The sequence below is a fragment of the Rhodnius prolixus genome, unplaced genomic scaffold (genome assembly GCF_049639745.1).
Source record: "Rhodnius prolixus isolate KJV_2025 unplaced genomic scaffold, Rpr scaffold_8, whole genome shotgun sequence".
Classification (NCBI taxonomy): domain Eukaryota; kingdom Metazoa; phylum Arthropoda; class Insecta; order Hemiptera; family Reduviidae; genus Rhodnius; species Rhodnius prolixus.
In genome coordinates this window covers 6,195,196-6,267,284 of record NW_027411593.1, presented here as the reverse complement: position 1 = coordinate 6,267,284, position 72,089 = coordinate 6,195,196, and the positions used below count along the sequence as shown (strand labels likewise).

The window sequence follows — 72,089 nt, the reverse complement described above, 5'->3', positions numbered from 1 at the left end:
CAAATTTATGGATTAGTCTTCATGGATTAGAAGAGGATAAGCTATTAAATCTAAGACCATAACAGATATTACAAACTAGATAGACTAAAGTTGGACTCAAAAGAATACGAAGTATAACAAAGTTTTCTCATACGAGGGTCGTTTGAAAAGTCCGTGCAAAGTCAGAGAGATAGCACTACTGGCGCGTATCGAGGTTATGTTTAGTTAGTAGCATCTCTTGGAAGAACACACACCAAGTTTCAGCCAGATCGGTCTATTTCTTTGTGTTTGGCATTCGTTTGAATCGAGGAAGTCGAGTGATTTTCAAAAAATGGACGAAAAAGAATTTCGTGTGTTGATTAAACACTACTTTATGAAAGGCAAAACGCCTGAGGAGACTAAAGAGAAGCTTGATAAACATTATGGTGACTCTGCACCTTCGATTAGAACAGTTTATAAGTGGTTTCAAAATTTTCGGAGTGGCCATATGGGGCACAAGTGACGCTGAACGTTCTGGACGCCCTGTTGAGGTTACTACTCCAGAAATCATTGACAAAATCCATGATATGGTGATGGATGACAGAAGAATGAAGGTGCGTGAGATTGCTAGTGCTGTGGGCATCTCGAATGAACGGGTACATAATATTTTGCATCAACATTTGGACATGACAAAGCTATCCGCAAGATGGGTGCCGCGATTGCTCACGCTTGACCAAAAACGAAATCGTGTGAAGTGTTGCAAGGACGGTTTGCAGCTGTTCCAGAAGAATCCGCAGGACTTTAAGCGTCGTTTCGTCACTGTGGATGAAACATGGATACATCACTATACTCCTGAGACCAAAGAACAATCTAAACAATGGGTTACCAAGGGGGAATCTGCGCCAAAAAAGGCGAAGACCGTTCCTTCGGCCGGAAAGATTATGGCGACTGTCTTTTGGGATTCGCAAGGAATAATCCTCATCGACTATCTGGAAAAGGGTAAAACTATTACAGGTGCATATTATTCATCGTTATTGGACCGTTTGAAAACCGAGCTGCAAGAAAAATCGCCCACGATTGGCCCACAAAAAAGTCCTTTTCCATCACGACAACGCACCAGCTCACACCTCAGCAGTTGTGGTCGCAAAATTAATGGAAATAGGGTTCCAACTCGTTTCACATCCCCCCCTATTCTCCAGACTTGGCTCCCTCGGACTACTATTTTGTTCCCCAATATGAAGAAATGGCTGGCGGGAAAAAGATTTTATTCAAACGAGGAGGTGATTGCTGAAACGAATGGCTATTTTTCAAACTTGGACAAATCCTATTATTCGGAAGGGATCAACAAACTAGAGCAGCGTTGGACGAAGTGTATAAGCCTAAAAGGAGACTATGTTGAAAAATAAAAAAGGTTTACCCCAAAAAATTAAGTAGTTTTTATTTTTGCACGCATTTTTCAAACGACCCTCGTATTTTAATGGAAAAGATGAGAGTGACAGATGGTAAAAATAGGGTCGATCTAATTTAGAGATACAAGATAAGAAAAAAAAACGGAAAAACTAAGGATCGTCATCCAGTATCACAATGTTAATTTACCCGATGACAATCAATATCTCACAATTCAATGAATGTTGTTACAAACAGAATCACTAAAATTTGAAACTAATTATTTTTTCATTTCCATTTATTTTAAAATTTATTGGCCGAAAATAAAATTTAATAATTCTGTAAATGTACTTTCTTCTTCTAAGACAGAATTTTTGATATTTGTATAAAATATTTTAAATAAATATTAAATAAAAAGTAGATTGTTCTGCGACTAAAAATTGAAACCAAAACAATTTCTTGTTTGGCAATTTCATTACGTATGCACTACATTTTTATGTTATTTCAGATGAATACTCTGATGTAGGTGGAAAAAATAAAAATTAAAGTAAACCCAGAATCGTTATCTACGCCCACGAAATGTTCATGGTACCTGGTACCAAATACTGGGATGCTGCAATGCACCATTCTGGTAACTGTTAATTTGATTCCCATTTTTAAAGATTTTATCTTAAAAACTAAAACGTATCTTTTATTATTATTATTTTTTTTATTCATACAGTATTCTTTGCTAAATTTTCAACATTTTCCTATTTTTCATTGTTGGACTTAACGTTGTTAAGCGTAGCGTGAAATGGAATAGCCACTTCTTTTAGAGCATCTCTACAGGAACAACGCAACCAGTAGGTAGTAAAAAAGTAAATTATACAAAAATGGCACTTAATAAGGAAAGCCAGACACTCCTCTTTTCCAAGCGTAAAGGAAATCGTTTAAACGGTTGTGGAGGAAATCTCCAAATAATTAATTACTTTTAAAAAATAGTACTTTTGTAATTGAATTACGATTTGTGAGTTTTCATCTTTGAGTTACGGTGGGTACAGACTGACATTCAACAGATCATCCAATAGAACGTTTGTCAAGTAAATCAAAATGTATGAAGTACACATATAACTTTATTGTACACATTATCAGTTAGGTTAATTGGATTCCCCGTAGCGACAATACCATCTAGATAATGCTAGATGATTAAATCATTGTTAAAGAACAATATCACATGACATGCATCACGTAGGATTAGAAGGGATTTTAGTTGATAATGATGTGGTGATGAATAAATACATTCTATGGATACTTTTGATCCAGAATATAGACACGCACTTCAGATTGTGCGCTTATAAGCTTAACATAGATGCTTAGAACAGAGGTTACCCAACTTTTCTTGCACTGTGAACTGACAGATAATTGACAAAATGATGAACACAGGCTAGTTAATGATTTATGTTCGATACTTGCAAGCTAGAACGAAACAAAACTTAAATCAAGTGAAAGATCTTGTTTATAATCTCAAATATCTATTTACTGTGGCAGGGCTAGATATTACAGTCTAGATTATCATGGTATAAGATCAACAAACAGTGGAAAAAGTAGAAATGCTGGCCTAGATTCAAATAAAGAGCTTGTTTTTAATCTGAAATATTCCTTTACTGTGGCAGGGCTAAATGTAATAGACTAGGTCGACCTTTTTACGTAATACAAGTTCAACAAACAGTGGAAAAACTGCTGCAAACGCTGCATAGATTCAAAGAACGAACTTGTTTTTATCTGAAATATTCCTTTACTGTGGCAGGGCTAAATGTAATGGACTAGGTCGACCTTTTTACGTAATACAACATCAACAAACAGTGGAAAAACTGCTGCAAACGCTGCGTAGATTGAAAGAACGAACTTGTTTTTATCTGAAATATTCCTTTACTGTGGCAGGGCTAAATGTAATGGACTAGGTCGACCTTTTTACGTAATACATCAACAAACAGTGGAAAAACTGCTGCAAACGCTGCGTAGATTGAAAGAACGAACTTGTTTTTTATCTGCAATATTCCTTTGCTGTGGCAGGGCTAAATTTAATGAACTAGGTCGACCTTTTTACGTAATACAAGTTCAACAAACAGTGGAAAAATTGCTGCAAACGCTGCGTAGATTGAAAGAACGAACTTGTTTTTATCTGAAATATTCCTTTACTGTGGCAGGGCTAAATATAATAGACTAGGTCGACCTTTTTACGTAATACAAGTTCAACAAACAGTGGAAAAACTGCTGCAAACGCTGCGTAGATTGAAAGAACGAACTTGTTTATAATCTCAAATTTTCATTTACAGTGATAGGACTAAATGTAATAGACTAGGTCGACCTTTTTTCATGATGTAAGTTCAAAAATCAATGGAAAAAGCCGATACACTGGCTTAAATCCAGTGAAAGATCTTGTTTATAATCTCAAATTTTCATTTACAGTAGCAGGACCAAATGTAATAGACTAGGTCGGCCTTTTTGTGTAATACAAGTTCAACAAATAGTGAAATACTGAAAATAAAGGAGTTATATGTTTGAATTATTTCCTTGAAATAAGTTCAAAGGAATATTTCATGGTATTTTTAAATCTTTAAAAAAGAAATAAAGTAAAAAACATAAATTAATTTTTTAACTTATTAACTCCTCTCTTAAAGAGCAACATTCACACAGATGAACAGAATACAGTTTTCATTACAGCTCTACTGCACTGAGTTAACACAAAAGGTAAACTGAAAGAAGCCCCTGTCCTTATACTTTTCAACGATGCTAAAAATATGCAGGACAAACAATATGTGGGAACCAATCCTCTTTTAGAACATTACCACATAAAAGGCAGTTTACAGTTCAAAATCTATTCTGTAAGTGCTATTTCCTTAACTTTAATGAAAATTTGTATTGATTAATAGTCCCTAAGTTGTGCAAATAAACGTGTATATGATATGGGTAATCGACTAAGGAGATATTGTTGACGAAAATTAATAAATCGTTATTTTGAGGCCTAGGGGGTGATAAAAATGTTTTTTTTAATCTCAGATCATCGGTGTCCAGAGCCTATTTTAGTCGATTGCGCCAGCTTCCAGACCATGTACTACCGTTATAAGTAAATTACTATTTTAATAACACATAAAATAACGAAAAACCCATAAAAAGAACCCACGAGTTTAATTTTAAGAAAAATAAAATTAAATAAATATTTTACATCTCTCTCTTCATTTCTGATAAAATACATCCAGGTATACATTTACTGTGAGTTAAAAATTAAAAAAATATATAATAAATAAATAAGGAAAAGTTGAAAAAGCTTGGTTCATATTTGGGGAATATAGTGGGATATCAAGTCACAACCAGCAGGATAAACCTCGGTCCTGTTTTTAATTACTTTTCAACAGGCATGAAATAACATTCGTATTCCAGTAAACTAGAAAAAACAAAAAATGTATTAAACTGTAAAAATAAAAGAAATTTTTTCAAAGCTTTGATATTAATTAAATATTAAATACTTTTTAAGCATCTCTTTTCCAGCTGATAACAATAAATTCCTCATATTAATAGGGTACACTCTGAATGTGGGTATAGTTGGAATATTTCTAATAAAAACTTTCGTGTTTTTTGTAGGGTGAAAGGTCATGTGCCATTACATTAAATATTCATTGACAAAATTCAGAAATTAGTAACATAATTTAGCCACGACCTATGTAATTATTTGACCTCCCACATTATGTGTATATTATAATCAATGGCCCAAGTGTCGGCGTACATCAAACATGCATAGAGCACGTTATTACCTTTTAGTTTCAGCCGAAAACCATTTTAAATATTTTATACCAGGAGGCCTGTACCCTCTGCAGAGGATCGTATTATGCGACAAAGCTCTGAATATACCAGGGGAGATGTCAACAACCATATGGCTGTGTTTAGTTAATATTAAACCCATGTTTACATTGGTCAAACATGGCCAGACTAAAAATACCATGAATTATTTATTGTACAAATAGTTGATCATTTATTCAATGTTCATATTTTAGATTGTTATTTTTTTGTCGTCCAGTTAATATATTTAATAATAGTAAATAACTTAGGTACCTGCAACATCTAATTTAAACAATCTTTGTCCTGAAAATTAGTTAACAACAAACTCTACAAACCTACGCACTTTCTGAATATCTTCCTCAAACATCCCGTCACCCTAGGAAATATTATTTTAGGGCAACATTGAGGCTTCGTAGCACTGGGCTTCATCACTCTACGAAGCTAATTAATTAATTACATATTGGATTGCTTTTAATTCTATACCAGTGCCATGGCTGAAATGGCTTTTTAACCTGCCCTAGAACTGTTTCAAACCTTAATTAGGGACGCTAGAAAGTTTGTTACTTCAAATCGAATCGGGTCGATGGAGACTGTAATTGAAGAAACCAAAAAAATAGTTTCATTTAGTGATAATAGGAATGAAACTATTTTTAAAACTCCCATAATTTATTTACAACAAGTAAATATATAAACAGAATGAACTGAAAGAATCGAATCTGGGTCCATCCAACGGTGACCATCATTAGTCGTCTTAAACAGCAGAGTTTCTCAACCTTTTTTGGCTCGCGTACCACATGGTTACTACATCATGCTAAATTGTACAACTTCGTAAAAGTTATTTCGAGAAATTTCTTATTTCGAGTGTGTTATATTATTATTATCACCTTTATTTGTATAGAGATATCTGTGGGAATTAAAAGGGCCCCATTTCACAGGAAAACCATGACCCAAAAAAATTTCAACTCTCAATATCTTCTCAACTAATGGATCTGTACTCAAGAAAACTATAGCATACTACTCAGTAAAACAGAGAGTGTAAGAGCACAAAATTTCATACGAATAATCTGTTGTTTACTGTGGGAATTATAAGGGCCCCATTTCACAGGAAAACCATGACCCAAAAAAATTTCAACTCTCAATATCTTCTCAACTAATGCATCTGTAGTCAAGAAAACTATAGCATACTACTCAGTAAAACAGAGTGTGTAAGAACACAAAATTTCATACGAATAATCTGTTGTTTACTGTGGGAATTATAAGGGCCCCATTTCACAGGAAAACCATGACCCAAAAAAATTTCAACTCTCAATATCTTCTCAACTAATGCATCTGTAGTCAAGAAAACTAGAGCATACTACTCAGTAAAACAGAGAGTGTAAGAACAGAAAGTTTCATACGAATAATCTGTTGTTTACTGTGGGAGTTACAAGGGCCCCATTTCACAGCAAAACCATGACCCAAAAAAATTTCAACTCTCAATATCTTCTCAACTAATGCATCTGTAGTCAAGAAAACTAGAGCATACTACTCAGTAAAACAGAGAGTGTAAGAACAGAAAGTTTCATACGAATAATCTGTTGTTTACTGTGGGAGTTACAAGGGCCCCATTTCACAGCAAAACCATGACCCAAAAAAATTTCAACTCTCAATATCTTCTCAACTAATGGATCTGTACTCAAGAAAACTATAGCATACTACTCAGTAAAACAGAGAGTGTAAGAGCACAAAATTTCATACGAATAATCTGTTGTTTACTGTGGGAATTATAAGGGCCCCATTTCACAGGAAAACCATGACCCAAAAAAATTTCAACTCTCAATATCTTCTCAACTAATGCATCTGTAGTCAAGAAAACTATAGCATACTACTCAGTAAAACAGAGTGTGTAAGAACACAAAATTTCATACGAATAATCTGTTGTTTACTGTGGGAATTATAAGGGCCCCATTTCACAGGAAAACCATGACCCAAAAAAATTTCAACTCTCAATATCTTCTCAACTAATGCATCTGTAGTCAAGAAAACTAGAGCATACTACTCAGTAAAACAGAGAGTGTAAGAACTGAAAGTTTCATACGAATAATCTGTTGTTTACTGTGGGAGTTACAAGGGCCCCATTTCACAGCAAAACCATGACCCAAAAAAATTTCAACTCTCAATATCTTCTCAACTAATGCATCTGTAGTCAAGAAAACTAGAGCATACTACTCAGTAAAACAGAGAGTGTAAGAACAGAAAGTTTCATACGAATAATCTGTTGTTTACTGTGGGAGTTACAAGGGCCCCATTTCACAGCAAAACCATGACCCAAAAAAATTTCAACTCTCAATATCTTCTCAACTAATGGATCTGTGCACAAGAAAACTATAGCATACTACTCAGTAAAACAGAGAGTGTAGGAGCACAAAATTTCATACGAATAATCTGTTGTTTACTGTGGGAATTATAAGGGCCCCATTTCACAGGAAAACCATGACCCAAAAAAATTTCAACTCTCAATATCTTCTCAACTAATGGATCTGTACTCAAGAAAACTATAGCATACTACTCAGTAAAACAGAGAGTGAAAGAGCACAAAATTTCATACGAATAATCTGTTGTTTACTGTGGGAATTATAAGGGCCCCATTTCACAGGAAAACCATGACCCAAAAAAATTTCAACTCTCAATATCTTCTCAACTAATGGATCTGTACTCAAGAAAACAATAGCATACTACTCAGTAAAACAGAGAGTGTAAGAGCACAAAATTTCATACGAATAATCTGTTGTTTACTGTGGGAATTATAAGGGCCCCATTTCACAGGAAAACCATGACCCAAAAAAATTTCAACTCTCAATATCTTCTCAACTAATGGATCTGTACTCAAGAAAACTATAGCATACTACTCAGTAAAACAGAGTGTGTAAGAACACAAAATTTCATACGAATAATCTGTTGTTTACTGTGGGAATTATAAGGGCCCCATTTCACAGGAAAACCATGACCCAAAAAAATTTCAACTCTCAATATCTTCTCAACTAATGCATCTGTAGTCAAGAAAACTAGAGCATACTACTCAGTAAAACAGAGAGTGTAAGAACAGAAAGTTTCATACGAATAATCTGTTGTTTACTGTGGGAGTTACAAGGGCCCCATTTCACAGCAAAACCATGACCCAAAAAAATTTCAACTCTCAATATCTTCTCAACTAATGCATCTGTAGTCAAGAAAACTAGAGCATACTACTCAGTAAAACAGAGAGTGTAAGAACAGAAAGTTTCATACGAATAATCTGTTGTTTACTGTGGGAGTTACAAGGGCCCCATTTCACAGCAAAACCATGACCCAAAAAAATTTCAACTCTCAATATCTTCTCAACTAATGGATCTGTGCACAAGAAAACTATAGCATACTACTCAGTAAAACAGAGAGTGTAGGAGCACAAAATTTCATACGAATAATCTGTTGTTTACTGTGGGAATTATAAGGGCCCCATTTCACAGGAAAACCATGACCCAAAAAAATTTCAACTCTCAATATCTTCTCAACTAATGGATCTGTACTCAAGAAAACTATAGCATACTACTCAGTAAAACAGAGAGTGTAAGAGCACAAAATTTCATACGAATAATCTGTTGTTTACTGTGGGAATTATAAGGGCCCCATTTCACAGGAAAACCATGACCCAAAAAAATTTCAACTCTCAATATCTTCTCAACTAATGCATCTGTAGTCAAGAAAACTATAGCATACTACTCAGTAAAACAGAGTGTGTAAGAACACAAAATTTCATACGAATAATCTGTTGTTTACTGTGGGAATTATAAGGGCCCCATTTCACAGGAAAACCATGACCCAAAAAAATTTCAACTCTCAATATCTTCTCAACTAATGCATCTGTAGTCAAGAAAACTAGAGCATACTACTCAGTAAAACAGAGAGTGTAAGAACAGAAAGTTTCATACGAATAATCTGTTGTTTACTGTGGGAGTTACAAGGGCCCCATTTCACAGCAAAACCATGACCCAAAAAAATTTCAACTCTCAATATCTTCTCAACTAATGCATCTGTAGTCAAGAAAACTAGAGCATACTACTCAGTAAAACAGAGAGTGTAAGAACAGAAAGTTTCATACGAATAATCTGTTGTTTACTGTGGGAGTTACAAGGGCCCCATTTCACAGCAAAACCATGACCCAAAAAAATTTCAACTCTCAATATCTTCTCAACTAATGGATCTGTGCACAAGAAAACTATAGCATACTACTCAGTAAAACAGAGAGTGTAGGAGCACAAAATTTCATACGAATAATCTGTTGTTTACTGTGGGAATTATAAGGGCCCCATTTCACAGGAAAACCATGACCCAAAAAAATTTCAACTCTCAATATCTTCTCAACTAATGGATCTGTACTCAAGAAAACTATAGCATACTACTCAGTAAAACAGAGAGTGTAAGAGCACAAAATTTCATACGAATAATCTGTTGTTTACTGTGGGAATTATAAGGGCCCCATTTCACAGGAAAACCATGACCCAAAAAAATTTCAACTCTCAATATCTTCTCAACTAATGCATCTGTAGTCAAGAAAACTATAGCATACTACTCAGTAAAACAGAGTGTGTAAGAACACAAAATTTCATACGAATAATCTGTTGTTTACTGTGGGAATTATAAGGGCCCCATTTCACAGGAAAACCATGACCCAAAAAAATTTCAACTCTCAATATCTTCTCAACTAATGGATCTGTACTCAAGAAAACAATAGCATACTACTCAGTAAAACAGAGAGTGTAAGAGCACAAAATTTCATACGAATAATCTGTTGTTTACTGTGGGAATTATAAGGGCCCCATTTCACAGGAAAACCATGACCCAAAAAAATTTCAACTCTCAATATCTTCTCAACTAATGCATCTGTAGTCAAGAAAACTATAGCATACTACTCAGTAAAACAGAGTGTGTAAGAACACAAAATTTCATACGAATAATCTGTTGTTTACTGTGGGAATTATAAGGGCCCCATTTCACAGGAAAACCATGACCCAAAAAAATTTCAACTCTCAATATCTTCTCAACTAATGCATCTGTAGTCAAAAAAACTATAGCATACTACTCAGTAAAACAGAGAGTGTAAGAGCAGAAGGTTTGATACGAATAATCTGTTGTTTACTGTGGGAGTTACAAGGGCCCCATTTCACAGCAAAACCATGACCCAAAAAAATTTCAACTCTCAATATCTTCTCAACTAATGGATCTGTGCACAAGAAAACTATAGCATACTACTCAGTAAAACAGAGAGTGTAAGAGCAGAATGTTTGATACGAATAATCTGTTGTTTACTGTGGGAGTTACAAGGGCCCCATTTTACAGGAAAACCATGACCCAAAAAAATTTCAACTCTCAATATCTTCTCAACTAATGCATCTGTAGTCAAGAAAACTATAGCATACTACTCAGTAAAACAGAGAGTGTATGAACAGAAATTTTCATACGAATAATCTGTTGTTTACTGTGGGAGTTACAAGGGCCCCATTTCACAGCAAAACCATGACCCAAAAAAATTTCAACTCTCAATATCTTCTCAAGTAATGGATCTGTACTCAAGAAAACTAGAGCATACTACTCAGTAAAACAGAGTGTGTAAGAGCAGAATGTTTGATACGAATAATCTGTTGATTACTGTGGGAATTATAAGGGCCCACTTTCACAGCAAAACCATGACCCAAAAAAATTTCAACTCTCAATATCTTCTCAAGTAATGGATCTGTACTCAAGAAAACTAGAGCATACTACTCAGTAAATCAGAGTGCGTAAGAACACAAAATTTCATATGAATAATCTGTTGTTTACTGTGGGAATTATAAGGGCCCCATTTCACAGGAAAACCATGACCCAAAAAAATTTCAACTCTCAATATTTTCTCAACTAATGGATCTGTACTCAAGAAAACTATAGGATACTACTCTGTAAAACAGAGAGTGTAAGAGCACAAAATTTCATACGAATAATCTGTTTTTTACTGTGGGAATTATAAGGGCCCCATTTCACAGGAAAACCATGACCCAAAAAAATTTCAACTCTCAATATCTTCTCAACTAATGCATCTGTAGTCAAGAAAACTATAGCATACTACTCAGTAAAACAGTGTGTGTAAGAACACAAAATTTCATACGAATAATCTGTTGTTTACTGTGGGAATTATAAGGGCCCCATTTCACAGGAAAACCATGACCCAAAAAAATTTCAACTCTCAATATCTTCTCAACTAATGCATCTGTAGTCAAGAAAACTATAGCATTCTACTCAGTAAAACAGAGAGTGTAAGAGCACAAAATTTCATACGAATAATCTGTTGTTTACTGTGGGAATTATAAGGGCCCCATTTCACAGGAAAACCATGACCCAAAAAAATTTCAACTCTCAATATCTTCTCAACTAATGGATCTGTGCACAAGAAAACTATAGCATACTACTCAGTAAAACAGAGAGTGTAAGAGCACAAAATTTCATACGAATAATCTGTTGTTTACTGTGGGAATTATAAGGGCCCCATTTCACAGGAAAACCATGACCCAAAAAAATTTCAACTCTCAATATCTTCTCAACTAATGCATCTGTAGTCAAGAAAACTATAGCATACTACTCAGTAAAACAGAGAGTGTAAGAACAGAAAGTTTCATACGAATAATCTGTTGTTTACTGTGGGAGTTACAAGGGCCCCATTTCACAGCAAAACCATGACCCAAAAAAATTTCAACTCTCAATATCTTCTCAAGTAATGGATCTGTACTCAAGAAAACTAGAGCATATTACTCAGTAAAACAGAGTGTGTATGAGCAGAATGTTTGATACGAATAATCTGTTGTTTACTGTAGGAATTATAAGAGCCCACTTTCACAGCAAAACCATGACCCAAAAAAATTTCAACTCTCAATATCTTCTCAAGTAATGGATCTGTACTCAAGAAAACTAGAGCATACTACTCAGTAAAACAGAGTGTGTAAGAGCAGAATGTTTGATAAGAATAATCTGTTGTTTACTGTGGGAATTATAAGGGCCCACTTTCACAGCAAAACAATGACCCAAAAATATTTCAACTCTCAATATCTTCTCAAGTAATGGATCTGTACTCAAGAAAACTAGAGCATACTACTCAGTAAAACAGAGTGTGTAAGAGCAGAATGTTTGATACGAATAATCTGTTGTTTACTGTGGGAGTTGCAAGGGCCCACTTTCACAGCAAAACCATGACCCAAAAAAATTTCAACTCTCAATATCTTGTCAACTAATGCATCTGTAGTCAAGAAAACTAGAGCATACTACTCAGTAAAACAGAGTGTAAGAACAGAAAGTTTCACACGAATAATCTGTTGTTTACTGTGGGAGTTACAAGGGCCCCATTTCACAGCAAAACCATGACCCAAAAAAATTTCAACTCTCAATATCTTCCCAAGTAATGGATCTGTAGTCAAGAAAACTAGAGATAAGGGCCCACTTTCACAGCAAAACCATGACCCAAAAAAATTTCAACTCTCAATATCTTCTCAAGTAATGGATCTGTACTCAAGAAAACTAGAGCATACTACTCAGTAAAACAGAGTGTGTAAGAGCAGAATGTTTGATACGAATAATCTGTTGTTTACTGTGGGAATTATAAGGGCCCACTTTCACAGCAAAACCATGACCCAAAAAAATTTCAACTCTGACATACCGAATATTCGGTGGTACCAGTGTTTGACATGGGGTGGGACCAGTGATTGACAACAAGTATATTCCTGAAACGACCTAAAAAATTCAAAATACCTAAATCACTGTTCCACTTAGATTTTTATCAAAAATATCAGTCTTATTCATAATTAATAACAATCGGTTTTTAAATTGGCCTACTACCAATTGGTAGGTGGTGTCGTCGAATTCGCTGATTAATTTATTAAGAAGGGTGGGGAAAGGGGCGTGGCCTAAAGCCCTCGTCGTAGTTCCAGATTGTTGATTAAGAAGGGAGGGGCGGGAGTGGTTTAGTCGAATTTGCTGATTGGTCGATTAAGAAGGGGTGGGGGGTAAATGTGATGTCGTCGAATTCGGATTGCCTGGGAGAGCGGCCATTTTGCACAATTTAGGTGTGTCGATGATTGATCAATAAGGAGGAGGCGTGGCCTAAAGCCCTCGTCGAATTTGATAATTAGTCAAAAAGGAGGGGGGCGTGGCTTAACCCTCGTCGAATTCGATGATTATTCAATAAGGATGGGTTGGGTAGGTGTTGGCGGAGTGGGGATGGCGGCCATCTTGCACAAAAAAGGTGCACATTTTAGGTGCGCCAGAACCGCCACTTTCCCTCTACTCAAGGCCATCGACGCTTCAGTCTTCGGCGAGGATTTGAGGGAAGAGCAATTTGGGATAGATTGTGTATGAGCATGTTAAATAAAAAGTTAAAAAAACAATTTAAATTACGAATTCTTGTAGCTCCGTTTTATAAATAAATTATTTTCATGAAAAATTCAGCGGACATCACTATTACTTTTTTTCTCTCTCTTACTGAATGTTACAGAGAGAAACAGTGTGAACAGATTCCGACTGTATTATATTGTTACCATGGGAACTGACGAACTGAAGATCAAACAAAATTTAGGAAGTTAACAGTTTGCCACGCTCGAGACCAAGCTACCGTAAAGAATGTTCATTGAATACAAAATGATTTTAACTTGTTCCTGTTCAGTAGCATCCGATTTGGTAGAAAAGGTGTACCCAACCAGCGGAAGTCTCGTACCAAGTACAAACAAGCGTCTACTTGAACTTGCAAACCACGGTTGACGGAAAATCTAATTGCTGTTGAGGAATAGGATGGTGTGGTGGGTGGGTAACTTTTCGCTCACGCTTGCTCCGCCTTCGAGCTTTACTAACTATTATTAACTATGCCGCAGCACAACTCCTACAATGACGACTTCTCGAAGTTTCCTTCATTGGTTTCAGTGTATGGCTCAGGTGGAAATCACCCCTCCTACTAGGTGAAATGCTTGCTATCTAAGTATTGAATTGAAATCATTTGAGTAAAGTGCTATTTTAAGTTAAATTACTTTGCTCTGAAGCACTTACAGAATGAATCCTTTAATTTCTCTTAGAAAAATCAATTTGCATTTGTTTAAAAAATTATTCTTATAAAATAAAGAAATAGACAAAAACTAAGCAAGTGGTCTGTAGTTTTAGGCTCTCTGCCTCCAACTGCGACAAAAGTGTCCAGTAGCTCTCGAAGGCTGACTGGCACTCCCGGAAACTCCTCGAAGGGGCGACTTAATAACGTTTAAGTACAAAACAAAGTAAAGTAATCGCCTATTTTTTTTTCAGGCATACATCAAAAATCAACTACCAATTAGCTTTCGTGATCTGTGGCGGAAGAACATATTTTATTAATATTTTTTCGAACTGGGCATCTTCCACTTACAACTCTATATCACCAACACCCGTCGTCCCACTTTTAATGTAACAGCATTGGCCCATTTATAACCCTTAACCTTTTTAATTAATTACCCATAAGGTAAAAACAATATCTGACCATAAAACATAATAAACGTGAATCATCTTCGTCTTTTTTTTTATAGCGCGACGTCCTTAAAATGGTCCAGGCCTTCACCAGTATCTTTAGCCATTCCTTCCCTTTCCATCTCTCCATCTCCTGATACCCATTATCCTGAGATCCCTCTCTACTTTAACCTGATATTACTCTGGGTTCATTCTCTGGGCTTTCTGCCCTGTGTGGCTTCTCTTCCAACGCTAAATCTTTGGATCGCGGCTACTCTCTATTCTTATTACATAGCCAGCCCACTTCAAACTTTCTTAAAACTGTTAATATTAGCTTCAGTAAGCAAAAACTTAAACAAAATTATGAAAACAACTTTGTAAAAGATGTAGATCATTTAATTCTACATTATATTATTCGATTATTTTTTTTATCAAAGCAGCAATTGGATGCTAAAAATTTACGAAATGATAAAGAGACAACTAAAAGCAATTTCCTCTTGTTTCGAAAAGTATTTTGGGTAGGTTCAGCCTTAGAGCTTAGACTTCGAACAGCTAAAGGGAAGCGCGAAAACTAGATTTTCTAAATTAAGTATTATTTTTAGTCCCCGAAATTCAACGTAACTTCACAAACCACATATGGCATAATCATCAGGGCTTTACTTTTTTTAATACCATAATAAAATTTTTATTTACCATAAAAAAATAGAAATGATTTAATACATTATAACTGTAAGAGATTATTATACATACCATAAAACAGAAGAAGATAAAGACGTTCTCTAGTAAAACCACGAGCTTAAGTACCTAATTAAATCTACCACTAAAACGTGACCGACCCATTTATAACGGTCTCCCTTCTTTTTTTTTTAGCACCTGGAGTTAAATGTTCCAGCATTAAATATGGAGAGAATTTACTCCAGCAGCAAGGTTGCCAACACAATACAACTTTCAAGCCTAATGACTAAGAGTCCTGGTCCCAGGCTATCTGCTCACTGATGAGGGGATTTTAGTTTCTAAATACTCTTACATACATACAAGGAGTGTTGCAATCGCTTTGAATTTTCGATTTAGATTCTGGATATCTTGAATCTAAATCGAAAATTAACTTTGTGCGAGGTTAAATAGAATATCTCCAAATCTTGAACAATCTCAAAATACTCAAATTTAGTACTTACGTTTCTCCCACCTGATTCCAGTTGACCTTGTACTCCCAGGAGATGAAAGAATTCACCCAGGCTCTCTAGAGAGTTCTAAGAAGTATGTTGGGAGCCGGCAGTTAGAGGGGTCAATCACTTCTCCTCCTTCAATCTCCTCTCTAGATTATTTTCAAGAAGGTTCGCTCTAAAATAAGGGAGTCACAGGATTCTAGATAGGCTATAATCTGTTCTAGTAACCTAATAATTACCGAGACTGCCCAAGATAAAGCAGATACATTTTTTGGTGTAACTCATAGCTCTTCACCCAACGCTTCTTGCTTGATCTGACAACGGGTTCTGCAGTTAAGGAAACCACGTTCTCTGGAGAAATCCTATGTTGAGAGAGGAGCTGATTATATACATCCTTAGGTATAATCCCACCAATCTTGCCTCATATTAGATCGTTCAGAGAGTTATGGAGAATGTTTTCGATCTTATAATCGCGTTAATTTTCCAGGTTCTCTACCAGCAGGTACAAAATTGTACTCAAGCCGGAGTTGTACCTTCCAAACGTGATTTATTTGGTAGAACTATGAAGCTAAAAAAAAATCGATGATAATAAAGATAATCGATATTCAAGAATGATTTTATCCTTTTTTATCAACATTAAATTATATGCACGTGTGAGTGTACATGCAGGATACACCTACAATATAGATTGTTTCATCGAGCTAGCTCAGTGTCACAACCGGGAGGACGTGATGAGAGAAACCAGCCAGCGCTAGCTCTCTCTCTCTCTCTCTCTCTCTCTCTCTCTCTCTCTCTCTCTCTCTCTCTCTCTCTCTCTCTCTAGGTCTGAAAGGTTGGGAAGCGTGGAACCAATCTCGTTTAAAAGGACCAGAATTTTTAGAATAGAAGTTTGTGGATAAAGAATGGAGACGAGAAGATTCGAATGATCTGCTAGATAGAGGTGGAAATCGAATGAACTAAGACTTCTGAGTTTATTTGTAATGGTATAGATATATATATATTAAAAGAAAAACTGAAGAGTTTTGTAGAAACTCCTTTTTGTTATGTTCATGCTCAATTTTCAAATATTTGTGTGGGGAAAATTGTGTGCAGATAATCAACACAATGGAAACTTCACTTTGTGAGTGAGTGTTGTAACAAAAAGTAAACAAAAAATAAGCCTATTTTTAAATCTGTTTTGAATAATTATTAAATTTATTTCAGTTGAATAAAATCTGTGGCTCGTGTGGTTACATTAATGAAGGGTTAAACTCTTACAAGAGCCGTTGTAGAAACTGTTTTGACTAATTTGCATTGCAGATCGTCTAGGTTACCTGGTTACCACAATGCTATCGCAAGGCCCACTACTGGACACCCAGGAGTGAGCTTTATGGGCGGACCACCCTGCCAAAGTATTGGTAACTGTATTACAGCCTAGAAACCATACAATTTATATTACTTCATTAACTGAACATCCACCGAACGCTGTGCAGCAATTAATTTATTTAAAAATATTTCTTATCAAATTTAAACTGTTTTATGTTATCAGTTATTATTAAATTTCTAATAGGAATTAGGGTATTATTTTCAACCAGCAGATAATCTGATGTAGCTTTCTGAAGAACTACAAAATGTATTTGATAATGAAATTTCGCAGTTTCAGTAAAGCATTGTGGGAAACATAAATCAAGAAACCAGTGGCACATCAGTTCAACATAGCCTCCACACGTGTTATCCAAAACTACATTTCTAATCGGAGACCATTGATGAGACTGTGTTGTGAACAAATCATTGTTGTGACGTTTTTCAAGAATTAATCTGTAATCTTGGTTTTCGTGAAAAAATAGAACTGGTTTTCCGTATAGATAGTTCTGGTGAGTAATGTAGTTTTCATTATTTGAACGTTCCTATCTTTTCTTTGGGCATTATCAGAATAAGTTATAAAAAAAGCGGTAGACTGTAAGGAAAGTGCAAGACTTCTTTTTTTATACAAATATTTCAGCATGCTACTACATACATGACATAGGAGTAGGGCTTATGTTATGTTAGTCTTTCAAGTTCGTAATCGTAAGAAGTTTTTGTTAAAGAAGAGTTAGTGGTGCTTTATTTCTGCCGGGATATAATTTAGAGGGTATGCCATCTTGTTGGAGGTATAACAGCATGGTATACAGTCGGATAGAGTCTTCTAGTAACACCACATACTACCTTTCTAACACCTTCATAAACTCTAATATTGATCTTAGTTTCAACGATCAAGCACCCCTCTATCTGGTTATCTGATCTCTCCATCTAGTTCGGCTTTTACAAGGTACAGTTCATTCTATTACCCACACCTGTATACATCATCTATCCTTACATCCCATTTGTGCGTGCGGAATTGTGTAAAGCTGTACAAAGTACCAAATGTATAATTTCACAAAGATTCCTGGGGTTTTATCATTTTTTTTAAGTAATTAAGTAAGAAAAGTAGTGAGTGCAATCATGCTCAGATGTTTTTGAAAATACGAGTACGTATATTTTTACCCCAAATATCCATTGTTTTCACAGACTGTTCTTTTATTTTATATCTATATCTGGGCGTGTTTTTTTCTTTTTTTCTTTTTGCGAATGTAAAAGCCGTGTGAGCTATTGAAAATGAAACTTTCAACTTTCTATCTGCGATGGAAATTCCACAACTAGAATAACTAATTTTTATGGATTTTTCACATTTCTGCGACCACTTTTTGTTTTTCCCTGAATTGGCCTGGTCCTCCGACCATTAGAGTATCCTTACTTCCTCCAGATCCCGGCCCCAGAGGTTAATACACAAGATTTAGAGTGTCTTCAATGCTGCCTTTGATTATCAGGATAGATCCCTTTAAAAACTTATTTCTATATCCCCCGCACATGTGAAACCTATCCAATGAACAGCATAGACAGGAAGACAGTTGTCCCCTTCATCAAGAGAGATTCAAATTTGCTCTCCCGTTTCAAAAATAGACCACTAATCCAGACATTCCATCCATTCTGGAATCATCCGTGAACCTTGAAAATGAATAATGTTAGACCCTACACTTTGTTTGGAATTTACCTTAGAAATGTTGATATTTTAGTGAAGTCCAGCGCAGAGCTTCAGGATTCCTTCGAAAATATATTTTTATTAAAAAAAACACATTAGATAATAAATCGTCCCGATAAAAAATGAATTAATAATTGAAATTTATATGAGTGGCTGGTTAATTACATCCAGTCCGTGATGAAGAGGTAACAAGAATTGTTATGTTCATCAGGTATAACTTCTTTCCCATCTATTCGTGCCAAACAAACTGAACTGAAAAAATGTACCTGTCACTTCCACGCACAGAATATGTTTCTGTTTTAATCTTATCCAACTTAAATCACTAAAAATATACTTTCATAATGTAGCGATAGAAATAAACGTTATTTACTTACAATGTTTACTCTCAAATAATATGATGAAGTTTCAATATCTGAAACATTATAAGTTTCGAAGATGGTGTTTAGAAACATTAATATTGACAGGGCAGGGGTCGGCGAGTAGAGAGCCATTTTTCCTTAAATAATTTTAATAAATCTTACCAAGAGCTCAAGGATAATAATTTGTGAATACGAATGATCGTACAATTGATCTACAGAATTCTGTATTCACAAATTATTATTTTATGATATTCAATAACATTTAATTGTTTTATATATTTATTTTCACATATTGCAAAGTAAATAAACAAATAAAATATAAATGAATGAATGAAAAGGCGGCAGTCTTACAATTTAAATCGAGTACTTTATTTTGATATTGTATAATTCTATTCAATTTCGAACCTATCACATTTAAAATTATTTTTGAAAAATACCTTTACTAAACGGAATTTACCTTCGTTTCAATAAAATTAAACTATACAATATATGATATTTTGGGCAGGCTGAAGTGCCACACAATTTCGGTAAAACAGCCGCATGCGGTTCTTACATAGGGAAAACTGGAGCTAAAGGAGAATATAAAAGAAGGATATGTTAAAGACTTTTGTGCCTGCAATTTTTTTAACCTTTTCGAGAAAGAGAGGATCATTTTAAAGAAGATAACTAATTGGCAACACTGTAGTTAGTATTAGTTGAGATGATAACAAGACGCGCCAGTCTTCTAACGTTGGTTAGGTTAAGGCGTGAACGCTGTTTTATTAGGGGATTATGGTGATGTGGAATTTTATCAAATCAGGCCTGATGAGAATGGGCGAATCATTATGGAGGATTTCATTGGTGGCATTATAAGGAGCATTAAGGATTTTGGATTGTAAGGATTGTATCCAGTAAAAGGTGAATGCTTTGCGGAACTCCACACCTCGTAATTCGTAGGTCAATAAAGGTTGCAGTACGAAGTAAGTTTGTTTTTGTAATGTAAGTTTAGATCGTTTATCTACTAATCTTAATAGCATGCGAAATCGTCTGTTAGTCTCCATTCTTTTAAGTCTGGTGTTGAAAATTCCAAGTCAGTCTTTCGCCCATATAAGTTAAGTCTATACCCATGGAATCTGGTTAACCAATTTTTCTAAAATTTTGAATTCTTAAACGATTATTTGATATTAAAAAAAGCCACGGAACAATGATATGTTATCAAGGACATCCCAAAATCCTCAAAAAATTTTGTACCCAAAGATTAGAGGATCATCACGAAGACTTCTGATTGGCTCTTTAGCTTGAAAGAGGTCACCATTTATTCAATTATTTATTTAAAAATGAGAAAAAAAAATCAGCGTCTTTGTATATGTTTTATTATCATTATATTAAGTCACTAATACACATAATTACAGTAGAATTATTTAATACTAGAATTCATTATTTATTTACTATAATAGAAAGTAAATGGCTTAATAAGTCTTAAAGATAATAAAAAATGTATTACTTTGATTCTGTTATTTACTTTTGCGTGTTTATTAAAAAAAAATATACAAAATAAATTATTTATTAAAAAAAAAAATTCTAGGACAAAATAACAGCAGTATATGCGACAGTTGTTTCTAGCGAGTGCTGTCTTAGTCAAGATGGAATTGAAAGAGTGGCTGAAGAAGGAGATAGATCATTATAATAGCGAACACGATGAGATTGTCGATAAGACGATCTACCATGAGTACTTATACCTACCGATACTTGCTTTATTCTATCTAAAAGTAACGCCAAAAGCTCTGATTTTGCATAGCTTACAGCTAATGTTTTATGTAGTCACATTGGCGGTGCATGTGTATTTTGCCTTTATCACAATATTTAAAGAAAAAGATTTTATATTAATTATAAATTTGGCACATTTAATGTACATACTGATGCTAACTATGGTGTTGCCGATCACGATAATAAAAAATCGACAAGTAATGAGTATTGTGCACAAGATAATCGGCACTGGTACATATGACTACAAAGAGGAAATACCTGATGAAGAACATAAGATTACAAAGAAATACTTACTGTACAAGAAAATATTGAAAACCATTTTGCCAGGCATGAATATTTTGGCCTGTATTATAATAGTGTTTGTTGGCCCATGGATCGACGAATCTCTTTCTGGAAAAGTGGAAATAAGGGACTACGATGATGAAGGTATTAATTTGAAAGTACCAGTACACTTATGGTATCCTACTGAAACACATCAAGGTATACCATATTTACTGGCATATTTTGGACAATTCATTACTGGCTTTGTATGTGCAGCAACTGTGGCAGCCTGTACCTGCATATTTTTTACTGTCTGTACACATCTGATTATTCAACTAGAAAGGTTAATTATATCTGTACAAAAGAGAGCGTTGAAATTGTATAATCTAGGTCGTAATAAGCCATGTAAAATACAAAATATTGATAAACTCTACGAAGATTCAGAATTTATGAAAACTTTGGAATATTGCTTTAAACAAAATATTGAACATCATCAGCAAATTATCAGGTATTTATTATTATTTTTTTTTTTTTTTTTTTTTTTTTTTTTTTTTTTTTTTTTTTTTTTTTTTTTGGCGCATCAACAGCTGAGGTCATTAGCGCCCGGAGCTTTTTCTTATTTATTATTATTAATATTTTAATTAAGACGCATCATCACCTGACATCATTGGGGAACTTTTGAGAATTTTCTCCAGTGCATTGTCGGTCTCCGGACAGAATTCTATCATTACGGACAGTACTGGGACAGGAAGCAGTTAGTGGTCCAAAGAAGACTGCAGCACTGTTGCTGGGAATCTTCTCAAGGAAGATCCATACATTAGCCAATGGGGATGATCCCCCTTTCTATTTCTCTCGTCTCTCGACCATGATACCTAATTTGTCACGTTAAGCTCCACCTTGTATAAAAAGACTCATTGGAAACTAATTGATAGTGGTAAATTCAAGAAAAGACAATAAATTTAATATAAACCCTGTGCTTGAAATTTCTCATAAATGTTGTGTTACAACAAAAATATTTTGAGAGTCATTTTCAGAATTTTTTTAAATTATCCAAAATTTAAATAATCTAGTATTAATTCAATTTTCAATTTGTAGACTAACAACAGTTTATGCAATTTTTATGTAGTTTAGAAATACCAACATGAAGCATATCTGCTTATCTGATGATAATTTTTTCATTTAAATCATTTGCTGCGTTTTCCAGAATGTCTTCACTGTTCAACGAACTTTGTAGCGTTCCTCTGTTCGCCTCGCTGTTCTCTGGAGGTGTAGTGCTCGGACTATCTTCTTTGATTATTGTTATAGTGAGTAATTAGTCCATTTTTTTTATGAATCTTTATATGCATTATAAATATTATTTTTGGACTTTACTGCGAATTAGAATACTATACAGGGTGTTCAGCATAAGACTACGGTAACTTCGGGAGGCGATTCTGGGCATCATTTGCAACAAAAAAATTCCATATAAACTATGGCTCGATTCGGCTCCGTTTTATAGATATTTTTAATTTTATGTTTTTTCAAGGTGTTACTACTTTTTAGCAAAAAGTTGCCTATATTTCTCAAACTATTAAAGCTACAGCTATTTTAATAAGCTCATTAGAAAGAAGGTTAAATTTCCTTTTAAATAAGCTAATTTGTATTCCAAAATAATAATATTAAGTATTTTACTTTGTGGCCCATAGGAAATAGCAAGTTTCTAATTTTTTCCAAAAACTTTGACTTCATTTTTCTCAAAAACTTTTTATATGAAAAAACCGTGCACTATTCAGGAAAAACATCTACATACGATCTCTTTTCGAGCGGTATACAATAATTGGGGTTATGTTAAAAATTGATGCAGAAATCTGTGATTAATTGCAAAAAAGTAGGCCTCAAAACAACGTCGGCATTATGAAAGGAATTCTCCTACCATAAGAATATAACTGAACAGAATCTTCAAATCCAGTACGATTTTTTGCAAACGTGTAATTTAATAATTAATTTATTTAAGAACTATATTCAAAAGTATAAAATTTACATTACAAATAATAAAATAAAATAAAAAGAAGAAAAATGAATATGATGTTAAATGAGTGTTAGGTACCAATTTCGAAAGAAAGGATTTTCGTTTAACGAGTTTAGATCTGTGTGTTATTCTGTAGTTAATTAAAGAAATATGCCTAATAATGTGAATAAATCATCATTTCATCATTTTCAACTACTCAATAAACTTTTGGAATTAACAGGTTGTGAAGAGCTAATGAATAAGCCGAGAACTTATCGCTATAATCTCCAAGTTAAAAACTGACTTGTTTTATCCTAATACGGCTTATAAATACAACAAGAAGAAAAGATAGTTTAAAGTCTACATTTTCATTAGATATTTAGTTGTCATTTTGCTATCAATATGCCAACGAATTCGAATATTGAATATCGCGATATGTCATACATCATTATTATTTTTAATGTAAGTTTTATATTTTTGAATATAGTTCTTAAATAAATTAATTATTAAATTACACGTTTGCAAAAAATCGTACTGGATTTGATGATTCTGTTCAGTTATATTCTTATGGTAGGTGAATTCCTTTCATAATGCAGACGCTGTTTTGAGGACTACTTTTTTGCAATTAATCACAGATTTCTGCATCAATTTTTAACATAACCCTAATTATTGTATACCGTTCGAAAGGTGATCGTATGTAGATGTTTTTCCTGAATAGTGCACGGTTTTTTCATATGAAATGTTTTTGAGAAAAATGAAGTCAAAGTTTTTGGAAAAAATTAGAAACTTGCTATTTCTTATGTTTGGGCCACAAAGTAAAATACTTAATATTATTATTTTGGAATACAAATTAGCTTATTTAAAAGGAAATTTAACCTTCTTTCTAATGAGCTTATTAAAATAGCTGTAGCTTTAATAGTTTGAGAAATATAGGCAACGTTTTGCTAAAAAGTAGTAACACCTTGAAAAAACATAAAATTAAAAATATCTATAAAACGAAGCCGAATCGAGCCATAGTTTATAAGGAATTTTTTGTTGCAAATGATGCCCAGAATCGCCTCCCGAAGTTACCGTAGTCTTATGCTGAACACCCTGTATAATATAGATTTTTAGTTAAATAATAAAAAAAAAAAAAATTCCAGGGAACCGACAAACCAGGCACAGCTTCTGGGACTTTCATTTTGGCTTTAGCTGAAATTGGCAACGTTTCAACCATTTGCAAGTTTGGACAAATAGTAACTGATTTGGTTTGTTTGTCAATTATTTATTAGTTTTCCTAAAATATGAGTAGTTCTAACCAATCTCCTGAAATAATGCTATGCGCTTTTTAAATAATCAAAGAAAGTACACGAAATGCGCTACGGTAGGGCCAAATAAAAAAAATAAACCTTATTGTGCCCGCAAAAAATGAGATTTAATAGTAAAAGATGTTTGCTAATCGCCTCCATCCATGATTACCTAATTAGGTTTGTTGAACATGAAGCTCACCTGGAAATTTTTTTGGGGCATTTCTTTATTTTATCACCCAACGGTTCACAATCTTTTGAAAGACCCAGCATCTAATAAATCAATAAAAACCAATAAACAATTTACATTATTTCTAAAGATGAATTAAAGATGACGGTTTTTGTTTATTATTGTAACAAAATAGTGTATTAAAAATTCGCTACAAAATATCATACATAAATGTGTCGTCAGCACCATTAGCTTGCCATCACTCTTCACTATTACTTAGTTGACGTAGCTTCTTTCATACTAAAAAGCAATTATCTATTTATTTTAATTATCTTTTAATTTAATTGCATTTTTGTTTAATAAAATGTTAATTTGCAGAATGAAAAGTTTCGCGAAGAAGTGCAGAACTTGGCGTGGTACCATTTCAGTGCAAAGTTCAAAGCCAGTATGTTGATAGTGCAGGAATATAATCGCCAAGAATTACAAGTCACTGGTGCTTTTCAGTTTAAAGCCAACATGGAATCTTTTAGCAGGGCAAGTATTGGACGGCAATCTTTTTTTTAATTTTTAATCCGAAAATAAGGTAAAATTAAAGATATATTTAATGAACTTGATCAATCTTTTATGATAAAAGTTTTAATATGGTACAAATTTTGCTTGCCCCAAGACCAACGTAATGCTGCTTTGCATTTCAATTTGCTGGATTTGTCTCTCCAGCTTCACTTACAAATGCGTTCTTTGCCTCCTTTAGTTCTTTTGCCATTCTCCAAGCATCAGTCCAGTTTTCTTTATGCGGGAAAGGTAAACTGATATCTAGTACTGCCCAACCTCACATTTGTCTATTTTTACTTCTCTCCTCTCCTCAAATAACCCTCTGTTAAAATAACAAAATTGTTGGTTAATTATCGGTTATTGCCTGACTGTCCGCGAAAGGCTTGTGAACCTAACTAGGCACTAAATTAGAAATCTGCCTAAAAATCATCCCATAGGTGTTCCAGCCATTTTGGTCTAGAGCTCTTGACTAACCAGTATGCCCTACAGAGCTATTTCATGACCTCCAATGATCTCCTTTATGGCTAAATATCGGCTAAATCCTAGAGTGGTACGCACTACGGTAGCCGAGCATTTAGAGACGAGGTCTGTCATAATAAGATGTATTGTGTGATACAATCGATTCCTGGTCTAGGCTTGGATTACATTCAATTTGAGAATTTAATAATCAAGTATGTTTGCTATCTATCCGTCTCCGTCAGCGACACCTAATTTAGTAGAAGGAAGGTTGTAAAGCCCGCCTAAAAAAATAGGTATTACTTTACATTATATAATTATATCTTAATCAACGCAGTCCTAATCCTAAAAATAATGTTTTAAAATTATAATTTAGCAAAATATATTTTTCCAAAAGCCAGAGAAAGTTGACTAAATTTTTGGTTTTTCACGACTTTATGCTCATCTGATTCTGATTGGAGTTTAGAAATTTGCGCAACTGATTAAAAATTTAAATTCTCAATTATAAGCCTGACAACATAAAAACTAATTATACTATTATGCTATAACTTTTACTTAATCTGTTCACAGATCTTGAATACAGCCTATTCATACTTCAGTCTGCTATTGGCTTTCGAGAATAATTAACTCTCATTCTATTTATGCTTATAGTTTTATAATAAAAACTAAATATTTGAATTTGATGGTAAAGTAATAGAGTAAGCATAAATTTCTTAAAATGTAGCTGGATTTAGAAGCTTTTATTTAATTAATGGTAATTAATAAATATTTTATTGATACTATTAAAAAAATATGTATATTTAATTAATTTGATTAGTTAGAAGAACTTTTCTTTAAAGCGAATGTTTATTAAAGCAATAATGACCAAAAAAAGAATCATGAAAATGCATATTGTTGTTGTAGAGTGGAAGCTGTTAAAAATCAATCAAAATATAAATGAAATTAACAAATTTTTGATATTTTATTTTAATTCAAAATATTGACTTTGTGATTGACTATTGTACGTCAGTCATTTTTGGTTCAATTTTTTACTTTCACTTAATGTGATCGCGAAGATTCTCGATTTTTGGATTTTCTCCGGGAAATATCGGTTCAAAAAACGAGGTTTTTACCAAATTTTACTGTGTGTACATTGTATATGTAGACCACCATAGTTTTCCTCTAACGTTTTAAATTTCTGTAATGTACGAACATTTCTCTTGTGTACTGATAAGGAGAGGTTAATTTCATGTTAGAATCAAGTTGGGGGAAAAAAAAATCTTCTAACGGGGTAAGTGAAATTCCTCTTTATTCGATGGAGTGTTCAATTTTTGTGAAAATTTCTTCTAGGTTTTCCGCAAACATCGTACAAAGACTTTAATATTTTACCCGTTTAATATAGTACCCAAGGATTGTTAGGATGGGATAAGGAAATACGGAATCTTTGATATCAGGATTTATTTAGGTCGGAACTCGAAGGGAGTGGATTATGTAGGGTTTTACTGGAGACATAATAAGGAGCATTGGTGATTTTTCGAAGGATTTGGGATTCAGTAAAGGGTGGATTCACACCTCTAATCCGTAGGTCCCCTCATATAGGTTACAGCAATTTTTTTGGAACATAAGTCTAGATCGCTGGCCGAATAGTCTTGATAGCTTGGCAGATCGTCTGTTAGTCTCCATTCTTTTCACAGTCTATTGTGAGGATTCCCAAGTTAGTCGTTTGTTCATCTATGTAAAGTCTAACCCGTTATAAGTGAACAGCTGGTTAACTCATTTTCCTGAAATTCGAATGCTAGCAACGCTCAATAAATTTTTCTAATAAATATGTACCTTAAGATTTAAGGATGGTCCCGAAAACATTGACTTCTGATTGGCTCATTCGCGTAAAAAGAGGTCATCATTTATTCAATTAATATTTATTTAAAATAGAGAAAAAAATATCACCGTCTTTATGTTATATTTTCTTTATTAAGTGTCACCAATACACATAATTACAATAGAATTATTTAATACAAGAATTCATTATTTATTAACTACCATAGAAAGAAAATTACTGAAGTCTTAAAGATAATATAAAATGTATTACTTTGATTCTTTTATTTTCTTTTGTGGGTTTAATTAATAAAACCATATAATAAATTATTTATTAAAAAAAAAAAAGATTCTAGGACAAAATGACTGCAGTATATGCGACAGTCAGTTGTTTCTAGCGAGTGCTGTCTTAGTCAAGATGGAATTGAAAGAGTGGTTGAAGAACAAGATAGATAATTATAACAGCGAACACGATGAGATTGTTGATAAGATGATTTACCATGAGTACTATTACCTACTGATATTTGCTTTATTCTATCTAAAAGTAACGCCAAAAGCTCTGATTCTGCATAGCTTACAGCTAATGTTTTATGTAGTCATATTGGCGGTGCATGTGTATTATGCTATAATCTCAATATTTAAAGAAATAGAATTTATATTTATTATAAACTTGGCACATTTAATATACATAACATTGCTAACTATGGTGTTGCCGATCACGATAACAAAAAATCGACAAGAAATGAGTATTGTGCACAAGATAATCGGCACTGGTACCTATGACTACAAAGAGGAAATACCTGATGAAGAACATACGTTTACAAAGAAATACTTAATGTACAAGAAAATATTGAAAAATGTTTTGCCAGGAATTAATCTTTTTGCCTGTATGATAGCGGTGTTTGTTGGCCCTTGGATCGATGGATTTCTTTCTGGAAAAGTGGAAATAAGGGACTACGATGATGAAGGTATTAATTTGAAATTACCTATACACTTATAGTATCCTATTGAAACACATCAAGGTATACCATATTTACTGGCATATTTTGGTCAATTCATTGCTGGCTTTGTATGTGCAGCAACTGTGGCAGCCTGTACCTGCATATTTTTACATCTGATCATACAACTAGAAAGGTTAATTATATCCGCAAATAATATGCAACAGAGAGCGTTGAAATTGTATAATCTAGGTCCTAATAAGCCAAGTAAAATACAAAATATTGATAAACTCTACGAAGATTCAGAATTTATGAAAACTTTGGAATATTGCTTTAAACAAATTATTGAACATCATCAGCAAATTATCAGGTAATTATTACTATTATTATTTTTAGTATTTTAAGTATATCTCAGACAAACGACTCACTTGGAACACACAGACTAGACTTAAAATACAAGCAATGATTAAACGTGCGAAACAGGTTTACAGACTTCCTGGACGATGCTCCAAATTGCCCATAGAACGCAAACGTTTAATATACAACACTATCCTCAAACCTATGTGAGACTTACGGACTAGAGCTGAAGGATTCAGCCAAACCTACAAACATACGAACTGTGCAAACATTTCAATTCAAAACTAATGCTAAGTATTATCTAAGTGCTAAATGCTAAGTGTTATCAATCTTGTCTTGGTCTCGGTCTCGTCGAGATATCTCGGTTTATTGAATTTTTTTTTGAAGTATTAAAAATGAAAAAAAAAATAACCCAATATCTGAGGGGATCAAAATGAATGAAAAAATGGTTTGTTACCAATAATCTTTTCAAAAATTATTATTTTTATTTATATATTGATATTGATATAAAGAAAAAAAATGTGTTTAAAAGAAGACAACTACTTACACTTCAATGCATCATATATTACTATTACTGTAATATATCTTTATATAATTTCATAAAGATGTTAAAAACGCGCCAAATGAAAGACCTAAATAACATATCTGCCTGCTATGACAAGTCGATTCGTGAAATAAAAAATACACCTCCCAACTAACTTCCTGCAAAATATTTTTAAATTTTCATTTAAATCTTTGCTGCGTTTTCCAGAATGTGTTCACTGTTCAACGAAATTTGTAGTGTTCCTCTGTTCGCCTCGCTGTTCTCTGGAGGTGTAGTGCTCGGACTATCTTCTTTGATAGTCATTGTCGTAAGTTATTTATGCATAATTGACAGTATCCATTTTTTTATGGTAATTCAAAACACACATTTTATATATATATGTCTATATAAATATTTATTATATAATGTACATAATAAAATTGTTATTATTATTATTTAGAATATACAGATTTTTAGTTAAATAAAAATTATAATAAAAATAATTCTAGGGGACCGACAAACCAACCACAGCTGTTGGGACATTGATTATGGCTTACACTGAACTTGTGAACATATTTGCCGTATGCAAGCTGGGCCAAACAGTAACTGATTTGGTTTGTTTTCCAATCATTTATTAGTTTTCCTAAAATATAAGTTAGCTCTAACCAGTCTCCTAAAATATTGCTATGCGCTTTTTAAATAACCTAAGAAAGTATACAAAATGCGCTACGGTAGGGCCTAATTAAAAAAAAAAAAAAAACACCTTTATTGTGCACGCATTAAAAAAACTAATTGGCGATTGATACTGTTTGGCTTTCTTTGCTCTCACTTTCTTGCCTCAAGTTTTTCCAGGTACCTGACGTCAGACTAGAAGTGAAGAGTATAGCGGTGCACTGCCTGGTTAACAATGTCCGCCTAGATCGGCTCCTTTGTTGCCTGCATCCTTAAAAGTACTAATGTTCAAATGAGCGGTTTGAGGCGAGACCTGCAATCTCGAGAAGTATTGTGTGGTACTGGGTTGGATTCCCGATCTAGGCCTTGGATTTTATTTAACGATTAATATGAGATTTAATAGTAAAGGAGGTTTGCTAATCCCCTCTATCCATGATTACCTAGTTTGGTAGTTAAACATAAAGCTCGTCTGAAGAAATAGGGCATTATCTCTGTTTTATCAACCAGCGGTGCACAATCTTTTGAAAGACTCAGCATCTAATAAATGAATAAAAATCAATAAAATCATTGATGAAGAATAATTCACATTTTTTCTAACAATAAATGAAAGATGACGTTTTTATTATAGTAACAAAATAGTGAATTAAAAATGCGTCACCAAATATCACACATGACTGTGTCGTCAGCACCATTAGCTTGCCATCACTCCTCACTATTACTGAGTTGACGTAGCTTCTTTCACACTCAAAAGCAATTATTAATTTTTCTTTAATTATCTTTTAATTTAATTGCAATTTTGTTTAATAAAATGTTAATTTGCAGAATGAAAAGTTTCGCGAAGAAGTGCAGAACTTGGCGTGGTACCATTTCAGTGCAAAGTTCAAAGCCAGTATGATGATAGTGCAGGAATATAATCGCCAGGAATTACAAGTCACTGGTGCTTTCAAGTTTAAAGCCAACATGGTATCATTTAGCGGGGTAAGTAATGGCATGCAATTTTTTTTCTTCTTTTTAAGCTAAAATTAAGATAAAAGTTAGAATTTATTTAATGGAATTGATCAATCTTTTGCGGTAAAAGCTTGTAAGTTTTCCTTGTCCCAAGACCACTTCATGCTGCTTACCATTTCAATTTGCTGGTTTCGCCTCTCCAACTTCTCTTACAAATGCGTTCTTTGCCTCCTTATTTCTTATGGCATTCTCCAAGCCCGGTTACCTGTCTTGTTTATTCTAATCCCGATACCAAATGAAAACAATATACGGGATAAATCTAGAGTGGTAGGCACTACTGTAGCCGAGCACTTGGAGGCGAGGTCTGCTATGCTAAGATTGTGTGATACAATCGATTCGTGGTCTAGGCTTGGATTTTATTTAATTGGAGAATTTAATAGTCAAGTATGTTAGATAATAGCCTCCTAATTTAGTAGTAGGAATGATGTAAGACCCGCCCGGAAAAAATAGGAATTACTTTACATTATAATATATGTCCTAATCAACGCACTTAGAAATTTGCGCAACTGATTAACAATTTAAATTTCTCCTAATTATAGGCCTGGCAACTTAAAAATATTATTATACTATTATGTTATTACTTTTGCTTAATCTGTTCACAGATATTGAATGCTGCCTATTCATACTTCAGTGTGCTATTGGCTTTCAAGAATAAGTAAATCTCGTTTTATTAATATTTACAATTTTATAATAAAAACTAAATATTTGAATTTGTTAATTACTAGAGTAAGTATAAATTTCTTACATCTTTTGCGTACGAAAAACGAGGTTTTTACCAAGTTGTTGTTATGTGTATATTGCATATTTGATCTTTTATCGGAGATTTCTTTTGTTTACTATTGTTGAGATACTAAGAGATACTCTTGTATATGTATTGTTGAAATCGAGTCATAAGAAAATTCCTTTAAAGGGGAAAGTGAAATCCCTCTTTATTCGATGTTGAGCTCAATTTCATGAAAATTGCTTCTAGATTTTCCGCAAACTTCGTATCTATTATAAACGCACATAGACTTTTAATATTTTTCTTTTATACTTTTTTTTTTTATGTAGAAACTTTTTTCAGAGCAGTATTTAGGAAGAGGTTCTAGGCTTCCCTTTGTGGGGACATTGCAGAGTAATGTACGGTTATAAAACTGTTAAATGATAGAAAACTCATTGTAGTTAGAAGATAATTTTGAGTTAGAATCTGAATTGTAATTCTAAGAGGAGTCGAGTGAGAGTCAGACAGAATGTTTTCAACTTTGGGAAGTTATTATTATTATTTTTCATAGGAATAAAATTGTCTTCTTATTTGTATTATATATTTGCCTTCTTTTTTTTTACAAAATGAACTAATTCAACATAAATCTAAGTATAAACTAATATTTAACCCTCAAGATTACTGGTGGGGGACAGAATAGGACCACAGTGTCTTCCGCTTAATCTCCTTTACACTTTCCTTTCATCTCTTGTAAAGATTCCTTTTTTTGATGCTACATAAACTGGGTACAGGCATAGAAGTTATGACGCCTAAAAGGAGGGCAGTTTATGAATCAGAACTAAAGAGGTTGCCACTAGTGGATCCCAAATATTTTGCTCTGACGAGCACCACAATAGAGGTACCTGGAAGTAGGTGCTTACTTTGGACGCACTTCTTTCCATTGAAATTTTTTTACACCAAATACTAATCGCCTACTAGCGGATAATCTAATGTCATTAGAGTGTGCGGATCTAAATGATAAAGGGTACTTTCTTAGGACAGTCAAAATTGAAAATTAAAAAACTAAGCCAACACTTATTCTTTTAAGTAATAAAATAAAGGAGACCAAAATAGAGTAATATGTGAAAGTTATTCTAGGCTAATTTATTTTAGGTAAAAAAAATTATGGTGAGTAACAAAGCAAAACAATGTTCGGAGGAAGCAATGGTCTTACATTACGATGCGCCTTAAATTAAAAAAAAAAAGAAGCAGTCACAGAGCAACCTCAGCCTGATGTCCAATTTAATGATGAGTCAGTTTTAATATGTTCGAATCGTTTGAGAGTCTTGAAGTCAGTTCACCAATACATTCAATAAGTTTAATGCAAATGTTGGTAGCCTTTTTTGAGAAACTGTCACGTTTTTTTTGTCATCCATTTATCTGAATTACAACTGTAAAATTTACCTTAACTTAAAGTGATGCTACTATAAAATGGCAAGAAGATCATTTGAATAAAATACTCGATAGAGCTAATACTGTAGTTAGTATTAGTTGAGATGGCGCTTCAGTCGTCTAATCGGTGTATTCGGTAAGATTAGCTATTGTATCCGAGGATTGTTATGATGGGATGAGGAAATACGGTATCTTTGATATCAGGATTTCTTTAGGCCGGAACTCGAATGGAATTAGATTGACCATTATGTAGGGTTTTACTGAAGATATAAGGAGTATTGGTGATTTTTCGAAGGATTTTGGATTGTAAGGATAGGATTCAATAAAGGGTTTAGACTTATATCTCGTAGGTCCCTAAATAAGTAATTTAGGCAGCAATTTGTTTATAACATGAATCTAGATCGTTCCAAGTAGTCTTGATAGCATGCGCATTTGTCTGCTAGTCTCCATTGCTTTCTCAGCCAATTGCGAGGATTCCCAAGTTAGTCGTTGCAAAGTCTAACCCTATGTAACTGAACATCTGGTTAACCCATTTTCCAGAAATTTCTCGTGGTTCCCCCGGAGATGCCGTATCCTGTTTCGCGACTGATCACGGGACATGGTATGTTACGCGGTGAAATATTTGAGATGGGCTTGGCAACAGATCAGTATTGCGCGTGCTGAGATCCTGGAGCACGTTGTCTTGTGCTGTGACATTTACAACGATTTTCTCTCTATTATATGGCGGAAGGTGGGGTTTCCGTTTTGCTTGGCTGGGGACGTTTTCCCTCTATTATTGGAAAACGCGTCAGCGTATGCAGCTTTTCATGATTTCACGCGGGCGGCCTTTGACAGACGGATATCCTCGGTGGTGGGCGGATGATGTCATTGATCTGGTTGGTCTGCTGGGGCGTGTTGTTGTCTGGTTGTTGGAGGATTTGGTTCGTGCTTCTGGCTTGGAGTGTCTGTGAGTGTGTGGTTGTGTTTTATATTATTTATTTATATTTGTATATTTGTGTTAATACTGCTATTGTTTTTTCTTGGGTTTGCCGATTATTTGTGGCTGTTGGTTTTTGTTGATTGGATTTGGGTGTTTTACTGGGTATGTCGATGCTCGGTTTAGTTGTGAACCTTGTATCGGTTCAAGTGTGAGCGTGAGGCGGGTGTGAACTAGCGCACGGGGACCGCCCCTAAAAAAATAAAATAAAAGTCACCAATACGCATAATTACAGTAGAATTATTTAATACAAGAATTTATTATTTATTTACTACCATAAAAAGAAAATTGCTAATGGCTTAAAGATAATAAAAAATGTATTACTTTGATTCTTTTATTATTTTTTTGCGTGATTAATTAATAAAACAATATAATAAATTATTTATTAAAAAAAAAAGATTCTACGACAAAATGACTGCAGTGTGTGTGACAGTTGTCTCTAGCGTGTCTTTCGTAGTCAAGATGGGATTGAAAGAGTGGCTGAAGAACAAGATAGATAATTATAACAGCAATCACGATGAAATTGTTGATAAGACGATTTACCATGAGTACTATTATCTACTGATACTTGCTTTATTGTATATAAAAGTAACGCCAAAAGCTCTGATTCTGCATAGCTTACAGCTAATGTTTTATGTAGTCGTATTGGCGGTGCATGTGTATTTTGCCTTTATCACATTATTTAAAGAAAAAGAGTTTATATTAATTATAAATTTGGCACATTTAGTATACATAATTTTGCTAACTATAGTGTTGCCGATCGCGATAATAAAAAATCGACAAGAAATGAGTATTGTGCACATGATAATCGGCACTGGTACCTATGACTACATAGAGGAAATAACTTCTGAAGAACATATGATTACGAAGAAATACTTACTGTACAAGAAAATATTGAAAACCGTTTTGCCAGGCATAAATCTTTTTGCCTGTACCATAGCAGTGTATCTTGGCCCTTGGATCGATGGATTTCTTTCTGGAAAATTGGAAATAAGGGACTACGATGATGAAGGTATTAATTTGAAATTACCAGTACACTTATGGTATCCTATTGAAACACATCAAGGTATACCATATTTACTGGCATATTTTGGACAATTCATTTCTGGCTTTATATGTGCCATAATTGTGGCAGCCTGTTCTTGTATCTATTTTACAACCTGTACACATCTGATTATACAACTAGAAAGGTTAATTATATCCGCAAAAAATATGCAAAAGAGAGCGTTTGAATTGTATAATCTAGGTCGTAATAAGCCATGTAAAATACAAAATATTGAAATATTGAATTTTTATTATTAATATTTTAATTAAGACGCATCATCACCTGAGATCATCGGAACCGTGGTTTAGATAGTGTTTTTAGGCCGAGATAACCTAATGGGACGCCAAGATCTTTCTCCAAGTGTCTTTAATCCCAGGAATGATGGAGTAAACGTGAATTCTAAAGTTTTTCAGTACTCACGATATAAAATATATGGATTATCTGATAACAAATTAATTTTTGTTGTTTTTTTAAATTTTCATCTAAATCTCTGTTGCGTTTCCCAGAATGTTTTCACAGATCAACGAACTTTATAGTTTTCCAGTGTTCGCCTCGCTGTTCTCTGGAGGAGTAGTGCTCGGACTATCTTCTTTGATTATCATTCTCGTAAGTAATTTATGCATTATTGACAGTATCCATTTTTTATGATACTTCTAAACATACATACATATAATATCAGAAATATACCAATATGAAGCATGATATATTTTCTCTTATTAATTTCCTTCAACATGAACAAATTTGATATATCAATACATATTTATATAATATACAGGGTGAACCAGTAATAATGTCCGTAGGCCTACTGTGTGTAGTACATCTAAAGTGGAGTTCAATGACGTGTTGGCCAACTTCATATTTTCCACTGTTCTTGAGTGACGTCACTTGATTATTTTTTTGTAAAAACTACTTTTTTGCAATAAAAATGTTATTACTCAGAAAGTTTTAGCCCGAATTCGATTCTGATGACACGGTTAGAAAGACAGATAAATTTTCTAAAAATTGATACCATTTCGAAGCATAAGTCACTCTTCAAAACAGCCTCAATCTTCCTCCGAATACTAGAAAAATAAAAGTAATCGAAATATTCAAGAAAACTCATGAGGCTCTTATGTGATCATTATCCGACCTAGGTGCTGGCACTTTTTATAAAAGTTTCCTTGCCTAATGGGATTTCTAACGGTATATCATTTTCCAGGATTCCTTTTATCTTCGTATGAGAAATTACGTTTGTTTTGCTAGAAAACTTGTTCAGGAGCACTCAACAGTGTTAGTTTATCAAGTTGTTCAATTCATTGAAAACTCTTTTAGATGGACCCGTAGTCAATTTTTAAAGTAGATTGTCTTAAAATAAGGAAGTCAAAGGTTACAAATTGCACTTTAAACATTTACTTCTGATCTCTCTGAAATATTTGAGAAAATGTTAGGAAATATTTTATTTAAACAAGTACTATTTTGATAAATGAAGATTAATTTGCTTAGTTTCAAATAGGGTAATAAAAATAATTCTAGGGGACCGACAAACCAACCACAGCTGCTGGGACTTTGATTTGGCTTATACTGAACTTGTGAACATATTTGCCGCATGCAAGCTGGGCCAAACAGTAACTGATTTGGTTTGTTTGTCAATCATTTATTAGTTTTTCTAAAATATAAGTTAGCTCTAATCAGTCTCCTGAAATAATGCTATGCGCTTTTTAAATCATAAAGAAAGTATACAAAATGCGCTACGGTACGGCCAAATATTGTGTACAAGCAGTAAAAAAACTAATTGGCGATTGATACTTATTGGATTTCCTTGCCCTCACTTTGTTCCCTTAAGTTTTTCCAGAGTACCTGACGTCAGACTAGAAGTGTATAATGGTGTACTTCCTGGTCAACAAGCTCCGCCTAGATAGACTCATTTGTTGCCTGCATCTTTCGGTACTAAAGTTCTAAAGATGGGTCTCTAAATTTCTTCTTGTAGGATTGATTTTGTAATACAGAGTGATCATATTTCTAAGCCAATATGGATTTCAGCTTCTTGGCTGTGAGAGGCTCTGATAATGGATAGAGTATAAAAATATCTTAGCCACGATAGCCGAGCGGTTTGAGGCGAGACCCCCAATCACAAGAAGTATACTGTGGAACTGGGTTGGATTCCCGATCTAGGCCTTGGAATTTATTTAACGATTAATATGAGATTTAATAGTAAAGGATTTTCGCTAATCGCCTCCATCCATGATTACCTAGTTTAGTAGTTGAACATAAAGCTCGCCTTAAAAATAGGGCATTATCTCTATTTTATCAACCAGCGGTGCACAATCTTTTGAAAGATCCAGCATCCAATTAATGAATAAAAACCAACAAAGAATAATTCACACTTTTTCTAACAATAATTGAAAGATGACTCTTTTATTATAGAAACAAATTAGTGAATTAAAAATGCGTCACCAAATACGTATCACACATGACTGTGTCGTCATCACCATTAGCTTACCATCACTCCTTACTATTTCTTAGTTGAAGTAGCTTCTTTCATAATCAAAAGCAATTATTTATTTTTTTTAATTATCTTTTAATTTTAATTGCATTTTTGTTTAATAAAATGTTAATTTGCAGAATGAAAAGTTTCGCGAAGAAGTGCAGAACTTGGCGTGGTACCATTTCAGCGCGAAGTTCAAAGCTAGTATGTTGATAGTGCAGGAATATAATCGCCAGGAATTACAACTCACTGGTATTTTCAAGTTTAAAGCCAACGTGGTATCATTTAGCGGGGCAAGTAATGGCATGCAATATTTTTTTTCCTTCTTTTTCTTTTTAAGCAAAGATTAAGATAAAAGTTAGGATTTATTTAATGAAATTGATCTATCTTTTGCGGTAAAAGCTTGTAAGTTTTCCTTGCCCCAAGACCACTTCATGCTGCTTACCATTTCAATTTGCTGGTTTTGCTTCTCCAACTTCTCTTACAAATGCGTTCTTTGCCTCCTTATTTCTTATGGCATTCCCCAAGCGCTCATCCTGTCTTGTTTATTCTTATCCCGGATACCAAATGAAAAAAAATATACGGGCTAAATTTAGAAAATCTAGGCACCACGGAAGCCGAGCGTTTAGAGGCTAGGCTATGCTAAGATTGTGTGATACAATCGATTCCTCCTGGTCTAGGCTTGCATTTTATTTAATTGGAAAATTTAATAGTAAAGAATGTTTGCTATACGTCTCCGTCAACGACATCTAATTTAGTAGCATGAATGATTTAAAGCTCGCCTGAAAAAATAGGCATTACTTTACATTATATATGTCCTAATCAACGCAGTGCTAATCCTAAAAATTAAAAGTTTTATAATTATAATTTAGGAAAATATATTTTCCAAAAAGCCAGAGAAAGTTGATGAACTTATTTTTTATTAAGATTTTATGTCACCTGATTGGAGTTTAGAAAGCGTAACTGATTAACAATTTAAATTCTTCTCAATTATAGGCCTGACAACTTAAAAATATTATTATTCTATTATGTTATTACTTTTACATAATCTGTTCACAGATATTGAATGCTGCCTATTCATACTTCAGTGTGCTATTGGCTTTCAAGAATAAGTAAATCTCGTTTTATTAATATTTATAATTTTATAATAAAAACTAAATATTTGAATATTGATTGTTAATTACTAGAGTAAGTATAAATTTCTTACAACTTTTGCGTACGAAAAACGAAGTTTTTACCAAGTTGTTGTTATGTGTATATTGTATATTTTATCTTTTATCGGTGATATCTCTTGTTTACTGTATATGTATTGTTAAAATCGAGTCATAAGAAAATTCCTCTTAACAGGGAAAGTGAAATCCCTCTTTATTCGATGTTGAGCTCAATTTCATGAAAATTGCTTCTAGGTTTTCCGCAAACTGTTAATAATGTACGGTTATAAAACTGTTAAATGATAGAAAACTCATTGTAGTTAGAAGATAATTTTGAGTTAGAATCTGAATTGTAATTCTAAGAGGAGTCGAGTGAGAGTCAGACAGAATGTTTTCAACTTTGGGAAGTTATTATTATTATTTTTCATAGGAATAAAATTGTCTTCTTATTTGTATTATATATTTGCCTTCTTTTTTTTTTACAAAATGAACTAATTCAACATAAATCTAAGTATAAACTAATATTTAACCCTCAAGATTACTGGTGGGGGATAGAATAGGACCACAGTGTCTTCCGCTTAATCTCCTTTACACTTTCTTTTTTTTTGATGCCTCATAAACTGGGTACAGGCATAGAAGTTATGACGCCTAAAAGGAGGGCAGTTTATGAATCAGAACTAAGAGGTTGTTGCTACTAGAGGATCCCAAATATTTTGCTCTGTCGAGCACCATAATAGAGGTACCTTGAAGTAGGTGTGCTCACTTTGGACGCATTTCTTTGAAATTTGTTACACCAAATAATAATCGCCTACAAGCGGAAAAACTAATGTCATTAGAGTATGCGGGTCTAAAGGATAAAGGGTCCTTTCTTAGGACAGTCAAAATTGAAAATTAAAAACTAAGGCAACACTTATTCTTTTAAGTAATTAATAGAAGGAAGTTAATAAAGTAGACCAAATAAAAGCAACATGTGAAATTCATTCTAGGCTAAATTTAATTATTCAAGAAAGTTATTACGATATGGGGCCTTCTTTGTGAATAATGAAGAACGTTTGAAATGCTTTGGAGACATCTGATTCCTTTATTAATAAATAATTAGAAATGTAAATTCCCTCACATACATAAATTAACTATTTACTTTATTTATGATTTGTCCTTCAACTTTTACTTACAGGAACATATCGATTTATCATTCCAAAACAATTATTTTTTAAATAATCGTTTTTGAAATACAATATCTAATTAATACGAGGGTCGTTTGAAAAGTCCGTGCAAAAATAAAAACTACTTAATTTTTTGGGGTAAACCTTTTTTATTTTTCAACATAGTCTCCTTTTAGGCTTATACACTTCGTCCAACGCTGCTCTAGTTTGTTGATCCCTTCCGAATAATAGGATTTGTCCAAGTCTGAAAAATAGCCATTCGTTTCTGCAATCACCTCCTCGTTTGAATAAAATCTTTTTCCCGCCAGCCATTTCTTCATATTGGGGAAAAAATAGTAGTCCGAGGGAGCCAAGTCTGGAGAATAGGGGGGATGTGAAACGAATTGGAACCCTATTTCCATTAATTTTGCGACCACAACTGCTGAGGTGTGAGCTGGTGCGTTGTCGTGATGGAAAAGGACTTTTTTGTGGGCCAATCGTGGGCGTTTTTCTTGCAGCTCGGTTTTCAAACGGTCCAATAACGATGAATAATATGCACCTGTAATAGTTTTACCCTTTTCCAGATAGTCGATGAGGATTATTCCTTGCGAATCCCAAAAGACAGTCGCCATAATCTTTCCGGCCGAAGGAACGGTCTTCGCCTTTTTTGGCGCAGATTCCCCCCTTGGTAACCCATTGTTTAGATTGTTCTTTGGTCTCAGGAGTGTAGTGATGTATCCATGTTTCATGCACAGTGACGAAACGACGCTTAAAGTCCTGCGGATTCTTCTGGAACAGCTGCAAACCGTCCTTGCAACACTTCACACGATTTCGTTTTTGGTCAAGCGTGAGCAATCGCGGCACCCATCTTGCGGATAGCTTTGTCATGTCCAAATGTTGATGCAAAATATTATGTACCCGTTCATTCGAGATGCCCACAGCACTAGCAATCTCACGCACCTTCACTCTTCTGACATCCATCACCATATCATGGATTTTATCAATGATTTCTGGAGTAGTAATCTCAACAGGGCGTCCAGAACGTTCAGCGTCACTTGTGCCCATATGGCCACTCCGAAAATTTTGAAACCACTTATAAACTGTTCTAATCGAAGGTGCAGAGTCACCATAATGTTTATCAAGCTTCTCTTTAGTCTCCTGAGGCGTTTTGCCTTTCATAAAGTAGTGTTTAATCAATACACGAAATTCTTTTTCGTCCATTTTTTGAAAATCACTCGACTTCCTCGATTCAAACGAATGCCAAACACAAAGAAATAGACCGATCTGGCTGAAACTTGGTGTGTGTTCTTCCAAGAGATGCTACTAACTAAACATAACCTCGATACGCGCCAGTGGTGCTATCTCTCTGACTTTGCACGGACTTTTCAAACGACCCTCGTAAAAGGAAAGAATAAATACGAAAGCATGAATATTAAATACATTTGTTACATTTGAAAACGTGGTTAGGTCAACCAGTACTGGATAATATTTTTGATTTTATCCGTCTTAGAAATGTTTAGTTCATTTCTGATCTATTTTGGTCATTCAGCCATCGTCAGGATGTAGAGTAATCAGTTTAGTTTAGAGATTTCGACTTCACTTATGATTCCGACTTGAACTACACTTGTTGACTGATTGAAGAAGATTAAATGGTGGTGTATTTCAGTTATTCAAAATGTTAATGATGCTAGACGGAAATATAAGTGAAATCAAATTCTCTACACTAAACTGTTTAAGCTACCTCTGCTGATGGTTGGAAATGAGAAACGGGTCAGGAATATAATATAGAGCGTGCTTTGGACGGATAAAATCAATGATTTCAGCTTTTTCTTATTAAACTCTATCATTTCAATCAAAAACACCCCAACGAATCGCTAACGCTCCTTATTTTGTTTCTAACTCTACCTAGCACCGAGATCTCCTTGTTCCCTCGTTTCTGAAGCTGCAAGATTAAGTTATGTTCAATTTCCTTACATTCTAATCCTCTAGTTTCCTAACTTACTGCATTGCTCCTCCAAAATTCTCCATGAAGTAAGTGCAAGTATACAATAGTGAAATGTTCTTCTTTGAGAATTTCACCATTGGATGAATTCTTCCCCTCATATAACTCATGTATTTATATTATGTATCATGTTGTGTCAGCTTCACTTGCTGCAGAAATGTACCACAGGTTTGAAAATAAATAAGGCTTTAAAAATAAAAAAAAACTTTATTTACAGAGTTACAAGAATATCTGCATTGGTTCTTATGTTTTTAACTTTTTTCTCGAGGGCATAGTCTGACAGGCTCCCACTATAGTGAGTCGCTGGTTTTTCTACCCTAACATGTCATATCATAGAGGGCTACGGATTCTACTTTTATATGACCCATATTTTTAAGTGTTTTCCGGGTTTCTTGTTAAGTTATTGTGGAAAAGTCTTTCATTATTTTCATATAGTTAGACCTCTATAGTTTTAAAGTATTCTCTGATTAGTAGACAGATTACCGTAAATAATTCGTCCTAATAAGGCAATTTTGTGTAAAGTTCCAAGAGAAATCACATCATTCTTAACAACTTCTAGCAAAGTAACAAGCCTGTCTTTAAATGTTTTTTTAACTTCATTCTTGGCGTCTGCTATTATTCCAGAAGTACAGGACCACTGGTGAGATGTTTCCAATCATCTAATCCTGGAATTTGCTAATAATACTAAAGGAAGAGAACGTTTGTGGAGGGCTGTGATAGCGACTGGATGTCCGTTATGGCCAATTTAAATACTATTCTGGCTGCTGATGATGGCAGCATTTACACAGAACTCTTTGACTTCATAACTAACAACAAGATAATTCTATAAACATTCAATATACTAAAGAAGCTTCGAAAGAAGAATGTAAATGGCTGATTTGCAGCTCAAGAGGCCAATAACAAAGGGGAAAAAAAACATCTCTAAAATAATCAAATATCTTCAAACTCTTTCAGTGTTCAGTTCGCTGGAATACGGTCGTACAGATTATTGACGTGAATGTAGTATGGATACCGCTTGCTCACAGTCCGTTCTTCCGCGGCTTTATTTAAGACCAATGTTAAGGGAATCCGAACAGATGATATAGCACAGTTTTCAAATTCACAGTGTGTTGTGGTTTGTAAAGTTCAGATTAAAATTATGAGCAAAATCTGACTATGGTGGATTTATTAGTTTTGTATACTGAGAAAAGTATCCCTAAATGAACTTAACCAAGAAAATATTTTTTAAATGAAAGTTGAAGAGCTGTCCGCAAGAAACAAGGAGTGCTATGTCTGATAATTCTAGTGTGCATGTGTTAAAGTGAGAGATAGAGAGATAATATGAGATAGTAAAGCTGGAGAAATTCCGCTGAAATTCTTGACGTCACTTCCTCAAGATATCCTATACATAAGACCTGGTTGAAACAAGCTTCATCTAAAGCGGTATCTTATTAGATGCACATGGCTGGTTTACCTTACTCTAAATATTTGGTTGCCTAAATCTGTAGCTTCTATTATTCCTAGGCAACAACAAATAGCGTGCTTATATATATATCGCTAAGCCTTTGCTCAATATCCGGTAATACTAGTGGCCAACCAATTTCTCTGCATACCATTAATGATTAACGAGATTAAAGTCTTAGTAATTTCATTTTAGTCTGTCTACCGCAAGTACCATTTCACCAAATTGATATTTCTTTCCGTAAACGACTCCTACAATCTTCATTAAATTGGATATACTTATTGTTCATAGTACAAAATTTTATTTTGAAAAAATTTGATTTATGCCAGTTTTTGGTGAGGCGATACCGGGCTCTGCTCGTTGAAAGTACCATTTCAATCAATGGACTTAATTAACTATTAAATATTAAAAATATATAAGCAATGTTTCAAAGGTTCGCTGTACCGAATAAGTGCCATTTCGTTGAGAATATATTTTGTCATTTTATTCGAATGTTGATGCTTTAAAGTTAAACTTTTAAATATTTAATAAACTAGTTTTTAATCTCTATACGAAATACTGAATCTCTGGTGATGAATGGAAATCCGAAACCAGTTATGGATCAAGAAATATGCATGCTTCGACAGGAAAATTGATTTTTGAAAAAAGAGGTGAGAGATGAAAGTTGAATGAGTAATCATGCTAGTTTTTTTTAGCTCAAGTTAAAATAGTTTACATCTTAGGGTTATTTTAAATAAATTGTGAAAGTTTCGAACTTGTAACACGACTTCTTCTGGATCTTTCAATGGCTTGACTCAATAAAAGATGTATTTTATTTTGAAGGAGTACTGTAATACTGAAAGAAAAAGAAATTATCGTAAGGGGGTGGGCAGCGTGCCAATCCCAGTCTAACCCCAGCTAGAACAAATAGCCTAACAGGAGCAAATGGAATATATAGGATAGCTGTTGCATTGCCTAACAGTGTCCTTGCTAAATTGCCCCATCTATCTTTCATTCCGCCAACCTATCTTCCATCCAACCCCTCTTGCTCTATTCTTTCTTTTATTAACTTTTTTCTTTTTTTTTAGTGGTTTATGTATTTCTCGTCTGTTTTATACTTTTTGTGTTTGATACATAAACACCAATTCCTCATTTTATTGAGGAAACAAAAAAAAATACCTTAGGCAAATTTACCACAAACATTAAACAGTTTACAGAATACATTTTTATATTTTACATACATTTCTTTAATACGCCATGTCAAGAGTATAGTTATTTATTGTAAAAGTAAGTGAAATTTGGTTTTCATTTTTGTAAGTTCAGTTTTCTTTTTGTTCATTTTTGGCCAGAGGAGCGTACGGCTTCTAGGGTGCGAAAATACTTCTCTAAAATGATCAATAATAAATATTTTGATTTTACTTAGTTTGAGGTATAATACTTTTACCAATTTTTATTTTATTTATTTAAATCTGGATCAGCTTTCCTGGATTTTTCATTTTCTCTCTAAAGTCATAGCTCCTTCAATAGCTGATCGATTATCTGGTTTTTCTTCATTCATTTATATTTGTGGCAAACGATAGTTGTATGTTTGGAAATAACTTTTCTTTTCTTTTTTTTTGTTTATTATTCTCTTTTCTCAATTTACATCTCTTAACAATTTCCACCAAATACTCTTGTTAATAATTCAAAATTTGGAAAACCTTAAAGGAGTCCTTAAAAATGAGTAGATCCTCGCTTTCGCGAACAGCCAGACTGTGCTTCAAACTCGAATCACAGCTAGTAAAACAACTTTATCTTTTTTTAAAATGTAGTTAGTTCCACAATGCTGGAAAATATCTTTTATTTTTCAGCTGTAGATTAATCAGCTTAGCATTGAGATTTTGATTTCACTTACCGTTACCGTCTCGTACTACACTTACTAATGTGGGGATATCCCATTAACATGCGTTCTATGACGAATAAAATCAACGATTTTATCTAAAAAAAAAAAAATCGTGCGATGTCCTGTCTATGAATTCTCTCAAGTCTTAATACTTCCACTTCTCTATGAATTGTGATCGTTTTCTTAACAATTGCTTTTCCTTTTATCGCGAAATATCTTTTTTCTTTAAGAATTCTGTATTAATAGAAGTGGACACTTACAGTTGAAACTTTATAAGCACTAACGGTAAGGAATGGTTAAGAAGAAAAAGAAACAGTCTTTTATTTGCAAAAGATACTTTCCTTATTCTTTTTTTTTAACAAAACAAAATAAAGTAAATTTATGAAATTCAATAAAACGAAAAATAAGACACAACGCAATTAGTCCTCCTTTGTGAGTGGATTTCCAGTCATTCTGGATAGAGATGTAATAAATAGGTTGCTGGATAAACTGTGCGTGTGTTCACATCCAATTTTTATTTGATTTAATCGTTTTCATACGTTTGATGAAAAAAAGTTGTCAATAATTATTTATTGTAATTATATTGAGGTAGGGGTGTTTGGATCCAGTTTTCCTCTTCCCATAAATGCTTATTAATAAAACAGATTACCAAACAAAGAAACTTGGTAAGGAATATTCTAATGAATAATGTAACATTGAGTATACCTGTTTGGATAAAATGTCCCTAGCTAAGTAATCAATACTCGTAACCGTAATTAATAGAATAAAAAAAAAATATAGAACACAAATATTTTCCCAGACGAGAAAATTACCACGAATATACATCAAATAGATAATTTTACTTAGTAAAGATTTGGCTGTAACATTGGGAAAACTCGCAAGACATTAAATTATTATTTCAAAAACAATGGTGAAGAAAATAACACAGAAAAATTTTCACACTCACAAATAAAAATTCATGAAAATTCTGTCCTATTTTCACCACAAAATAAGTCTTAGCAGGGTAATTATCACCTGAAATATTTAAGAAAACAATATCATTGAGATTTTCCTTTATAAACATGTATATAGATTACTAGTTTGTAGATTTTCATTTTCATTTGTAAATTTTTCTTTACAAAGTTAACATCAATTTAGAAAAGTTTTTTTTTTTTGTAAAAACATAAGAAAAAACAAGAAAATCATGTGGCTATTACAGGTTTTTTCATCAATAATCAATGATTTTCTGAAGAAAACTGATGAAATTAGCGAGAAAGTTGTCTATAATGAATATTATTCTCTACTTATTATTTCCGGAGTGTATCCAATTTTGAAAAACAATTTCACCATTTTCCTGTATTGTTTACAATTGATCTATTATTATGGTATTTTACTTTCACATATTTACTTTTTCTTTGTGACAGCTTTGTATAATTTTGATGATTTTGTATTGATGTTGAACTCATTGAATTTTGCTATCATTATAATATTCTTTGTAATGTTCAAGATCATAATATTTACTAGTCGCACTGATTTTAGAAATATACACAGAATGATTGGCATTGGTGTTTATATATATGAAAATGAAGAATTTGAAAATGATGAAATCAAAGAGATAAAAAGAAAGAATTTAAATTTTAAAAAATTACTGAAAACTTGTCTACCAATTGCGAATTTAATGTGCGGTTTCAGTGTGGTAATAATAGGACCGTACGTAGATAAATTTTTTGGTTATGCTGAGACTAGAATTTATTCAGATAGTGGCGTAAATTTTTTATTACCGATTCCAATAATGTATCCATTTGAAGCACACGAAGGTGCTAACTTTATTTTCGCCTTTTTTCTTCAAATCTCACTTGCCTTCATTGTTTTAATAATATTATTATCATCCAGTTCAATATATATTACCGTCTGTATGAATATAATTATGCAACTTGATCTATTGAAATATTCAATAAAAAATATAGAGATTAGAAGCAAAAAAATGTATGAAAAACTTTATTTTGAGAAAAAAAATAAAAACTTGGGCATATCACAACTTTATGAAGATAAAGACTTTATGAAATGTATGGAATCATGTTTGTTACAAAATATAAAACATCATCAGAACATTCACAGGTAATTGATATTTAATATAACTCTTTAATTTTTTGGCAAGCTGGGAGAATTGTAAATGTTCTTTCTAGAAGTAATTTGGTTCAATGGTTCTTTTATTGTTCATCATTTTTTGGGTGAATAATTCATTAATATTCCTAAAAGAATTGTTGTACCATGTTCAGCCATGATTTATAAACATTTTTACCGTCCCATTTAGTTACTAATCACCTACACTAATAATGGCATAAATATAAGGGATGGTTATGAATTGGTTGATGTAATCTATTGCTGGCTCCAATTTAGAACAAACTACTTCTACCATAAGTTTTATACTCTTTACATTGTTGCAGAATGCACAAACATCTTTTAAATATGATGAAGTATATATTGGTGATTACAGTGGGTTCAGGTGTTGCAATGGTTGCAGTTTCAGGTTTTCTAGCTCTCTCTGTAAGTTGCTTTCTTATGTTGCATTCATTCATATTGTGATTATTTTTTGAAAAAGTAATTCATTATGATTTTTTTCTGTACAAGCTTGCAGATCGTCCTGGAGGTCTGTTGGGCTTATTCATCATGTGTGGCGCGCAGATATCTAACATACTAAGTGTATGCTATTTGGGAGAACTTGTCTCTGATATGGTAATCAACTATTTCTTTCTGTAACCGTACTAAGACTGTTCTAATAAGAAAATTGTAAAAGGGTTGTTGGTCGTCTAAAATTGCATGAAAATACCTATCACCCAACTTTGACAATTTCATTATTTTTTTTTTTTTTTTGGCGCATCAACAGCTGAGGTCATTAGCGCCCGGAGCTTTTTCCAGTGCACTGCCGGCCTCCGGACAGTGTTCTCTCGTTACAGACAACACTGTCCATCACCGGACAGTGAGCTGTAAGAAGCTCCTAGGAAGAGAAAATCTAAGGGTCAGCTGCTGGATTCGAACCCGGGACCTCCGCGTGGGAGTCCAGTATGCTAACCTCATAGCTAATCCCTTCCCTGACAATTTCATTATTATTATTATTTTCTTTTTTAATCAATTTCAATTCACTTGGTTTATAAGAGCACTTAACAACGCAGTTTAAATGAATTTCTAGAAAATCTTAACTAAAAAATGGCTTTTCTAGTAAAATATCAGGACTAGTGGCGCAGCCAGAAGTTTTAAACAGGGGAGAGAGATTGATTTGAAATAAATAGGCAATTCTTTTTTTTCATTTAATTCTATTTATTTCATTTAGGATACATATACTTAGTAAAAAGTTGGAATAAGAATAAAAAAAGACATCATCAGCCTCTTGTCTAAGTTTACATCGGCTGGGTAAACACTGCATCGCGTCGACTCTATCATCAGGCGTTATTAGTGCCAATTTCCTGTCTAGTTGTAGACTGTTCATGGCCGAGAGTTTTGGCACTATGGAGAAGAGAAACTCCTGTTTGTCTTCCCATGCTCTACGCAGAAGTCGCTCACCAAATTCTCTGAACAGATTAAACTGAAGAGATACTCCAAGGACAAAAAGGCTGTCACAACAATCCGTCCGAGTCCCAGAAGTAGCTCAGGCTGACTCGTAAATGATAAAAATTACATTTATTTGTATTCCCTTTTAGTGACCATAAATGATTAATATTTATGATTATATTATCGAGGATTCGATAAAGAAAAAAAATCATCAACTCTGTTTTGACGCCAACGTTTCAACGAATATATGGTTCTCCTCTGGGCCTGGATATTACCAATACATTTCACACCATAACGTTTATTTATAACGTTTGAGAATATATAACAACTTATTTAAAAAAGTTATTACAAATGATATTAGTAGCACATTTTTTCTTTCCCAAAACAAACCATTTATTTACTTAGTGTATTATCTATTTTCCACTCACCACCGAACTTTCCCGAGTAAGTCCCGTTATATTCTCTCTTACTCACTCCCGAAATACTTGGATATATTCCTGTTCTCCACTCTATGGTTCTCAGTTTTCTTTTGTAACTCACAACCAACTTGTATAACTACCTAAGGCAAGCGAATTCTTATGAATATCATTTGTAATAATTTTTTTTTAATAAGACGTTATATATTTTCATAGGTTATAATAGTCTAATTGTTTTTAATGTTATTAGTATTTTTACCGAATCCTCGATAATATATATTATATCCTAAATACCCATCTATTTAATATAAAATTGATTTTACGGAGGATTGATTTCAGAGTTTATCTAAATTTCAATGTTGTGCTTCCTTCAATTGTGACAATTTATTGTAATAAAACCATAAAATAATCAACTTTATACTTTTTATTAGTATTATTATTATTATCATCATTAAAAAGTTTCAAGCTAATTTGATGAACTAAATTGCAGAAAAAGACATGTGAATAAATACATCACAGCTTTTTATTTCTTTCTGTTTCAGAACAATCAACTAAATTTTGAATTATATTCAGTAAATTGGTACTGTTATACAAAAAAAATTCATCAATATTTGAACATAATACAGATTTATACAACAAAAGACATGGCTGTAACTGGTCCCTTTAGTTTAATTGCAAATATGGAAACATTTGGCAAGGTATATATGTATAAATTTAATGTATTTATCCATCATCAGGAGTAGATTAAACAGCTTGGTGCAGAGATTTCAACTTTACACATGTTTCCGTCTCGTATTACACTGACTGACTGTCGGCGCTTAAAATGAACTATATTTATCCAGCACTAAGAACCTAACCAAATTTTCAGCAAATTTAAATTTAACTAGAACTATATTGGTCCATATTTTGTGTTTTTCTGTTCTTTCATTCGCAGAGAGATTAAATCTGAATAAAGGAACTCTGTTCTAGGGCTAGTTTTTTCCATTTTCCAATCATCTCTTTCCATGAAAGCTCTGTTGATGGCTTCTTTCTGTGTCGAGTTCCACCTTAGCTTCATAGTTTGTTTGACTTCACCAAGTGCTCTGGGTTCGTCTAGAGTAGGTGATCAACTCATAGTACGGAAGCATTTAAAGCAAAATAAGCTTTTTTTTAAGTCGCAGATCGATCTATTGTGTCGATTCTCCAATCACTATAGACATCACTTCAAAAACAGTATATGAACGGAGGTGCAGAGGTGAGTTAAAAAGTTAAATGCCCGATTCTAACTCAGTTTGAGAGCGCTAAACTTCAGAATTCGCATGCAAACGTTATGGTGAATACTTCTGAGGAGGTATGGAGACTTCTTGTGAATTCCTCTGAGGAGGTACAGAGAATTCCATTCCTCATGCAAGGCTCTTGCTAGGCTTGGGGTTATCCTTACTAGACTTGTCAACCTATTGAACCCAGTACCGTTTTACATCCCACATTTGCTTATCATGCTCCTGGAACAAACTATTATGCATTATTATTTTAATCATTTATTGTTACAGATGATGAACTCCGCCTATTCTTACATGAGTCTTTTGTTCGCTTGGAATTCCTCATAAAATCCATGAATTTTAAATGAAAATTATTAAATCAAATATTGTTAATTAAGTATTGATAATGTTAGTTATTTGTTAAATTTTGTATTCACTGATCATTTATTGAAGCATATAATGATTTATTGTGGTTAATTGTTGTATTTTTCTCTATTAAATAAATAAATTGGATTAAACTAATTCTGTTTATTACATAGAAAATATCCTATGTAGGAGGATGTGGGCTAGCCACTTCTTCAAGAATCTTGGCATCCCTGCGGGGTTATCCCAGCCTAACAACACAAACAACATTCACTACAACTCTACAACATTTACACAGTACTCTGAGAGGTGGTCGCATGAGCCACTGCTTGGGTTAACCATCTTCACAGGCATACCTAAGCTCATAGCCATGCAATACCTGTAACCAGACCAGGATAGATAGCTATATCTATCCACAGGCACATTGCTCAATCCAATACCTTTGCATAATAATAACAAAAAATAGATATTTTGTATGCTACATAATTATATACCGTCCAGCAACATTTTAGAACAAGAGAAAACATAATACTGCTAGTTTTCCTTGCATAGTTTTTTCATATTTCTCTGTTTTCCTAATTGAACCATCAAGCTTCTCATATTTTTGCCAAAAGGTAGCCGAAATAAGGCCATCAATTTCTTTTAGGTTATACAAAGAGCATAATTTTATGATATCATGTAGGAAGAATTCACCGTCCGCCAATTACATTTTGTAATCCATTACAATTTGTCTTAATTATAACTTAATTTGTTGTTTCTTTTTTAATTTAATCACCGATTTTTTCCAAAATTCAATTTTACCTATAATTATAACATAATGCAGCGATCTCATCTCATAACACCGATCCGCTTGTCCCTCGAAATAGCCCTACAAGATTGCATAACGGCTCTTGAAATATGGTTTCTTAAATTGAAAATAAAGGTAAATTAAATCAAAAGAAACTTTAACTCTTTTACTAATAAAAATAGAAGAGGGATAGTCGCCTCAAATATTTCAACCAGATTCCCGCATCAAAGTGCGATACCTTGGACTCACGGAATTTCCAGAAAAGATTTGAAAAAAAAAAGATATGGCTAATCCTACAAAATAAAAATAAAACCTGCAAATGTCCAATAGATCCATTTACATGTGGAACATCAACACTTTCGTACAGCAAACTAGCTCACACATTCTATCTTTTCCTTCAATTTTATGCAGGGCGTACACTATTCACCTTAGGGTGCCTAGTTTTAGAATAAAAACTTCTCAAAAAAGAGAAAAAATAAAAAAATCGCTGTAAGTTTTACTAAAATTTCCTTATATTCTGTTTCTAATATGGTATTTTAAAGACAGGCATACATTGTACGCTTTAAGTTGGCTAGTATTGGATCTATTAGTTCTCTAAAACGAGAAAAATAGTAAAATCTTGCTTAGTTTTACTTGATCTTACTTACTTTCTCATTCTAATATTGTATTTTCAAGGTAGGCATACATTGTACACTTTACGTTGGCTAGTATTGGATCTATAGGTTCCCTAAAAAGAGAAAAATAGTAAAATCTTACTTAGTTTTACTTCATTTTCCTTATTTCCTCATTCAAACATCGTATTTTCAAGGTAGGCATACATTGTACACTTTAGGTTGGCTAGTATTGGATCTATAGGTTCTCTAAAACGAGAAAAATAGTAAAACCTTGCTTAGTTTTACTAGATCTTACTTATTTTCTCATTCTAATATTGTATTTTCAAGGTAGGTATCATTGTACACTTTAGGTTGGCTAGTATTGGAACTATTGGTTCTCTAAAGCGAGAAAAATAGTAAAATCTTGATTAGTTTTACTAGATTTTATTTATTTTCTCATTCTAACTTCGTATTTTTAAGGTAGGCATACATTGTACACTTTAGGTTGGCTAGTATTGGATCAATTGGTTCTCTAAAACGAGAAAAATAGTAAAATCTTGCTTAGTTTTACTAGATTTTATTTATTTTCTCATTCTAATATTGTATTTTCAAGGTAGGTATCATTGTACACTTTAGGTTGGCTAGTATTGCATCTATTGGTTCTCAAAAACGAGAAAAATAGTAAAATCTTGCTTAGTTTTACTAGATTTTATTTATTTTCTCATTCTAACTTCGTATTTTCAAGGTAGCACACATTGTACACTTTAGGTTGGATAGTATTGGATCTATTACTTCTCTAAATCGAGAAAAATAGTAAAATCTTGCTTAGTTTTACTTGATCTTACTTATTTCCTCATTCTAATATTGTATTTTCAAGGTAGGTATCATTGTACACTTTAGGTTGGCTAGTATTGGAAATATTGGTTCTCTAAAACGAGAAAAATAGTAAAATCTTGCTTAGTTTTACTTGATCTTACTTATTTTCTCATTCTAATATTGTATTTTCAAGGTAGGTATCATTGTACAGTTTAGGTTGGCTAGTATTGGATCAATTGGTTCTCTAAAACGAGAAAAATAGTAAAATCTTGCTTAGTTTTACAAGATTTTATTTATTTTCTCATTCTAATATTGTATTTTCAAGGTAGGTATCATTGTACACTTTAGGTTGGCTAGTATTGGATCTATTGGTTCTCTAAAACGAGAAAAATAGTAAAATCTTGCTTAGTTTTACTAGATTTTATTTATTTTCTCATTCTAACTTCGTATTTTCAAGGTAGCATACATTGTACACTTTAGGTTGGCTAGTATTGGATCTATAGGTTCTCTAAATCGAGAAAAATAGTAAAATCTTGCTTAGTTTTACTAGATTTTATTTATTTTCTCATTCTAATATTGTATTTTCAAGGTAGGTATCATTGTACACTTTAGGTTGGCTAGTATTGCATCTATTGGTTCTCTAAAACGAGAAAAATAGTAAAATCTTGATTAGTTTTACTAGATTTTATTTATTTTCTCATTCTAACTTCGTATTTTCAAGGTAGCATACATTGTACACTTTAGGTTGGCTAGTATTGGATCTATAGGTTCTCTAAATCGAGAAAAATAGTAAAATCTTGCTTAGTTTTACTAGATTTTATTTATTTTCTCATTCTAATATTGTATTTTCAAGGTAGGTATCATTGTACACTTTAGGTTGGCTAGTATTGCATCTATTGGTTCTCTAAAACGAGAAAAATAGTAAAATCTTGCTTAGTTTTACTAGATTTTATTTATTTTCTCATTCTAACTTCGTATTTTCAAGGTAGCACACATTGTACACTTTAGGTTGGATAGTATTGGATCTATTACTTCTCTAAATCGAGAAAAATAGTAAAATCTTGCTTAGTTTTACTTGATCTTACTTATTTTCTCATTCTAATATTGTATTTTCAAGGTAGGTATCATTGTACACTTTAGGTTGGCTAGTATTGGAACTATTGGTTCTCTAAAACGAGAAAAATAGTAAAATCTTGCTTAGTTTTACTTGATCTTACTTATTTTCTCATTCTAATATTGTATTTTCAAGGTAGGTATCATTGTACAGTTTAGGTTGGCTAGTATTGGATCAATTGGTTCTCTAAAACGAGAAAAATAGTAAAATCTTGCTTAGTTTTACTAGATTTTATTTATTTTCTCATTCTAATATTGTATTTTCAAGGTAGGTATCATTGTACACTTTAGGTTGGCTAGTATTGGATCTATTGGTTCTCTAAAACGAGAAAAATAGTAAAATCTTGCTTAGTTTTACTAGATTTTATTTATTTTCTCATTCTAACTTCGTATTTTCAAGATAGCATACATTGTACACTTTAGGTTGGCTAGTATTGGATCAATTGGTTCTCTAAATCGAGAAAAATAGTAAAACCTTGCTTAGTTTTACTAGATTTTACTTATTTTCTCATTCTAATATTGTATTTTCAAGGTAGGTATCATTGTACACTTTAGGTTAGTTAGTATTGGATCTATTAGTTCTCTAAAACGAGAAAAATAGTAAAATCTTGCATAGTTTTACTTGATCTTACTTATTTTCTCATTCTAATATTGTATTTTCAAGGTAGGTATCATTGTACACTTTAGGTTGGCTAGTATTGGATCTATTAGTTCTCTAAAACGAGAAAAGTAATAAAATCTTGCTTAGTTTTACTAGATTTTATTTATTTTCTCATTCTAATATTGTATTTTCAAGGTAGGCATACATTGTACACTTTAGTTTGGCTAGTATTGGATCTATAGGTTCTCTAAATCGAGAAAAATAGTAAAATCTTGCTTAGTTTTACTTGATCTTACTTATTTTCTCATTCTAATATTGTATTTTCAAGGTAGGTATCATTGTACACTTTAGGTTGGCTAGAATTGGATCTATTGGTTCTCTAAAACGAGAAAAATAGTAAAATCTTGGTTAGTTTTACTAGATATTATTTATTTTCTCATTCTAACTTCGTATTTTCAAGGTAGGCATACATTGTACACATTAGGTTGGCTAGTATTGGATCAATTGGTTCTCTAAAACGAGAAAAATAGTAAAATCTTGCTTAGTTTTACTAGATTTTATTTATTTTCTCATTCTAATATTGTATTTTCAATGTAGGCATACATTGTACACTTTAGGTTGGCTAGTATTGGATCTATAGGTTCTCTAAAACGAGAAAAATAGGAATATCTTGCTTAGTTTTACTAGATTTTACTTATTTTCTCATTCTAACATCGTATATTCAAGGTAGGCATACATTGTACACTTTAGGTTGGCTAGTATTGGATCTATAGGTTCTCTAAATCGAGAAAAATAGTGAAATCTTGCTTAGTTTTACTAGATTTTATTTATTTTCTCATTCTAATATTGTATTTTCAAGGTAGGCATACATTGTACACTTTAGTTTGGCTAGTATTGGATCTATAGGTTCTCTAAATCGAGAAAAATAGTAAAATCTTGCTTAGTTTTACTTGATCTTACTTATTTTCTCATTCTAATATTGTATTTTCAAGGTAGGTATCATTGTACACTTTAGGTTGGCTAGTATTGGATCTATTGGTTCTCTAAAACGAGAAAAATAGTAAAATCTTGCTTAGTTTTACTAGATTTTATTTATTTTCTCATTCTAATATTGTATTTTCAAGGTAGGTATCATTGTACACTTTAGGTTGGCTAGTATTGCATCTATAGGTTCTCTAAATCGAGAAAAATAGTAAAATCCTGCTTAGTTTTACTTGATCTTACTTATTTTCTCATTCTAATATTGTATTTTCAAGGTAGGTATCATTGTACACTTTAGGTTGTCTAGTATTGGAACTATTGGTTCTCTAAAACGAGAAAAATAGTAAAATCTTGCTTAGTTTTACTTGATCTTACTTATTTTCTCATTCTAATATTGTATTTTCAAGGTAGGTATCATTGTACACTTTAGGTTGGCTAGTATTGGATCTATTGGTTCTCTAAAACGAGAAAAATAGTAAAATCTTGTTTAGTTTTACTAGATTTTATTTATTTTCTCATTCTAACTTCGTATTTTCAAGGTAGGCATACATTGTACACTTTAGGTTGGCTAGTATTGGATCAATTGGTTCTCTAAAACGAGAAAAATAGTAAAATCTTGCTTAGTTTTACTAGATTTTATTTATTTTCTCATTCTAACTTCGTATTTTCAATGTAGGCATACATTGTACACTTTAGGTTGGCTAGTATTGGATCAATTGGTTCTCTAAAACGAGAAAAATAGTAAAATCTTGCTTAGTTTTACTAGATTTTACTTATTTTCTCATTCTAATATTGTATTTTCAAGGTAGGTATCATTGTACACTTTAGGTTGGCTAGTATTGGAACTATTGGTTCTCTAAAACGAGAAAAATAGTAAAATCTTGCTTAGTTTTACTTGATCTTACTTATTTTCTCATTCTAATATTGTATTTTCAAGGTAGGTATCATTGTACACTTTAGGTTGGCTAGTATTGGATCTATTGGTTCTCTAAAACGAGAAAAATAGTAAAATCTTGCTTAGTTTTACTAGATTTTATTTATTTTCTCATTCTAATATTGTATTTTCAAGGTAGGCATACATTGTACACTTTAGGTTGGCTAGTATTGGATCAATTGGTTCTCTAAAACGAGAAAAATAGTAAAATCTTGCTTAGTTTTACTAGATTTTATTTATTTTCTCATTCTAATATTGTATTTCCAAGGTAGGTATCATTGTACACTTTAGGTTGGCTAGTATTGCATCTATAGGTTCTCTAAATCGAGAAAAATAGTAAAATCTTGCTTAGTTTTACTTGATCTTACTTATTTTCTCATTCTAATATTGTATTTTCAAGGTAGGTATCATTGTACACTTTAGGTTGGCTAGTATTGGATCTATTGGTTCTCTAAAACGAGAAAAATAGTAAAATCTTGCTTAGTTTTACTAGATATTATTTATTTTCTCATTCTAACTTCGTATTTTCAAGGTAGGCATACATTGTACACATTAGGTTGGCTAGTATTGGATCAATTGGTTCTCTAAAACGAGAAAAATAGTAAAATCTTGCTTAGTTTTACTAGATTTTACTTTTTTTCTCATTCAAACATGGTATTTTAAAGCCAGGCAAATATTGGAAACGTTAAAAGGTGTAGGTTTAGATCTAAAGGTTCTCAAAGTAGATAGAAATAGAAAAGTCTCTGTTAGTTTTACTAGATTTTCCTTATTTTCTCATTCTAACATTGGGTATTAAGCCAGGTTTACGCTGAAGACTTTCTATTGGTGGAAAAATGAAGATCACGGTTTTTTGTTTCTTTATTTCTCGAACAATTGACTTTAAATTTTCCCTTCTAATGTTCTACATAATATCCTGTCATTTTTACTAATAACTATTTCCTGTGTTTTGATTTCAGAATGGTTTTAGGGGGAAGATCTATTTCTCAAACTTCCCTCTCAGTTGGCTCTTATACCTAAATTACAGTTTAAACACTGGTAAAATATAAAATCTAGTTTATTATCAAATTGGAAGTCTAAAATTAAAGAAAATCTATCCAGCAGATTTTATCAAAACTTGAAAGAAAGTGTCTCAATCAACTTGCTTAACTTCATCTTTAAAACTTTAATTTCTTTAAAAAAAAAATAATCTATATGATTTTGTTTTAATTAAAGTAGTAAAAATTACTTTTAAATTATTAGATAATTAATTCATGCAATTTTATTCATAAAATACCACATTGTCACTTTTCATGTATGACGTCATAATGTATTCCCTAATATATCATTAATATTTTTTAAAAAAATATTTGAGCTTAAAAAACTATTTTTTAAGTTTAGATTTGCAAGAAATAATCAAAAATAATTTTTAATAATAATAATAAAAAAAAAAGTAATATAACTACGCAGTAGGTAACAGTCAGTTATCATTACACCTCGTGTTCTCGTGCAGGCAAGGTCTATGCTGCACAGCAAGTACGTTTTCTTTATTTTTATTGATATTATTCCATCAAATTTTTATAATTATTAATAGAGTACCATAAAGAAAGTAGAATACATAAGAAATTAAGGTTTTATATTATTTTATTTAAAGAAATTAAGAAAAAATAGAATTGGCCAAGTACAGACTTGTCTGAACAGGCATGTTCCGTTCATTCTTCTTAAATATGAATATATTTATTTAATTTTCAATATTTTTAAACTATTGTAGTCTTTTTTAATGATTCTTTAGTCTTGTAATAAATGTTTGATGGATTTTTTTTTTTTTTTTAGTGAGTAGTCATGTAATTTACTTATTCAATTGAATGCATGGTAAAAGTAGATTTTATTGAATAAAACTAACTACAATAGAGTTGAGCAAATTTAGAATTTAAGTTGTCACTTTTTTTAAATTCAAAGTAAGAAGGTATAGTTTACGGCAATACATATTGCATGAATTAGTCATTTCAAGTCCTTTTTTTTTGACTTAGATGAAAAATTAAGCTGCAAAGATATGAGTTAAACTCTTTTATATTTGCATGCCTAGTAGAATGAACCTTTTTATAAGGTTTAAATTACACATCTCCTATTACCTACTTTATTTTATTAGATTGTTAATACACATTTTATTTTATGATAATTACAATAGGTTTCACTAATCTTTTCTTCTTATTGTTACAGGAACCGAGTTCGGGTTAAAATCCCCGGGAGACATTGCTTCGGAACTTTTTTTACCCTTTATTAAATATCATTTATATTTTAACCAGTGCTTATTAAAAAATAATTGTTCGGGTTCTTCCAAATTCCGCTAGAAAATTTAATGCGCTAAAAGTATTTGTTTCGATATATTTATAACTAGTGTCAAGTGTCCAGTGCCAATTGACGAGGCCTCCTACTCCTCCTCCTCCTGCTCATCCACTACCACCACCTCCACCTCCACCCAGACGAAGACGCAGAAGACTACATCGATGGATATGTAACAGCAAGTATTGTTACATATCCCATCCTACAACTAACAAGGTAGGCCGGGGAATTATAGTGGGCCATATAAATAATTCTCGGGCGCGATTAATAGAGTGCCGCTCTCCTTGAGAGAGAGTGACACTCTAAAATCTCCAAATCAAAAATTTAATTTTTTTTTATTCTTGGCCAAATTTTGTTTAGCCGTTCCTGTTCTTCGTGAACTATCTTTTTCGACAACAATAAATGCATTAGATTATTTTATAGTTATGATTCCATTTATTAGGGCATGTTAGGGACTCCTGGAGGAAGGAAAGGAACAACATATTAGATAGTTAAAGTAATCTCAAAATTAAAATTTTAGAATTTGCTTTTTAGTTAGGGTTTCAGCTACACATCAACCAGCTACTTTGGACACAACATATTAGATAGTTAAAGTATTATCAAAATTAAAGTTTAGAATTTGCTTTTTAGTTAGGGTTTCAGCTACACATCAGCCAGCCATTCTATTTAGTGCATGATATATAAAATATTTAGTGCATGACAAAATGACACTAGTCATTTTATAAATAAATGGAATCATAATTATTTATTTATATGGCTACTATTAATATCCTTCTTCGGAACTTCAAGTCCAAGTAGAGCAGAGGGGTAAGTCAATTCTGCATGTTACTAAGCATCTTTTCTTTCTTTGCATGATTATTTTTCTATTTACAGCAGAAAATATTTTTAGATAGATTTGTAAAGTCATTTCAAAATTAAAATTTAGAATTTGCTTTTTAGTTAGGGTTTTCAGGTTGACAAATGCAATTAATTAGTTAGATAATTAAAGTAATTTCAAAATTAAAGTTTAGAATTTGTTCTTTAGTTAGGGTTTTCAGGTCCACTTCAACCAGCTAATTTGGAAATAAACATATTAGTTAGATTTTTAAAGTCATTTCAAAATTAAAATTTAGGATTTGCTTTTCAGTTAGGGTTTTCAGGTGGACAAATACAACATATTAGATATTAAAGTAATTTCAAAATTAAAATTTATAATTTCATTTTTAGTTAGGGTTTTCAGCTACACATCAACCAGCTAGTTTGGAAATAAACATATTAGTTAGATATTTAAAGTCATTTCAAAATTACAATTTAGTATTTGCTTTTCAGTTAGGGTTTTCAGGTGGACAAATACAACATATTAGATATTAAAGTAATTTCAAAATTAAAGTTTATAATTTTCTTTTTAGTTAGGGTTTTCAGCTACACATCAACCAGCTAGTTTGGAAATAAACATATTAGTTAGATATTTAAAGTCATTTCAAAATTACAATTTAGTATTTGCTTTTTAGTTAGGGTTTTCAGGTGGACAAATACAATTTATTAGTTAGATAATTAAAGTAATTTCAAAATTAAATTTTAGAATTTGCTTTTTAGTTAGGGTTTTCAGGTACCCAGGCTTTTGGTGTTTTACACACACACACAATTTTACACTGACACCATATCAACAATCACTCAGTATTACAATACACAAAACAACACTGCATATTAATATAAACTCACTTTTTCACTTACTTGTATTTTTCATTGTGTGAAAGAACTATTAGGAAATAGGGTTTCGTGACGATTTTAGACCGATAGCGGTAGTATCGCCTAGCAGCCTATCAAGATTAACGGTCGATGATCTTTGAATAAATTGTTTATTTTAATTCGTGATTGGATTAGTTTTCTGATTTTAATAGCTTTTTTGTTCTATGACTACTTTTTTCTAAATTGTTGCAAAGTTGGTTTCAGACAAAATATTTTTAGTGGGTATTTAGTGGGAGCTGGATGTTATCCACAATATTTGAAAGCAAACACAGGACTGTAGTTTCCAGAAGAACTTAGTCCACGTTCGAAGATTAATTTTATGTATCGATCAGTTTAGTTCAGGGATGGTTATCGAATCTTTCGCTACATTTTCATAATAGTTTGTTTCATTTCCAATCATTTGAATCTTAAACGAGAACAAAGTTGCTATTCAATACAAGGAAAGGGAAAATCATTTTTGAGAAGTTCAGAGGATTTGTTCGAACTTTGTTAGCAGTCTAATTTCTATACCAGACTTACAAACATTGAAATTAGTAACATTTGTTAATATCACTATATTAAAAATAGAATATTTAAAAATAAAAAGGAAGGAAAGTTGTTGAAGTAATTTTGTTTAATAATTAATGCTTTTTAAGTTGTACATTAAATTCTTCAAATTTATGGCACAAATCGAAATGAGATAGGTTTTAGGTGTTTGTTGTTTACTCGTAGTCTGAAATTGAAACTTGAAAGTTGCGATAAAATTATAATTTAAACTAGTGTTGCTCTTTAATCTTTGGGGTAGGTAAGGATTAGCTATTTATTGAAATCCAAGGATTTTAGTGAAATTCCAACTCTAAGTAATCCGAAACAAGGCACATATTGTTAATCCTGCTTCTTCATAAACATCAGTTTATCTAGTCATATTGCAGTAGATTTCCACCGTTTCCAGGATATTCATTTTGAATTTGTTTAAATTTCTAAGTTCTGAGTAGGCCTTATTGCATGTATAGTTTGTGATCTTTTTTTAGATAATAAACATTAGAGAGTTTCTGTTTTCATCTTAAGTTAGAGAAATAAATCTTAATTTCATTATATTTTTAATCGTAGAAAGGTTCATAGACAAATGAACTAACAAAACGGTAAATCGTATAAATATGGGAAGTTTAATTCTTCGTTTTTAACCAGACTTAAGGTTTAAATTTATTACTGTTCTTAGTTTAGTCGCTTCCAATCGGCATGGTGTTATGGAGAAACTTCGATTAATGTAGAAAATGCCTTTGATTAATTTCACCCAGTAATCAATTCCTGCATTATTTAGTCCTCTTCAGTACAGTAACTGCTAGGGTTTTTGATAGATTTTTTGAAAATAAATTAATTTTTATCACCGTTATTAACTTAAAAACATTATATTTCAAAGAGAACTGTATTTGAGTTAAAGGTTTTGGTTTAATCTTGACAAGAGTAGAATTAAAAATGTTATATTTTGGGTTTTTTGAAAACGGAATTTGTAAGCAACAAGATATTTTATCAATGTAAATGTGTGGATTTGGATTTTGTATTATTTAAATTGAATATTGTCGATGGAAAAAAATCTGCTGAGATGATCAAGTGTCTTTGTTCTGTCTTGTAAGTGTTTCTGTTTGGTTACTGTTCACCATTGCCTTAGATCGCGTGTAGTTTTGAGTTCATTACTTAGGGAAAGTAAAATTGTGGTTTTCACTAAAGGTTTATTTATTTTAACATCAGATTTTGTGACTACAAATTCTATTTCTAAATACATACATACTGTGTATGTGTGACCACTGTATATTTTAGAACAATCAGGACATAAGATCTCAACTTTTTCACTCAATTGGACTTTTTTATTTCATGTTACCTAATGATAAATTCATTCAACTCATTCAACCAAAACAACAAGCATCACAATTATAGTCTACGTGGCAAAAATCTATATCACTTTTTTGCATCAGCTAACAAAACTACAGACCTGTATCGAGATAACTGCAGTAGTTGGACTGCAGCCAGCCTGGGTTATCTCAGATACGAGGTGTTTCAGAGGTTTTGATAGTATGATAAAAAGAAGTGGATTATGGATATTGTTAGCTTAAAGACATATTGTGATGATGTTTGTTGTTAGGAGGTTAGAAATAAGAAGTATGAATTAATTTGTCTTTAGTAACATGAAATCTGAGCAATAACATTGAGCTGAGAATGTTGAAAAAAGCAGTTCTGAAAATTGTTCACAGTATACTTTGTTAAGATGTCACAACATTTAAAAATTAGAATATTCAAACACAAGTTTGAGATCTAAAATAACCTTTTGTGCTCGCAATTTCACTTTCGTTAAATCTACAATTCCGAATGAACTCAAGACTATACAATAAAACAATGGTAAACATTTTTTCCAAATAGAAAATACTTAACAAAAAACTAAACAAGTCACTGGACATATTCAGTAGAATTTCTTGACTTAATCTAAAATAATACAGAACAAAGAGCCAAACATTTAACAATTTACCTGCACAAGATCGCTCAATGCTTGCACCTTTCTCTTTTTTTAATATCCATTCATTAATTCTTCATTAAAGATTAACGTATAATCACTTACTTCATGCAAAGCTCGCCTTGAATTAAGGTATTAATTTCAAAATAGTGTTTTGTAAAACGTTTAGGTTATCGTTGGTTCGTCTTAGTACAAAAAAGTTTCTTCTGTTTCCTTTTGAATTAAAATCTTATTGTCTTGTTTCGAGCTCAACTTTAGATGAAGCTGAATTCGATCTAATCTCCCACACTTCTTATAACAGATTTCTTGAAACACTTATTTATGTGCTATTTTAATCCATTTTTTAAGTTAGGTTTTTTACTTTGAGTTTTATACTTTTCACATTTCAATCTAAGATTAAACAGCTGACAGTTAAACCTATTATATTGTTCGACCGTTCCTTAAATTTGAATTTAAAAGTAAATGTATAATTTAGAAGGCGTTTTGAAAAGAAAATTACATCAATAATTTCAATGATCTTTTTATTAAAAAAAAATATTCTACGATTATATTGATATTTATCTGGTTGGGAATTTCATTGTTTGTAAGTTGTGTTTTTTCAAAGCGGTGAGTTTGGCCTAATCGTAAGATCATAAATAGATCAACTTCATTGAGTGGAAAGATGATTAGAATTAGGTGGATTTGGTCAGATGGGTAGTGAACTGTTTTTTTTTTTTTTTTTTTTTATCCCGTTGTTCGCCTCAAATCCTGGTCTTGGAATTTCAACTTGGACTACCAGAATAGACAAATAGCATAATTCACTCCAGCTTTCCAGGTTGTTTTAAACCAACTGTTGCAGATCTTTCAGTAGAATAGACTTCCTTCAATATTAATTTCTCATTTCTTTGCATCGTTAGGTTACTATTTTCTTTTCGGTTAAGTAGCGGAGTTATTGTTCATTTCCGATTGATTACGATTGAGTATTAGTATTTCCCGGCAAGTTTTTTTTTTCGTAGATCCGGGAACATTGCCAATAACTGCTGCAGGGGGTAGCTGATGCATGCAGCTACCTGGGGAGTAGCGACCCCACAGCTACCCCAGCTCAGAACACCATGCACACTTTATAAGAAAAGTAATTTACACTTACAGATATGTCACAAATCACTTGCCTCTTCTAAAGAGAGAGAGGCTTTTTTTTTGTTTTTATGTTTCAGCTCGGGAGTGTTAAAGTTCCGGTAATGTCAAAATTTCGGGAGTGTTTGTATCGTGAATTGCTTTCAACTTTTTTTAATTACTTTTTTTTTTTCACATTTTTCTAAATTCCGCAATGTAATGCGCTATTATAACGTTTTGCGTAACAATTTTTGCGTTACTCTGATGCGGTGCAGAAGAAGAAGAAGCAACATCGATGGATATGTAACTGCAAGTATAGTTACATATCCCAACCTACAGCAAACAAGGTAGGCCGAGGAATTATAGTGGGCCATATAAATAATTCCCGGGCGCGAATAATAGAGTGCCGCTCTCCTTGAGAGAGAGTGACACTCTAAAATCTCCTGATCAAAAATTTAATTTTTTTTTTATTCTTGACCAAATTTTGCTTAACATTTACCATTCTACGTTAACTATCTTTTTCGACAACAATAAATGCATTAGATTATTTAATAGTTATGATTCCATTTATTAGGGCATGTTAGGGACTCCTGGAAGAAGGAAAGGAACAACATATTAGATAGTTAAAGTAATTTCAAAATTAAAATTTTAGAATTTGCTTTTTAGTTAGGGTTTCAGGTACACATCAACCAGCTACTTTGGACACAACATATTAGATAGTTAAAGTATTATCAAAATTAAAGTTTAGAATTTGCTTTCTAGTTAGGGTTTCAGCTACACATCAACCAGCCACTCTATTTAGTGCATGATATATAAAATATTTAGTGCATGACAAAATGACACTAGTCATTTTATAAATAAATGGAATCTTAATTATTTATTTATATGGCTACTATTAATATCCTTCTTCGGAACTTCAAGTCCAAGTAGAGCAGCACAGGTCAGTCAATTCTGCATGTTACTAAGCATCTTTTCTTTCTTTGCATGATTATTTTTCTATTTACAGCAGCAAATATTTTTAGATAGATTTTTAAAGTCATTTCAAAATTGAAGTTTAAAATTAGCTTTTTAGTTAGGGTTTTCAGGTGGACAAATACAATATATTAGATAATTAAAGTAATTTCAAAATTAAATTTTAGAATTTGTTTTTAGTTAGGGTTTTCAGGTACACAACATCAACCAGCTTTGGAAATAAACATATTAGTTAGATATTTAAAGTCATTTCAAAATTAAAATTTAGAATTTGCTTTTCAGTTAGGGTTTTCAGGTGGACAAACAGAATATATTAGATAATTAAAGTCATTTCAAAATTAAAATTTAGAATTTGCTTTTCAGTTAGGGTTTTCAGCTACACATCAACCAGCTAGTTTGGAAATAAACATATATTTTTATATATATATTTGCATGATTATTTTAAATATTTATTCATATCTATATTATTTATATATTATGTATTTATATTATGTATATATACTTTGTATTTTTTTCAGGTTTTTAAATTGTATTTTTTGTTGGTTGTTGGTTTTGTTTCAGTACTTTTGTTGTTTCATTCCTCTCGATTTTAGATTTTCAGTTGTTGTTGTTGTTATTGTTTGTTGTATTGTTGGTTTTTGTTGTTCTATTTCTTTTGTTTACCCCTATCGCGAATACGTCTATTTTCCGCCATTCATGCCAAAAAAAGTTTCGCGACTAACCGTATTCCAAAATAACTGGTTTTCACTCTGTACCTTCGCAGGTGATGGATGTCAATATTATTGACATTTGTTAGTAAGCCTGCTTTATATAGGGTCAAAACTGGATGGAATGCGGTTTTATAAAGGCAAGAATGGTATTTTTTGGGGGGCAAAACCTGAGCTCTACCTCCTCGTGGTGCCCCCCGGGAAACTGCTCCACTGAGCAGGCTAACAGAGCCAGTTCGTTAATTTCCTCAATTTACTAATATATCTGAGCAACCTTTGGATCTAACAATAGTCCAAAGGTTGGTAAAGCAGTTAAAGTTATCTATTTATACCGTCAGATTATTAACGCGAGCAGATCTCCTCCATCGACAGTTTTTCGACTCTATGTCGCCATTTGTCTATCCCTTCCTTGGAAATCCGCGAAAAAATCCTTAAATCCATTTTTATCTGTGTATTATTGCATGCAAGATCAAAGGTCTATTGCGAAAAGCTGCAAATTTTCAAAAATGAATATCATCCGCAAGACATTTGTTTAGCGTTTCTTTAAATTCGACAAAATGTTTATACACATAGATCAATGTTAGTGTCAACTTGTGTTAAGAAGTATATTTTAGGCATTTTGTACTCATTTAAACAATAAAATTGATTCAATTTTATATATATGTAAAACGTGCCTGATTTAGACACTATAGACTCCCTCCCGCCATTACTATTCGGCAGCTGATTATTAATGTAAATCGTTAGAAAATGCTATTACATATTAGTAATTTATTGCTATGGACGAGTTCACAGATAGGCCGGGATGTTTTCTTCTTAATTAAGGGAAATTTGGAAACCTTCATCAGTTTCTCTAGAAATTCTTTTAGTCTGTTTGTATCATTCCATTTCATAGCCTGGCACACCTTCTACACATTAGGTCGTTTAGTTTTTTGTATAGAGGTTCAGAAAGATGTGAAAATTTGGAAACCTTCATTAGATTCTCTAGAAATTCTTTTATTCTATTTGTATCATTCCATTTCATAGCCAGGCTTACCTTGTACACGTTAGGTCGTTTAGTTTTCTTTATAGAGGTTCAGAAAGAATGGAAAATTTGGAAACCTTCATCAGTTTCTCTAGAAATCCTTTTAGTCTGTTTGTATCATTCCATTTCATAGCCTGGCTCACCTTGTACACATTAGGTCGCTTAGTTTTTTGCATAGAAGTTCAGAAAGATGGGAAAATTTGGAAACCTTCATTAGTTTCTCTAGAAATACTTTTGTTCTGTTTGTAACATTCTATTTCTTAGCCAGGCTTACCTTGTACACATAATGTCGTTTAGTTTTTAGTATAGAGGTTCAGAAAGAATGGAAAATTTGGAAATCTTCATTAGTTTCTCTAGAAATTCTTTTATTCTGTTTGTATCATTCCATTTCATAGCCTTGCTCACCTTGTACACATTAGGTCGTTTAGTTTTTTGCATAGAGGTTCAGAAAGTATGGAAAATTTGGAAACCTTCATTAGTTTCTCTAGAAATTCTTTTGTTCTGTTTGTAACATTCTATTTCTTAGCCAGGCTTACCATGTACACATTAGGTCGTTTAGTTTCTTGTATAGAGGTTCAGAAAGATAGGAAAATTTGGAAACCTTCATTACTTTCTCTAGATATTCTTTTGTTCTGTTTGTAACATTCTATTTCTTAGCCAGGCTTACCTTGTACACATAACGTCGTTTAGTTTTTTGTATAGAGGTTCAGAAAGTATGGAAAATTTGGAAAACTTAATTAGTTTATCTAGAAATTCTTTTGTTCTGTTTGTAACATTCTATTTCTTAGCCAGGCTTACCATGTACACATTAGGTCGTTTAGTTTTTAGTATAGAGGTTCAGAAAGTATGGAAAATTTGGAAAACTTAATTAGTTTATCTAGAAATTCTTTTGTTCTGTTTGTAACATTCTATTTCTTAGCCAGGCTTACCATGTACACATTAGGTCGTTTAGTTTTTAGTATAGAGGTTCAGAAAGTATGGAAAATTTGGAAAACTTAATTAGTTTATCTAGAAATTCTTTTGTTCTGTTTGTAACATTCTATTTCTTAGCCAGGCTTACCATGTACACATTAGGTCGTTTAGTTTTTAGTATAGAGGTTCAGAAAGTATGGAAAATTTGGAAAACTTAATTAGTTTATCTAGAAATTCTTTTGTTCTGTTTGTAACATTCTATTTCTTAGCCAGGCTTACCATGTACACATTAGGTCGTTTAGTTTTTAGTATAGAGGTTCAGAAAGTATGGAAAATTTGGAAAACTTAATTAGTTTATCTAGAAATTCTTTTGTTCTGTTTGTAACATTCTATTTCTTAGCCAGGCTTACCATGTACACATTAGGTCGTTTAGTTTTTAGTATAGAGGTTCAGAAAGTATGGAAAATTTGGAAAACTTAATTAGTTTATCTAGAAATTCTTTTGTTCTGTTTGTAACATTCTATTTCTTAGCCAGGCTTACCTTGTATACATTAGGTCGTTTAGTTTTTAGTATAGAGGTTCAGAAAGTATGGAAAATTTGGAAAACTTAATTAGTTTATCTAGAAATTCTTTTGTTCTGTTTGTAACATTCTATTTCTTAGCCAGGCTTACCATGTACACATTAGGTCGTTTAGTTTTTAGTATAGAGGTTCAGAAAGTATGGAAAATTTGGAAAACTTAATTAGTTTATCTAGAAATTCTTTTGTTCTGTTTGTAACATTCTATTTCTTAGCCAGGCTTACCATGTACACATTAGGTCGTTTAGTTTTTAGTATAGAGGTTCAGAAAGTATGGAAAATTTGGAAAACTTAATTAGTTTATCTAGAAATTCTTTTGTTCTGTTTGTAACATTCTATTTCTTAGCCAGGCTTACCATGTACACATTAGGTCGTTTAGTTTTTAGTATAGAGGTTCAGAAAGTATGGAAAATTTGGAAAACTTAATTAGTTTATCTAGAAATTCTTTTGTTCTGTTTGTAACATTCTATTTCTTAGCCAGGCTTACCATGTACACATTAGGTCGTTTAGTTTTTAGTATAGAGGTTCAGAAAGTATGGAAAATTTGGAAAACTTAATTAGTTTATCTAGAAATTCTTTTGTTCTGTTTGTAACATTCTATTTCTTAGCCAGGCTTACCTTGTATACATTAGGTCGTTTAGTTTTTAGTATAGAGGTTCAGAAAGTATGGAAAATTTGGAAAACTTAATTAGTTTATCTAGAAATTCTTTTGTTCTGTTTGTAACATTCTATTTCTTAGCCAGGCTTACCATGTACACATTAGGTCGTTTAGTTTTTAGTATAGAGGTTCAGAAAGTATGGAAAATTTGGAAAACTTAATTAGTTTATCTAGAAATTCTTTTGTTCTGTTTGTAACATTCTATTTCTTAGCCAGGCTTACCATGTACACATTAGGTCGTTTAGTTTTTAGTATAGAGGTTCAGAAAGTATGGAAAATTTGGAAAACTTAATTAGTTTATCTAGAAATTCTTTTGTTCTGTTTGTAACATTCTATTTCTTAGCCAGGCTTACCATGTACACATTAGGTCGTTTAGTTTTTAGTATAGAGGTTCAGAAAGTATGGAAAATTTGGAAAACTTAATTAGTTTATCTAGAAATTCTTTTGTTCTGTTTGTAACATTCTATTTCTTAGCCAGGCTTACCATGTACACATTAGGTCGTTTAGTTTTTAGTATAGAGGTTCAGAAAGTATGGAAAATTTGGAAAACTTAATTAGTTTATCTAGAAATTCTTTTGTTCTGTTTGTAACATTCTATTTCTTAGCCAGGCTTACCTTGTATACATTAGGTCGTTTAGTTTTTAGTATAGAGGTTCAGAAAGTATGGAAAATTTGGAAAACTTAATTAGTTTATCTAGAAATTCTTTTGTTCTGTTTGTAACATTCTATTTCTTAGCCAGGCTTACCATGTACACATTAGGTCGTTTAGTTTTTAGTATAGAGGTTCAGAAAGTATGGAAAATTTGGAAAACTTAATTAGTTTATCTAGAAATTCTTTTGTTCTGTTTGTAACATTCTATTTCTTAGCCAGGCTTACCATGTACACATTAGGTCGTTTAGTTTTTAGTATAGAGGTTCAGAAAGTATGGAAAATTTGGAAAACTTAATTAGTTTATCTAGAAATTCTTTTGTTCTGTTTGTAACATTCTATTTCTTAGCCAGGCTTACCTTGTACACATTAGGTCGTTTAGTTTTTAGTATAGAGGTTCAGAAAGTATGGAAAATTTGGAAAACTTAATTAGTTTATCTAGAAATTCTTTTGTTCTGTTTGTAACATTCTATTTCTTAGCCAGGCTTACCTTGTACACATAAGGTCGTTTAGTTTTTAGTATAGAGGTTCAGAAAGTATGGAAAGTTTGGAAAACTTAATTACTTTATCTAGAAATTCTTTTGTTCTGTTTGTAACATTCTATTTCTTAGCCAGGCTTACCTTGTACACATTAGGTCGTTTAGTTTTTAGTATAGAGGTTCAGAAAGTATGGAAAATTTGGAAAACTTAATTAGTTTATCTAGAAATTCTTTTGTTCTGTTTGTAACATTCTATTTCTTAGCCAGGCTTACCATGTACACATTAGGTCGTTTAGTTTTTAGTATAGAGGTTCAGAAAGTATGGAAAATTTGGAAAACTTAATTAGTTTATCTAGAAATTCTTTTGTTCTGTTTGTAACATTCTATTTCTTAGCCAGGCTTACCATGTACACATTAGGACGTTTAGTTTTTAGTATAGATGTTCAGAAAGTATGGAAAATTTGGAAAACTTAATTAGTTTATCTAGAAATTCTTTTGTTCTGTTTGTAACATTCTATTTCTTAGCCAGGCTTACCATGTACACATTAGGTCGTTTAGTTTTTAGTATAGAGGTTCAGAAAGTATGGAAAATTTGGAAAACTTAATTAGTTTATCTAGAAATTCTTTTATTCTGTTTGTAACATTCTATTTCTTAGCCAGGCTTACCTTGTACACATTAGGTCGTTTAGTTTTTAGTATAGAGGTTCAGAAAGTATGGAAAATTTGGAAAACTTAATTAGTTTATCTAGAAATTCTTTTGTTCTGATTGTAACATTCTATTTCTTAGCCAGGCTTACCATGTACACATTAGGTCGTTTAGTTTTTAGTATAGAGGTTCAGAAAGTATGGAAAATTTGGAAAACTTAATTAGTTTATCTAGAAATTCTTTTGTTCTGTTTGTAACATTCTATTTCTTAGCCAGGCTTACCATGTACACATTAGGTCGTTTAGTTTTTAGTATAGAGGTTCAGAAAGTATGGAAAATTTGGAAAACTTAATTAGTTTATCTAGAAATTCTTTTGTTCTGTTTGTAACATTCTATTTCTTAGCCAGGCTTACCTTGTACACATTAGGTCGTTTAGTTTTTAGTATAGAGGTTCAGAAAGTATGGAAAATTTGGAAAACTTAATTAGTTTATCTAGAAATTCTTTTGTTCTGTTTGTAACATTCTATTTCTTAGCCAGGCTTACCTTGTACACATTAGGTCGTTTAGTTTTTAGTATAGAGGTTCAGAAAGTATGGAAAATTTGGAAAACTTAATTAGTTTATCTAGAAATTCTTTTGTTCTGTTTGTAACATTCTATTTCTTAGCCAGGCTTACCTTGTACACATAAGGTCGTTTAGTTTTTAGTATAGAGGTTCAGAAAGTATGGAAAATTTGGAAAACTTAATTAGTTTATCTAGAAATTCTTTTGTTCTGTTTGTAACATTCTATTTCTTAGCCAGGCTTACCTTGTACACATAAGGTCGTTTAGTTTTTTGTATAGAGGTTCAGAAAGTATGGAAAATTTGGAAAACTTAATTAGTTTATCTAGAAATTCTTTTGTTCTGTTTGTAACATTCTATTTCTTAGCCAGGCTTACCTTGTACACATTAGGTCGTTTAGTTTTTAGTATAGAGGTTCAGAAAGTATGGAAAATTTGGAAAACTTAATTAGTTTATCTAGAAATTCTTTTGTTCTGTTTGTAACATTCTATTTCTTAGCCAGGCTTACCATGTACACATTAGGTCGTTTAGTTTTTAGTATAGAGGTTCAGAAAGTATGGAAAATTTGGAAAACTTAATTAGTTTATCTAGAAATTCTTTTGTTCTGTTTGTAACATTCTATTTCTTAGCCAGGCTTACCATGTACACATTAGGTCGTTTAGTTTTTAGTATAGAGGTTCAGAAAGTATGGAAAATTTGGAAAACTTAATTAGTTTATCTAGAAATTCTTT

General features: G+C 32.4%; 2 protein-coding genes across 6 annotated transcripts; both read left to right on the top strand.

Annotated features, from left to right (window-relative positions):
- Positions 1 to 17,695: 17,695 nt before the first annotated feature.
- Positions 17,696 to 26,387, top strand: LOC141450770 (odorant receptor 85b-like). Its single transcript, XM_074121563.1, has 5 exons — positions 17,696 to 21,735; positions 22,432 to 22,531; positions 24,357 to 24,461; positions 25,048 to 25,203; positions 26,248 to 26,387. The coding sequence occupies exons 1-5, from the start codon at positions 20,804 to 20,806 to the stop codon at positions 26,302 to 26,304; spliced, it is 1,350 nt and encodes a 449-aa protein (XP_073977664.1). The 5' UTR covers positions 17,696 to 20,803; the 3' UTR covers positions 26,305 to 26,387.
- Positions 26,297 to 51,307, top strand: LOC141450769 (uncharacterized). 5 transcript variants are annotated; one of them, XM_074121560.1, is made up of 11 exons: positions 26,297 to 26,431; positions 27,870 to 28,439; positions 28,551 to 28,779; positions 29,518 to 29,617; positions 29,799 to 29,903; positions 30,784 to 30,939; positions 31,572 to 31,624; positions 47,609 to 47,708; positions 47,793 to 47,897; positions 49,669 to 49,824; positions 50,656 to 50,957. In XM_074121560.1, the coding sequence occupies exons 2-11, from the start codon at positions 27,890 to 27,892 to the stop codon at positions 50,710 to 50,712; spliced, it is 1,611 nt and encodes a 536-aa protein (XP_073977661.1). In that variant the 5' UTR covers positions 26,297 to 26,431; positions 27,870 to 27,889; the 3' UTR covers positions 50,713 to 50,957. The 5 variants fall into 5 exon arrangements, with proteins under 5 accessions (XP_073977661.1, XP_073977659.1, XP_073977662.1 ...); XM_074121558.1 differs by having other exon boundaries at positions 26,313 to 26,431; positions 27,821 to 28,439; XM_074121559.1 differs by having other exon boundaries at positions 26,322 to 26,431; positions 27,828 to 28,439.
- Positions 51,308 to 72,089: the final 20,782 nt, after the last annotated feature.

Excerpts from the sequence above, each read along its gene's own strand:
- LOC141450770 (XM_074121563.1), top strand. The coding sequence starts at position 20,804 with ATGCGACAGTTGTTTCTAGCGAGTGCTGTCTTAGTCAAGATGGAATTG. Across the intron at positions 22,532-24,356 it reads CTTCTTTGATTATTGTTATA|GGAACCGACAAACCAGGCAC; the intron begins GTGAGTAATTAG and ends AAAAAATTCCAG. Across the intron at positions 25,204-26,247 it reads ACATGGAATCTTTTAGCAGG|ATCTTGAATACAGCCTATTC; the intron begins GCAAGTATTGGA and ends ATCTGTTCACAG.
- LOC141450769 (XM_074121558.1), top strand. Across the intron at positions 28,440-28,550 it reads AAGGGACTACGATGATGAAG|CAACTGTGGCAGCCTGTACC; the intron begins GTATTAATTTGA and ends TTGTATGTGCAG. Across the intron at positions 29,618-29,798 it reads CTTCTTTGATAGTCATTGTC|GGGACCGACAAACCAACCAC; the intron begins GTAAGTTATTTA and ends AAATAATTCTAG.